Raw genomic sequence first — 71,002 nt, 5'->3', positions numbered from 1 at the left:
GAATACCCGCTGGGCCACATCTACATGTCGGTCACCTTCGGAACTCCGGAGAACTACAGAACCGAGTTCCTAAGGTTCGAAGTGGCAAACTTCGACTGCGGATACAACACCATCATTGGGAGGCCTGGATTAGCGAAGTTCATGGCCATTCCACATTATACATATATGATATTGAAGATGCCAGGACCACGAGGGATCATAACTGTGCGCGCTGACTTCCAACGCGCCGCAGAATGTTTCCGAGTGGCCATTCAGGCGGCCCTCACCACCAAACCCTTGGTGACTTCTTCTGCGCAGGCGAACTCAAAGCCTGAGGAAGATCTCACAATACCCGCGAATGAAGCTGAAGCCATGACCTCTATGCGGTCGACTGAAGAAACCAAGAGAATCAATATCGGGTTCGCCGACGAGCGCAAAACTGCTATCATCAGTTCCAGTCTGGATGACAAATAGAAGGCGCGCTCGTCCAGTTTCTGCAAGATAACCGAGATGTATTTGCATGGCAACCTGCGGATATGCCGGGAGTCCCGAGAGAACTAGCCGAGCACAAATTAAAGGTCTACCCCCAGGCGAGGCCGATCCGACAGAAGTTACGTCGCTTCACGCCCGACAAGAGAGAAGCCATCCATGCTGAGTTGGCTCGCTTGGTCGCGACAGGATTCATTAGAGAAGTATTACATCCTGAGTGGCTAGCTAATCTTGTTCTTGTACTCAAAAAGAATAAAGTGGATTGGCGCATGTGCGTCGACTATACGGATCTCAACAAACACTGTCCCAAGGGTCCCTTCAGGCTTCCTAGGATAAATCAGGTGGTAGATTCCACCGCCGGATGCTCTGTGTTGTCTTTCTTGGATTGCTACTCTGGGTATCATCAGATTAATCTGGCAAAAGAAGACGAGGAAAAAACATCATTCATCACTCCATTCGGAGCTTTCTGCTATACCTCCATGTCGTTCGGCCTCAAAAACACTGGAGCGACTTATCAGAGAGCTATTCAAACATGCTTAGCCGATCACTGGGGCAAGCGTGTGGAAGCTTATGTGGATGATGTGGTGATCAAAACAGAGAATTCAGAAAATTTCATTGAAGATTTACAGCTGGTCTTCAACAGTCTACAGCGATATCGATGGAAGCTTAATCCCGAAAAATGTGTTTTCGGAGTACCAGCAGGAAAGTTGCTCGGGTTTATTGTCAGCCACAAAGGAATTGAAGCCAATCCAAAAAAGATCGAGGCTATCATGAGGATGGAAGCACCATGGTCACAAAAGAAAGTTCACAGACTTACCGGATGTATGGCAGCTCTGAGCAGATTCATATCAAGGCTGGGAGAGAAAGGCTTACCATTCTATAAGTTGCTCAAGAAGGTAGACAAATTCCAGTGGACTTCAGAAGCACAAGAAGCTCTAGATGCACTGAAAAAATTCTTAACAACACCACCAGTGCTGAAACCGCCGCGCCGAGCCACGCCGACTCAACCGGCTGAAGATCTGCTATTATACATCTCTTGCACGACTCACGTGGTAAGCACCATGTTGGTAGTCGAGCGAGCAGAAGAAGGACATGCATACCCAGTACAGCACCCTGTCTATTTCATCAGTGAAGTCCTAGGTCCCTCGAAGAAAAAATACCCTCAAGTCCAAAAGCTATTATATGCAGTACTTCTAACTGCACGCAAACTCCGTCACTACTTCGACGACCACAAAGTCATAGTAGTCACTGGATTTCTGATAGGAGATATTCTTCACAACAAAGAAGCCATCAGGAGAATAGCCAAGTGGGCCTGTGAGCTAGGATCTCATGACATTGAATTTCGACCTCGCACTGATATCAAAACTCAAGCACTGGTTGACTCCGTATCAGAATGGACTGAGCAGCAGGTGCCGGATAACCCGGAAACCGCAGAAGTGTGGCGAATGTATTTTGATGGCTCGTTGAAGCTGCAGGGAGCAGGCGCAGGGATCCTCTTTATTGCACCTGGAGGTGAACAACTCAAGTATGCTCTTCAATTGTTATTCCCGGCATCTAACAATGCAGCCGAATATGAAGCTCTAATTCATGGACTGAACATTGCCATATCACTGGGCATCAAGAGATTGATGGTATATGGAGATTCTCTGGTGGTCATAAGTCAGATAAACAAAGAGTGGGACTGCTCGAATGACGCCATGGGAAAATATTGCACTGCTGTCCGGAAACTAGAAGACAAATTTGAAGGTTTGGAATTTCATCATGTGGAGAGAGACCACAACGCGGCAGCTGATGCATTGTCTAAACTAGGATCCAGTCGGACTCAGGTCCCGCCTGGAGTTTTCATCCAAGAAATACCGCGCCCGAGCATTTCAATGGATCGGGTAGAAGAATGTAACACTCTGAGCCAACCAGAGTCATTTTCTGATGACTGGAGGGAGCCGATCATCAGATATATAAAGAATGAAGAGGAACCAGATGACAAAAATACAGCTGAGCGCATTGCAAGGCAGTCAGCTCACTATACACTCATTGGGGAAACGCTATACAGAAGGGGCGCATCAGGAGTCCTCATGAAATGTATTCTCTTAGCTACTGGAAAACAACTTCTGGATGAGGTCCATGCTGGGCAATGTGGAGTACACGTAGCATCCAAGACCCAGGATGGGAAGGTCTTCAGGTCGGGTTTCTACTGGCCAACAGCAAAGAGTGATGCAGTCGAGTTAGTCCAGAGGTGCGAAGCCTGCCAGTACTTATCAAAACAGCAGCATCTACCAGCACAGCAACTGCAAACTATACCTGTAACTTGGTCGTTCGCATGCTGGGGATTGGATATGATTGGACCTTTCAAGAAAGCTCAAGGGGGATACACTCACGTACTGGTTGCTATCGACAAATTCACTAAATGGATAGAGTTCAAACCCATTGCTTCTCTAACTTCAGCTAAGGCGGTGGAATTCATACAAGACATAATATTCAGGTTTGGAATACCGAATAGCATCATAACCGACCTGGGATCCAACTTCACAAGTTCAGAGTTCTTCGATTTCTGCGAGCAAAAGACCATTCAGATCAAATATGCCTCAGTGGCGCACCCAAGAGCCAACGGGCAGGTCAAAAGAGCTAACGGGATGATATTGGAGGCGCTCAGAAAGAAAGTCTTCGACAAGAATGAAAAGTTCGCAGGAAAGTGGATCAGAGAGCTATCGTATGTTGTTTGGAGCCTGAGAACTCAACCTAGTCGAGCTCTGCATGGAAACACACCTTTCTTCATGGTCTATGGTTCGGAAGCAGTGCTACCTGCTGATCTCAGGTTTGGGGCACCAAGATTAATCTTTGAAAACATAGCAAAAGCTGAAGCTACTAGGCTGGAGGATGTTGATGTACTCGAAGAAGAGCGACTGAACACAGTGATTCAATCAGCGCGGTATCAGCAAACTCTGAGGCGCTATAATGATAAGGCCATACGACATCGATCCTTCGCAGTAGGAGATCTCGTCCTCCGCCGAATTCTAACGGGGGAGGGACGGCACAAATTGTCACCTCTATGGGAAGGACCATTCATAGTAGCTAAAGTCACTCGACCGGGATCATATCGTCTCACTCAGATGGACGGCACGGAAATTGGGAACTCATGGAACATAGAACATCTCAGGAAGTTTTACCCCTAGCTAGATCTCAAAAGCTATTGGGACGACAATGTACTCTGTAAACTGGGAAATATACCATCAATAAAAAGACTTCAAAAGTACTCGAATTGTTCACTGTCAACCGGCACGCTTACTAAACTCGGGGTGACCACTATACCCTACTAACGGAGCAATTGGCTTAAGTCGGCAATGATTTAAGACGGTGCGACATGCTCATGCTTACTAAACTCGGGGTGACCACTATGCCCTACTAACGGAGCAATCGGCTTAAGTCGGCAATGACTTAAGGCGGTGCGACATGCTCACGCTTACTAAACTCGGGGTGACCACTATACCCTACTAACGGAGCAATCGACTTAAGTCGGCAATGACTTAAGGCGGTGCGGCATGCTCACGCTTACTAAACTCGGGGTGACCACTATACCCTACTAACGGAGCAATCGGCTTAAGTCAGCAATGACTTAAGGCGGTGTGACATGCTTGCGCTTACTTAAATCAGGGTGGCCACTATGCCCTACTAACAGAGCGATCGATTTAAGTTAGTAATGACTTAAATCGGCGCAGCGCGTTCGCGGTTACTCACCTTAGGGCGACCTCTATGCCCCGCGAGGAAATTTCATACTGCATTTACTTCTGCGATTGTAAATACTGTTGTATTCTAACAACAGGAAAACAATAGCAGCATTCAGTACTAAAAAGTGTTTTCTAACAAAATATCCGAGCACACTAGCCACATACTCAAAGCATTCAGTGTTTCTATTTGGTAATGTTCTTCTCAGGAGCAACCGACGAAGAGGGACGACTCGAGGAATCAGGAGCGGCATTCACATCTGCCACTATGTCATCAGGAACAACCACGTCGGGTCTCCTCATCAGGATCCACCCCACGCGAATAGCTTTGTCCATGGCTTTGTCGCGCTGGGCCCTCATAGTAGCAGAAGTCTCTTCAGCAGCTGTCGGGGACCATAATTAGGGGTACCCTCAAGACTCCTAATTCTCAGCTGGTAACCCCCATCAGCACAAAGCTGCAAAGGCCTGATGGGTGCGACTAAGTCAGGGACTCGATCACGCCTCGCCCGAGCCCAGCCTCGGGCAAGGGCAGCCGACCCCGGAGGATCTACGTCTCGCCCGAGGCCCCCCCCCCCTCCGGCGACGAACATACTTCCGGCTCGCCCGAGGCCCAGTCTTCGCCAAGAAGCAACCCTGGCCAAATCGCCACGCCAACCGACCAAATCGCAGGGGCATTTAATGCAAAGGTGGTCTGACACCTTTATCCTGACGCACGTCCTCCAGTCGACAGAGCCGAAGTGACCGTAGTCACTTCGCCGCTCCACTGACTGGCCTGATAGAAGGACAGCGCCGCCTGCGCCGCTCCGACTGCTGTGCCACTCGACAGAGTGAGGCTGACAGGCAGCCAGGCCTGGCCTCGGGCACCATAGGAAACTCCGCTCCGCCCGACCCAGGGCTCGGACTCGGGCTCAGCCCCGGAAGACGGCGAACTCCGCTCCGCCCGACCCAGGACTCGGACTCGGGCTTAGCCCCGGAAGACGGCGAACTCCGCTCCGCCCGACCCAGGGCTCAGACTCGGGCTCAGCCCCGGAAGACGACGAACTCCGCTCCGCCCGACCCCAGGGCTCGGACTCGAGCTCAGCCCCAGAAGACGACGAACTCCGCTTCGCCCGGCCCCAGGGCTCGGACTCGGGCTTAGCCCCTGAAGACGACGAACTCCGCTTTGCCTGACCCCAGGGCTCGGACTCAGCCCTGGCCTCCGCCGACGGTCTCCGCCTCGCCCGACCCAGGGGCTCGGACTCGACCTCGGCCTCGGAAGACAGACTCGACCTCGACCTCGGAGGAGCCTCCACATCGCCCAACCTAGGGCACGGACCGACCACATCAACAGGAGGCGCCATCATTATCCTACCCCAAGCTGACTCAGGCTACGGGGAACAAGACCGGCGTCCCATCTGGCTCGCTCCGCCAGACAAGTAATGATGGCGCCTCGCATGCTCTATGACGACGGAGGCTCTTAGCCCCCTTACAGAAGCAAGAGGACGTCAGCAAGGACTCGACAGCCCCGACAGTTGTCCTTCCGCCAGGCTCCAGCGCTCCTCCGACGGCCACGACACCACACGAACCGGGTGCCAAAACCTCTCCGGCTGCCACGATGGCATGTACTTAGGGCGCTAGCTCTCCTCTGCTAGACACGTTAGCACTCTGCTACACCCCCCATTGTACACCTGGATCTTCTCCTTACGCCTATAAAAGGAAGGACCAGGGCCCTCTTATAGAGGGTTGGCCGCGCGGGGAAGAGGACGGGACAGGCGCTCGCGTGAGGCCGCTCGCTCCCCTCCCGCGTGGACGCTTGTAACCCCCTACTGCAAGCGCACCCGACCTGGGTGCGGGACAAACACGAAGGCCGCGGGATTTCCACCTCTCTCTCGCTCCGGCCGCCTTTTTCCCCCCTTCGCGCTCCGTCTCGCGCCGACCCATCTGGGCTGGGGCACGCAGTGACATTTCACTCGTCGACCAAGGGACCCCCCGGTCTTGAAACGCCGACAGTTGGCGCGCCGGGTAGGGGCCTGCTGCGTGTTGACGAACAGCTTCCCGTCAAGCTCCAGATGGGCAGTCTCTAGCAACCTTTCCAGCCCAGAACGATGCTCCGTTTCGGGAGTCTTGAGTTCATGTCCCTCGACCGTAGCTACGACATGATACTCCTTCCCCCGCCGTGCGACAGCGACAATGGCGGCCGACAGCCCGCCCGCCGGCGGCAGAATCGACGACGTCCTCCCCGCGTGGTGGAAGAACAACATTCGAGCTCGCCCCGCCCTCTCCCCCGCCGACGGAGGAGGAGGCGGGGCAACCAAGGCCAAGCAGGAGGCGGCACCTCGTTGGCTGTCGAGCGAGTCGACGGCGCCGGCGCCCCAATGGGGGGCACGTCGGGCATCGACCTCGCGTTTGAGACGAAGACGAGCACCGTCTCCCCGCAACGCGTCAATTCCAAGCAAACGGATGACGCCAGCACGCTCGCGAAAGGCTTGCTGGGCGTCACCTTCGTACCTGAGACGACGGTGCAGTCAGTCCCTGACGTGACTTCATCACCGCCCGTCGACCAAGAGGTATCCACCGATTCCCATCTCACGCCCTTTGGATTCAGCCTCGACCCGCCAAGCGACTTCGCTTTGGCAGACGCTCTCGTAGAGGCGAGTCCAAACCCTCTGGGGTTTCGTATGCGGTCACCCTGGGACCGGCTGACAGACGTCTCGACCTACGGGCCCTCGGGGTCCAAGGAAGATGACGTGTCCGACTTCTGTTGGGATTTCTCCGGACTTGGTAACCCCAGTGCCATGCGAGACTTCATGACCGCATGCGACTACTGCCTTTCCGACTGTTCCGACGGTAGCCGCAGCCTCGGCGACGAGGACTACGACCCAAGTCATGAATGTTTCCACGACGATCTAGGGGGTCCCTCCGAAGGCAACCATCTTGGTATGTCGGAGAACGGTGATCTCCCTGGGCCTATGCCTCGCGTTGACATCCTACGGGAGCTAGCTGTGGTCCCCGTTCAGGCGGGGTGTCATGACCCACAGCTCGAGCAAATCCGCGGGGTGCAGGCCAGGCTCGACGAGGGAGCAGGAACACTTGAGCCGATCCGCCGGGACATCGGGCAGGAATGGGCGGGCCAACCTCCGGGCGGAGAAGTGCGCCATCTACCCTAGGGTATCCAGCACCGCATCGCCGACGATGTCAAGGTGAGGCCGCCACCCGCTTCCAATGGAGTCGGCCAAAACCTGGCTGCAGCGGCAATGCTTCTTCGCGCGATGCCGGAGCCATCAACCACCGAGGGACGGCGAATCCAGGGAGAGCTCAAGAATCTTCTGGAGGGCGCCACGGTTCGACGGGCCGAGAGCTCTGCCTCCCGAAGGCAGGGGTACCCCTCGGAACATCGCGCCACGACTTCCCGATTCATGTGGAAAGCCTCGGTCCACACCGGGCGCACGCGCGACACAGCGCCTGCGGCCCCGGGTCGCCTCGGCAACGAGCACCATCACCGCAACCGTCGGGCCCACCTCGATGAAAGGGTGCACCGAGGATACCACCCCAGGCATGGGGGACGCTACGACAGCGGGGAGGATCAGAGTCCCTCGCCCGAACCACCCGGTCCGCAGGCTTTCAGCCGCGCCATACGACGGGCGCCGTTCCCGACCCGGTTCCGAACCCCGACTACTATCACAAAGTACTCGGGGGAGACGAGACCGGAATTGTGGCTCGCAGACTACCGGCTGGCCTGCCAACTGGGTGGAACGGACGATGACAACCTCATCATCCGCAACCTCCCCCTGTTCCTCTCCGACACCGCTCGCGCCTGGTTAGAGCACCTGCCTCCGGGGCAGATCTCCAACTGGGACGACCTGGTCCAAGCCTTCGCCGGCAATTTCCAGGGCACGTACGTGCGCCCTGGGAACTCCTGGGACCTCCGAAGCTGCCGACAGCAGCCGGGAGAGTCTCTCCGGGACTACATCCGGCGATTCTCGAAGCAGCGCACCGAGCTGCCCAACATCACCGATTCAGATGTCATCGGTGCGTTCCTCGCCGGCACCACTTGTCGCGACCTGGTTAGCAAGTTGGGTCGAAAGACCCCCACCAGGGCGAGCGAGCTGATGGACATCGCCACCAAGTTCGCCTCTGGCCAGGAGGCGGTTGAGGCTATCTTCCGGAAGGACAAGCAGCCCCAGGGCCGCCCACCGGAAGATGCCCCCGAGGCGTCAACTCAGCGCGGTGCCAAGAAGAAAGGCAAGAAGAAGTCGCAAGCGAAACGCGACGCCGCCGACGTGGACCTTGTCGCCGCCGCCGAGTACAAGAACCCTCGAAAACCCCCCGGAGGTGCCAACCTCTTCGACAAGATGCTCAAGGAGTCGTGCCCCTATCATCAGGGGCCCGTCAAGCACACCCTTGAGGAGTGCACTATGCTTCGGCGCCACTTCCATAGGGCCGGGCCACCCGCGGAGGGTGGCAGGGCTCGCGACGACAACAAGAAGGAAGATCACCAGGCAGGAGAGTTCCTCGAGGTCCGCGACTGCTTCATGATCTACGGTGGGCAAGCGGCGAACGCCTCGGCTCGGCACCACAAGCAAGAGCGTCGGGAGGTCTGTTCGGTAAAGGTGGTGGCGCCAGTCTACCTAGACTGGTCCGACAAGCCCATCACCTTCGACCAAGCCGACCACCCCGACCACGTGCCGAGCCCGGGGAAATACCCGCTCGTTGTCGACCCCATCATTGGCGATGTCAGGCTCACCAAGGTCCTCATGCTACGCGAAGTTCATGGCCGTCCCCAACTACACCTACCTCAAGCTCAAGATGTCGGGCCCCAACGGGGTCATCACCGTCGGCCCCACATACCGGCACGCGTTCGAATGCGACGTCGAGTGCGTGGAGTATGCCGAGGCCCTCGCCGAGTCCGAGGCCCTCATCGCCAACCTGGAGAGCCTCTCTAAGGAGGTGCCAGACGTGAAGCGCCACGCCGGCAACTTCGAGCCAGTTGAGACGGTTAAGTCCGTCCCCCTCGACCCCAGCAGCGATGCTTCCAAGCAGATCCGGATCGGCTCCGAGCTCGATCCCAAATAGGAAGCAGTGCTCGTCGACTTTCTCCGCGCAAACGCCGACGTTTTCGCGTGGAGTCCCTCGGACATGCCTGGCATACCGAGGGATGTCGCCGAGCACTCGCTGGATATCCGAGCTGGAGCCCGACCTGTCAAGCAGCCTCTGCGCCGATTCGACGAAGAAAAGTGCAGAGCCATAGGCGACGAGATCCACAAGCTAATGGCGGCAGGGTTCATCAAAGAGGTATTCCATCCCGAATGGCTTGCCAACCCTGTGCTTGTGAGAAAGAAAGGAGGGAAATGGCGGATGTGTGTAGACTACACTGGTCTAAACAAAGCATGTCCGAAGGTTCCCTACCCTTTGCCTCGCATCGATCAAATCGTGGATTCCACTGCTGGGTGCGAAACCCTGTCTTTCCTCGATGCCTACTCAGGGTATCACCAAATCAGGATGAAAGAGTCCGACCAGCTCGCGACTTCTTTCATCACACCCTTCGGCATGTACTGCTATGTCACCATGCCGTTCGGCTTGAGGAATGCGGGTGCGACGTACCAGCGGTGCATGAACCATGTGTTCGGCGAACACATTGGCCGGATGGTCGAAGCCTACGTCGATGACATCGTAGTCAAGACGAGGAAAGCCTCCGACCTCCTTTCCGACCTTGAAGTGACATTCCGATGTCTCAAGGCGAAAGGCGTGAAGCTTAATCCCGAGAAGTGTGTCTTTGGGGTTCCTCGAGGCATGCTCTTGGGGTTCATTGTCTCCGAGCGGGGCATCGAGGCCAACCCGGAGAAGATCGCGGCCATCACCAGCATGGGGCCCATCAAGGACTTGAAAGGCGTACAGAGAGTCATGGGATGTCTTGCGGCTCTAAGCCGCTTCATCTCACGCCTCGGCGAAAGAGGCCTGCCTCTGTACCGCTCCTTAAAGAAAGCCGAGTGCTTCACTTGGACCCCTGAGGCCGAGGAAGCCCTCGGGAACCTGAAGGCGCTCCTCACCAACGCGCCCATCTTGGTGCCTCCCGCTGCCGGAGAAGCCCTCTTGATCTACGTCGCCGCGACCACTCAGGTGGTTAGCGTCGCGATTGTGGTCGAGAGACGAGAAGAGGGGCATGCATTGCCCGTCCAGAGGCCAGTCTACTTCATCAGCGAGGTACTGTCCGAGACCAAGATCCGCTACCCACAAATTCAGAAGCTGCTGTACGTGGTGATCCTGATGCGGCGGAAGTTGCGACACTACTTCGAGTCTCATCCGGTAACTGTGGTATCATCCTTCCCCCTGGGGGAGATCATCCAGTGCCGAGAGGCCTCGGGTAGAATCGCAAAGTGGGCGGTGGAAATTATGGGCGAAGCGATCTCATTCGCCCCTCGGAAGGCCATCAAGTCCCAGGTCTTGGCGGATTTCGTGGCTGAATGGGTCGACACCCAGCTCCCAACAGTTCCGATCCAACCGGAACTCTGGACCATGTTCTTCGACGGGTCGCTGATGAAGATAGGAGCAGGCACAGGCCTGCTCTTCATCTCGCCCCTCGGAAAGCATCTACGCTACGTGCTACGCCTCCACTTCCCGGCGTCCAACAATGTGGCTGAGTACGAGGCTCTGGTCAACGGGTTGCGCATCGCCATCGAGCTAGGGGTCCGACGCCTCGACGCTCGCGGTGACTCGCAACTAGTCATCGACCAAGTCATGAAGAACTCCCACTGCCGCGACCCGAAGATGGAGGCCTACTGCGATGAGGTTCGGCGCCTGGAAGACAAGTTCTACGGGCTCGAGATCAACCACATCGACCGACGCTACAACGAGACTGCGGACGAGCTGGCTAAAATAGCCTCGGGGCGAACGACGGTTCCCCCGGACGTCTTCTCCCGAGACCTGCATCAACCCTCCGTCAAGATCGACGACACGCCCGAGCCCGAGGCACCCTCGGCCCGGCCCGAGGTACCCTCGGCTCAGTCCGAGGCACCCTCGGCTCGGCCCGAGGCACCCTCGGCTCGGCCCGAGGCACCCTCAGCTCGGCCTGAGGCACCCTCGGTTCAGCCCGAGGTGCCCTCGACCCCCGAGGGTGAGGCACTGCACGTCGAGGAGGAGTGAAGCGGGGTCACGCCTAATCGAAACTGGCAGACCCCGTACCTGTGATATCTCCACCGGGGAGAGCTACCCCTCGACCGAGCCGAAGCTCGGCGGTTGGCGCGACGCGCCAAGTCGTTCGTCTTGCTGGGGGATGGGAAGGAGCTCTACCACCGCAGCCCCTCAAGCATCCTCCAGCGATGCATCCCCATCGCCGAAGGTCAGGAGCTCCTACGAGAGATACAATCGGGGGCTTACGGCCATCACGCAGCACCTCGAGCCCTTGTTGGAAACGCCTTCCGACAAGGTTTCTACTGGCCGACGGCGATGGTCGACGCCACTAGAATTGTCCGCACCTGCGAAGGGTGTCAGTTCTACGCGAGGCAGACCCACCTGCCCGCTCAGGCTCTGCAGACGATACCCATCACCTGGACTTTTGCTGTGTGGGGTCTGGACCTCGTCGGCCCCTTGCAGAAGGCACCCGGGGGCTACACGCACCTGTTGGTCGCCATCGACAAATTCTCCAAGTGGATCGAGGTCCGACCCCTAAACAGCATCAGGTCCGAACAGGCGGTGGCGTTCTTCACCAACATCATCCATCATTTTGGGGTCCCGAACTCCATCATCACCGACAACGGCACCCAGTTCACCGGCAGAAAGTTCCTGGACTTCTGCGAGGATCACCACATCCGGGTGGACTGGGCCGCCGTGGCTCACCCCATGACGAATGGGCAAGTAGAGCATGCCAACGGCGTGATTCTACAAGGACTCAAGCCTCGTATCTACAACGACCTCAACAAGTTCGGCAAGCGATGGATGAAGGAACTCCCCTCGGTGGTCTGGAGCCTGAGGACAACGCCGAGCCGAGCCACGGGCTTCACGCCGTTCTTTCTAGTCTATGGGGCCGAGGCCATCTTGCCCACAGACTTAGAATACGGCTCCCCGAGGGCGAGGGCCTACGCCGACCAAAGCAACCAAGCTAGTCGAGAAGACTCGCTGGACCAGCTGGAAGAGGCTCGGGACATGGCCTTACTACACTCGGCGCGGTACCAGCAGTCCCTACGACGCTACCACGCCCGAGGGGTCCGGTCCCGAGACCTCCAGGTGGGCGACCTGGTGCTTCGGCTGCGACAGGACGCCCGAGGGCGGCACAAGCTCACGCCTCCCTGGGAAGGGTCGTTCGTCATCGCCAAAGTTCTGAAGCCCGGAACGTACAAGCTGGCCAACAGTCAAGGCGAGGTCTACAGCAACGCTTGGAACATCCAACAGCTACGTCACTTCTACCTTTAAGATGCTTTCAAGTTGTTCATATACCTCGCTCCCACGCAAAGTTTAGTCATCAAGGAAGGGTCAGCCTTGCCTCGGCAAAGCTCGACCCTCTCTCGGGGGCTAAAAGGGGGGAACCCCCTCTGCGTCGAAATTTTCCTCGAAAAAAAAGATCCTTTCTGCCAGAATGTCTTTCGTGCTTTTCGACTACTTCGAAAGTGGATCCTGAAAACGACGGAGTACACGTAAGCAGCCAAGGCTGACCGAGCCGAGGGACTCCTACACCTCCGGGATACGGATACCTCACTCATCACCTTCTGCGATAAGTAACTCGCGTTCGGATAAGTGATTCCGCGGACCGAACAAGTCTTCACGCTCAAAAGCTCCTCTGCCGAAGCGATTCTTCGGGCCTTCTCGACTGCGTCGGTGACAGAACCCTATGGACGGGCAAGAGTGCGCGTAAGAGGCAAGGCCGACCGAGCCGAGGGATTCCTACGCCTCCGGGATACGGATACCTCACTCATCACCTTCCATGAAAAGCAACTCTCGCTCGCACAGACAAATCTGTTACCGACGAAAAAGTCCAGATACTCGAAACAAGAGGAAAATAAACGCAGCTTTACAACACGGCGATGGCGTGTTTGGGCCTCGACGGCCGCAGAAAACACACGCTACAAGATAATCCGATCCTGCAGGCTCGGATCTCGATAGTTGAAGGGAGCAGTAGCACCCTCGGCGTCGACTACACCTTCGGCGAGGTCCGACCTAGCCTCGGACGGCGACGCGGTCCGAGGATCTCCACTCTGAAGGACGACGTCATCATCACGCCCGGGCCATTGCTGCCAGGGTCTCCTCCAATAATCTGGCTCGAGCAGGCGGCTCGGCTGGTTACCCCGAGGCCTCAGCCAGCTGTCCCCCGAAGACATCAGCCCGGCCCGAGGCCTCGACAGATCAACTCCGGCGTCGGTCCCGCTAACGGACGACCCAGCCAGGCTCCGGCCGACCAAGTCTCCTTTTCGAGCCAACTCTGCCTCTGTCCGTGCTGACACCGCTACCCCTGGCTTCGGCTCATCGAAGAGCGGCCGAGGGGTTCCTTTAACTAAGCAAGAGAAGCCTCGGACAGCAAGGTCGATCGAGCCGAGGGACTCCTACGCCTCCGGGATACGGATACCTCACTCGTCACCTTTGCACGGGGCGACTCACGCTTGGTGAAGCGGTTCAGACAACCAACAGGCGAGTCTTAGTGCTCGAAAATGAGGAAAAAACACGGCTCCGCGCCAAAAATACATACACGTTCAGGCCCCGACAGCCACAATGAACAAAAGACCGGCATTCAAGGTGCCATTACAAACGGAACTCCGGTTCCACCTCCGCAGGTACGAACAACCCCACACGATTGGGGGGCCTGCGGAGCAACAGAAGACCGACGAACAGCTCGTCGTCGCCCGCTCTAGCAGCGGCGACGACGACGACTTCTGCTCCGGGGGGCCGAACAGCAGCAGCGATGACCTCAGGGCGGATGCTGTTGCCATGAGGCCCTCGTCCGTGCCCTTACTCGTGAGGCAAGGACGGGCAGAAGGCCGTAGAGTTGGAGGTCAGTCCGTGGGCGGCCCCGGCTATCTCGTCGGCGGAAGAACCTCTTCCAGCTGCCGTGGCGGAAGGCGGCGCCGGGAGCGGCTTCGAAGCCACTCGGGTCAGAGAGCCAGGCACGCGGCAGCTGCCAGCGCCACGAACGGCGAACGCCCTTCCCCCCGATCACTGAGGGAAGGAGCGGGCCGCCGCCCGCGCAGGGGCCGACCCCAACTCGGCACACTCCCCTCCCCAGCACTGATGATGAAAATCCTTGAGGCTGAGGGAGGGGCAGAGGCCGCAGCCTGGCTTGCTTTCCCCCGCCATCGAACTGGAGGTCACCGTCTTGGGTGACCGCCGGCGGAGGGGTGCAGCCGGGCTGCATGATGAAAATCCTTGAAGCCGAACGGTGGCTGAAAGGTACCAACTCCCACAGAGTTGCGTTCCTCCAACGACAAGGCGGAAGGATTGCGGGTGTCCCCCATCCGGGGGCTCGGAAGGTGGAAAGACACGATGCATAAGGGAGCGCGAAGACATGGTCGCCTTTCAAGGGGGTCACCCTCCTTTTAAAGGCGACTATCCCTACTTGCGTCCCCAGCCGTCGTGGGCTGAGTCTTCTCCAACACGCTCCAAGGTCCTCCCCCTACGGCGCGGGGGCTGGGTCCCACGCGTCATGCAAGCTGGCCCAAAGCAGAAGAAGCCAAACCGCCGCGCGCGGTGCATGCAACCGCCCAGCGGTTACGAGCATTCCTCCACTTTCGCCCAGACCAGCGGGCGAAAGGGCGGGCAGCCATGCAGGCGGCATGCAACCGCACCAACTGGGCGCGCCCCTCCGACTTCCAACGCACCCAGCATGGGGGCCCACGCCCACGCGTCATGCAACCGGCGCGCCGGTAGCTACGTGCAAGCAACTGCACCGCCACTCGCACCACTTCCACGCCTCCTCGACTGCGGAACCAGTACCACGACTCGAGGCAACCCTGCGTACGACCTAGCAGTGCCAGCCAGGCGCGACGGTCAATACGGCCAAAAATGGGCCGGCAGTAATGGAGGTGGCAGGCGGGCGGGAGCAGCGGTCACGTCGTCAGCCAAGCCTACGTCCCATCCTGGGGCAATGAGAGAACCCTCTCTCACGGCGTGAAGACGGCGCGCCCGTGTTCCGTTCCTCGAACGGCTCGCGCACGCGCAACGGTCGCCCCGCGAACCACTCGCCCCGTCGCATTAACAACGCGGCGGGACAGGCGGCGCCTCTGGCAGGGGAAGCGAGCGACGCTTCGCCTTCGCCATAATGACCGCGTCAAAAAAGGTACGCCACGTCATTCGATTTCGTATCCTTTTCCTTTTTCCTCTTTCTCTCTCTTACAACAGGGGCCGAGAAAAGGGGATACCCCAAAAAGGATCCTTCTCCGTGAAGGAAACAGGCTCCGAGCCTCCCTACTGATCAGAGGTTCGAAGGCTGGCCCCTCGGGGGGGGGGGGGGGGGGGGGGTCAACAGCCGCCTCAGAGCGCGTGGGTTCTGCACCCACTACTGGTCAGAGGTTCGAAGGCTGGCCCCTCGAAAGGGTTCAACGGCCGCCTCAGGCCACTCGGGCTCCGCGCCCACTACTGATCAGGGGTTCGTAGGCTGGCCCTCGAAGGGTTCACAGCCGCCTCAGACATAGAGCGAGGGATGACCCTGGGTACGTTCGATACATAACCGAGGCTCGGGCTACGCTCCCGAGGTACCCTAGGACATTTCCGAGACCAGCGGGAACAATCTTGTAACGGAATCCCATCAGAGGGAGGCATCGAGCCCTCGGACCCCGTCGACAGGGGACCGGGTCCGGCAGATCACCCGCAGGTACTTTTGAGCGCGCCTCCGGGCCTCTAGCCGACCCCTAACAAATGGGGCACGAGCGTCCACTCGGATTACCCGCCAGCAGCTCACTGGAGACACCATGTTCGGCGCCCTCCGAGGGCAACATGGCGCTTTCCCCCTCCTCCTTGCGGAAAGGCGACGCAGGGGCGTATGTAAAAAAGTCGAGTCTGCCCTTGACCGTCCTCTCGCCCTGTGCAGAGGCTCGGGGGCTGCTCTCGCAAACCCGGCTCCGGCCAAACCGTTGACAGCGTCAACATACCAGCCCGAGGACTTGGGACTCGACCGTGCACCCGGGCTACGGCAAGCTCGCATGATGGAACAACCAGACCAGCCGAAGCATTGCGCGAGGCATTAAGACCTCGGAGGAGTCAAACCACTCCTTTGAGGCCTCTGGGGCTACACCCGGCGGGTGCGCTCGCGCGCACCCACCGGAACAAAACGCAACCGAGAAAGGCTGGTCCCCTTGCAAAAAAGTGCGACAAAAGCCTCCAAGCGAGTGTTAACACTCTCTTCGAGGCTCGGGGGCTACTATCGGGGACCATAATTAGGGGTACCCTCAAGACTCCTAATTCTCAGCTGGTAACCCCCATCAGCACAAAGCTGCAAAGGCCTGATGGGTGCGACTAAGTCAGGGACTCGATCACGCCTCGCCCGAGCCCAGCCTCGGGCAAGGGCAGCCAACCCCGGAGGATCTACGTCTCGCCCGAGGCCCCCCCTCCGGCGACGAACATACTTCCGGCTCGCCCGAGGCCCAGTCTTCGCCAAGAAGCAACCCTGGCCAAATCGCCACGCCAACCGACCAAATCGCAGGGGCATTTAATGCAAAGGTGGCCTGACACCTTTATCCTGACGCACGTCCTCCAGTCGACAGAGCCGAAGTGACTGCAGTCACTTCATCGCTCCACTGACCGGCCTGACAGAAGGACAACGCCGCCTGCGTCGCTCCGACTGCTGTGCCACTCGATAGAGTGAGGCTGACAGGCAGCCAGGCTCGGCCTCGGGCACCATAGGAAACTCCGCTCCGCCCGACCCAGGGCTCGGACTCGGTCTCAGCCCCGGAAGACAGTGAACTCCGCTCCACCCGACCCAGGGCTCGGACTCGGGCTCAGCCCCGGAAGACGGCGAACTCCGCTCCGCCCGACCCAGGGCTCGGACTCGGGCTCAGCCCTGGAAGACGACGAACTCCACTCCACCCGACCCCAGGGCTCGGACTCGGGCTCAGCCCCTGAAGACGACGAACTCTGCTTCGCCCGACCCCAGGGCTCGGACTCAGCCCTGGCCTCCGCCGACGGTCTCCGCCTCGCCCGACCCAGGGACTCGACCTCGGCCTCGGAAGACAGACTCGACCTCGACCCCGGAGGAGCCTCCACATCGCCCAACCTAGGGCACGGGCCGACCACGTCAACAGGAGGCGCCATCATTACCCTACCCCAAGCTGACTCAGGCTACGGGGAACAAGACCGGCGTCCCATCTGGCTCGCTCCGCCAGACAAGTAATGATAGCGCCCCGCATGCTCTATGACAACGGCGGCTCTCAGCCCCCTTACGGAAGCAAGAGGACGTCAGCAAGGACTCGACAGCCCCGACAGCTGTCCTTCCGCCAGGCTCCAGCGCTCCTCCGACGGCCACGACACCACACGAACCGGGTGCCAAAACCTCTCCGGCTGCCACGATGGCATGTACTTAGGACGCTAGCTCTCCTCTGCTAGACACGTTAGCACTCTGCTACACCCCCTATTGTACACCTGGATCTTCTCCTTACGCCTATAAAAGGAATGACCAGGGCCCTCTTACAGAGGGTTGGCCGCGCGGGGAAGAGGACGGGACAGGCGCTCGCGTGAGGCCGCTCGCTCCCCTCTCGCGTGGACGCTTGTAACCCCCTACTGCAAGCGCACCCGACCTGGGCGCGGGACAAACACGAAGGCCGCGGGATTTCCACCTCTCTCTCGCTCCGGCCGCCTTTTCCCCCCTTCGCGCTCCGTCTCGCGCCGACCCATCTGGGCTGGGGCACGCGACGACATTTCACTCGTCGGCCCAGGGACCCCCCGGTCTCGAAACGCCGACAGCAGCTTTGATAGCCAACAGAGCAGTTTCTAGCTCCTGGGCGACTGATTTCTTGGAAGCACGCAGATCCTTGATAACAGTATCTTTGGTCGACACCAACTGCCTAAGGCGAATCACATCATCCAAGGACTCTTGCAGCTTATAACGATGATTATCCAACTCTTCCCTGGTGAAGCAATGACTCCTCTCCAAGATGGTCAACGAGTTGCTGGCATCGCAGTAAAGCTTGTCAAGGTTGTCGCGAGAAGTGGCAAGGGCACGCCTTTCCTCCTGTAGACAAGAATTAGTTTCTCCAAACATCAAGCAAGCAGTAAGAACACAGCAGACAAAGCCAAGTAAAACTTAATTCACTGGTCACCTTTTCAGAGTCGAGCTGAGCATGGAGAGTGGAGTTTAGCGTGTTAGCATCATTCAGAGAAGCAGAAACCCGGGCCAGTTCAGTCTGACCTTGAGAATATTTTTCTTCAAGATCAGAGTACCGTCGGGCCATATCTGTCAAGAAATAGTCAAGCAAAGGTGTTCAGTTAAAAAGCAGAATTAATCAAGTAGTAAAAAAAGAAACAAAGGGTACTAACCAGCATTTGCCATCTCCAAATCAGACACCCGCTGCTGAAGCAGCACTGGATTCCAATGTGCTAGAGACAGAGCCTTTTCCAGGATAGAAGCACCCTGCGACCTCAGCTGACCAACCATTTCATCAACCAATGCCTAGCATTAAAAGCAAATGAGTACCAGAACAATATCACACCTGGGGTACAGCCAGATCAGTAAAAACCAAGTTACCTGGAGATTGGAAAAGAACGAAGGAACTCCCAAGTCATGGGAAGTTAATGGATGGCTCGATGAAGGATCACCAACCGGAACAACCCGCAATGCATCAGTAGGGACCAGGTCAGTATCATCAGCAGAAGGCAAAACTCTGTCATCAGGAGCGCTGGCCTCTAAGGCGACTTCCTGACCTGAAGCGTGAGCTGCTGCCATGCAACCAGAATGCAGAGGAGAAGACCCTACGTGAACGTCCATGGAAGTGTGAGAGGGAGAACCGACTCGGACACCCTCGGGGGCTGGGTCATAGCTCGTGCTACCCATCCGAGCCGGGTCATCCCCGGCAACACCCTCGGGGGCTGGGTAAACGCTAGTGCCATCCTTGAGGGTCGAGCTCTCCGTAACAGCCACCTCTAAGGCTGAAGGACCTTCACCCACTTCCATGGGAGAAGAACAATCCAGGTCAGCCTCTTGACCCTTAAGACCGCGCTCTAAGGTTGATGAGGCACGGGACGCTGCTCGAGATAGCTCCAGCCCGACATCAGGCACATCAGCACAAATATCCATCATTTCACCATCTGCCGGCTCCGACAACAGATCTTCTGGGACCATATCTTCAAGAGTCTGATCAAAGTTGGCCAGAGACAATTCTTGTAGACCAATGAGGGCAGATAAAGCTGGAGAAGGAACACCACTGCTTTCCCCACTGGTTATGTAGCGTCGGCTATTCTTCCGAACTAGAGGGATTTCATCCTCCTCTTCCTCATCTTCATCAACAACGCGAACAGTACACCCATTGGGGTCAGCTTTAGCCAGATCACACCCATTGGGTTCAATATCATCTAGGTCACACCCATTGGGTTCCACAGCAGTCGGGTCACACCCATTGGGGTTAGCTTCAGCAAATGCAGGCACTAGCACTTCCTCAGCAGCAGGAACAGAAGGACCGGCATCCTGATCCAAGCTAGACACTCGATGAAGACGTCTCTTTTTCTTTTTCTTCCCCTCAGCAGAAGTGGGCTGATTGGCTCGGCGAGAACGCTTCAGGCGAACACTGTCGGGCCTCTGAATATCCAAAGCTTTGCTGGCTTCAGAGATAGGCGCCACCACCAGTGTTTCAGCAGGAGCGGCATCAGAAGAATCTTCAGCTAACATATCCAGCATGGCACTTATCTCTGCATCACTTGGATTCAAAGGCACCTCAAAATGAACCTGCCTCTCGTCGTCAGGAATCTCTTCAAGTGAGGCAACCAAAGCACTAACTTCTTCGGGAGAGGGTCGCACTCTAAGGCCCAAACCACTATCACCAGCAGGAGGATTTGACACAAAACTGGTAAAGGCCTTGGAAGGAGGCAGATTCCAGGCCAAGTATGCAACAGGAGCGCCGATGTTCGACACCTTGCCTCTGAGTATCATCTCGAGCCGGCTCACCAAGTCCACAGCAGGAATTCTTCTGTTGGTTACCCGGGTTGAATCAGCCAGGCCTCGATACGGATATGCGGGTATGCTCTGTCTTTCAATGGCTGAATGTTCTTGAAAATGAAGTCGGCAACCACAGCCTCTGCAGTCAAATCCCTCTCTTTCAGTAGCCCAACCTCAGCAAGCAGAGCCCCTGCCTCAGCCACCTCCTGGTCCGTGGGGGATTCGGTCCAGCTCGAAGTGCGAACATCTGGCTGTCTCCCTGATCGTGGGGGGAGAGAATTCCCATGATTCTCCACGATGAACCATTCCAAGCGCCATCCCTTGATGTTGTCCTTGAGTGGGACGTCGAGATAGTCAGTCTTCCTCCCACGGCACATCTCCAAACTCGCACCCCCACAAGTTGGTGCTGCCCTCCGGCCATCCCAGGCCGACAGTGGTACAAATGCTTCCAAAGGCCAAAGTGAGGCAAAACACCAAGGAAGGCTTCGCATAAATGGACAAAAAATAGAAACTTGCAGGATGGAACTGGGATTCAGGTGGGTCAGATTCAAGCGATAGAAATCAAGGAGACCGCGGAAGAAAGGAGAAATGGGAAGAGCAAGGCCGCGGATGAGAAAAGGAACATAAATGACGGATTCGTGGGTGTCTTCTGTCAGAACAGTGACCCCACGACAGATCCGCCAGGAACAGAGCTCCTTCGGAGGAAGAACTCCGATGGATACGAGATGAAGAAGGTCGGATTCAGAGACAATAGACATATGGTTACCTGCGAAGGGCAACTGACTGTTGGGATCGATGGGGGGGATGATTGCGACGGACGAACTCGAAGCTTTCCGCTTGGGCGCCATCTCAACCTTGCTAGCGAGCGGAGCGGAAGCAGTATTGCGGGAGAGCAGAGAAGGCCTGGATGCAGAAAAGCAAAAACTAGAGCACGGAACGCGGAGGCGTGCGACAGTGCAGTACATATGGGGTTTTCCCGGGCCAGGCGCCACTTCCAAAATGTTGGCATGCTATGTCATCACCCGGCCGTTATTTCTAAAACGCAGGCATGCCATGTCATCACCCGGCCATTATTTCTAAAACGCGGGCGTGCTACATCATCACTCGGCCGTTATTTCCAAAACGGCCGACGCGGCCCATTTTAACTCAACGGTTATTTCTAAAAACGCTGACGTTACCAGACTTCACCCGGCCATTGTTTCCAAAGCGGTCGGCGTGGCTCGTTATCACTCGACTGTTACCTCTAAAACGCCGACGTCGCCATCGATCACTCGGCTGTTACCTCTAAAACGCCGATGTCGCCATCAGTCACTCGGTTGTTATTCCTAAAGCGGTGACGTGGCTCCAAAGGATTCGGCTGTTACCTCTAAAACACCGACATCACCAGTAACCGCTCGGTCATTACTTCTAAAACACCAATGTGGCCCGCTATCACTCAGCCATTACTTCAAAAAGCGCCAACATCGCCAATAATAACTCGGCCGCTACCACCAAAGCACTGACGTCGCAAATAAAGCAGTCTGAAGCGTGACCCGATGATTCCAAGTTGCTACTCAAGCGTTGCAGACAGAAAACATCATTGGCGGTAAATATTAAAATGATCGACGACTGACCAAAAGGCAAAGACACAGAAGTGGGGCGAAATCATTCTTCAAAAGGGAAGCAGTACTAAGCTTACAAATCAACTCATTATGAGCTGATGCCTTCCCTACTACTACATTACATTTCACTAACTATACTACTAGCTACTACTACATTATTTCGCTAATACTATTTCTACTACTAATCTACACTAACATCTAAAACCAGTGGCGTCTAGCCACTGGCCTTGTTGCTGCCCTTGTTGCTGCCCTTGCTGCTGTCACCGCCGTCGCCGCTGCCACCCTTGCCGCTGCCGTCACCACCCTTGCCGCTATCGCCGCCGTCGTCACCGTCGCCTCTGTCGTCGTCGCCGTCACCGCCGCTGCCCTCCTCGGACGAGTCGGAGGAGTTCTCCTCGTCCGAGGAGTACTCCGACTCATCCGAGCCCTCGAGCCCGGTGCGCTCGACGGCTCGGATGTAAGTCCATACCTCCGCGGCGATCCCCTGGGAGTCGTCTGAATCATCAGACGACGCCGGGGGAGAGGCAGGAGCCAGAGAGCCCTCGGACTCGGAGGAGAACTCCTCCTCCGAGTACTCCGAGTCGCCGAAGTCCTCCGAGGGAGGAGTCGGCTCGCGCTTGCGCTTGTCGCTGGAGTGATGCGAAGAACCACCACCTTTCTTGCTCTTGCCCATGGTGGAGTGGAAGGAAGAAGAGGAGAGTAAACAGCAAGCAGCAGCAAGAAATGTGAAAATGCCAGAGAAGCAAGAACACTATTTATAGAAGAAGAAGGCAACTGTTCACCTCCTACCACGGCCACCGAACAGTCGCAAAAAATCAATATGCAATTCAAACCGTCTGAAGACACGCCAAGCGGCTGACGTCGTTTCACGTAACACAACACCCATTGGGACTCCAGTCAACTGCGTGGGCGATATGATTACACCCGCGGTCACATCAATTACTACTCAGAAGCAGTTTGCTAAACGCTCAGCGTACCAAGCCGTCCCTTGCCTACACCCATTGGGGGGGACGTCCAGGAATTATCAATATATTTTCCAAAACTGTCACATCCGTATAGTATATGCAATGAATACTCCAAGACAGAAGAGATATATCAGCAAGGATCAAAGGAAAGCCAAATATAGTCGATAAGGTACAAGTCTAATCGACAGAAGCATCAAAGCACGAAGTGACATGAAGACTAGTCAAGGGCCATCTATCGAACGTCCAATCAGTCGCAGATCAAATAAATTGTAGAACCTAGCAAGATATGGGCAGATCGCGTACTCAGTCTCAAAGACAAAAATGTGTGCTGACCTCTAAAGCATAGTGTTAATAATATAATGCTGATCTTTAAAGCATTTGACAAAAGGAAAGGATGATTCCTAGAAAAAGGCATGAAATGAAGACCTTCGAGTGGATCATTTTCAAAAATCCACTCGAAGCTCGGGGGCTACACCCATTGGGTGCACCCGGTGCACCCAATGAATCATCATCCCCGAAGAAGCAAAATGCTGACCTCTAAAGCATAAGGCAAAATTAAGACAAGGGTGACCTCTGAAAAAGCACAAGTGGAAGATAAAAGTGATTTCTGATAATACTCGAAGTGAAGACCATCGAGTGGATTGTTTGCAAAAATCCACTCGAAGCTCGGGGGCTACACCCATTGGGTGCACCCAATGAAGTTCGAAGTCCTACAGTACAAAATGCTGACTTCTGAAGCATGAACCTGAGACAGAACACCAAATTTCGAGGAATAATAGCAGAAGAAGACAGTAAAAAAATCGTTTTAACCGGATCACTCAGAATTCAGAAGCAGTGGCCCGGAAGGCTTATTTCCAAAGCATTCCCTGTTAAAATCAAAGACTGCAAGCTGGACCTAGAATCTTTGGGCCATTTATTTCAAAATCAACCCAAAGATCGGGGGCTTGTGGGGGACAGATATCCCCCGGGTCCACTAGAAGGATAGAAGACCTCACGAAAGGCCCAAGGGCCCCATAATTCGTAAGGTCATCCCCTCGTGGGCCTGGGAGGAACGACCAGTGGAGCAGATTAACAAAAGGCTGGGTCGGCGCAAGCCCAGACGGCCCAACAAATTCAAGCAGTAATCACAACAGTGATCCGACCTTCCCGCGCAGCAGCCCGTACGACGGAACCAAGCGAGGATGAGTCGGCTGAATTATAGGAGGATAGACTCAGATGGTTCACTATTTCTTAGGCACACGTTGTTGTCGTATCTGCATGTAATGCCCCACGGTCGAGTATATAAGGCCTAGGGGGCACCCCTTCAGAACAATCACTCATCACTTAGCCATCCACCCTGCTCTCTACGTTTTCCAGCACTAGAGAATTCCCTTGTAACCCATCACAAAAAGCGCTCTCGCCAGGACGTAGGGTGTTACGCACCTCAAAGTGGCCCGAACCTGTACATCATTGTCCACTATTTCTCGTGCGCCCAGCACGAACCATCGAGCTACAGTCGGTAACACCGTCCTACTCCTAAAAGCACCTTGAGGGGTAACCCCGGGTGCGCGGTCGGACCCAAAACACCGACACCCTCGACTCTTGCGCGAGCAGTTGTATTTATACTGAGTGGGGCGAGAGCCTTGCAAGACTGTGACAACCGAATTTGTGTCACAGCCGCCACCGTGTACCGAAGGGAATGAGGCCCGTGATGTTTCGACTGGAAGCTCGATAGTGGAGACGGTGGGAAGCGTCCGAGAGGAGCCAGAAGTGGAGCACCACTTACGCGTGGAGAAGGCCTGCGACTCTCTACGAAGTTACTCAACCGAGGTGATTGACCCTCACGTGGGCTACCCTTTGCGTAGGGGCACAACGAGGATTATTCGGAACCTTGTGTGGTTCAACGAGGATTAGTCGGAACCTTACATGGTTCCGGATACATCGGTAAAAATACTAGTGTCATCCACGAGAGTTTGCATCTCTACCTTTCTCCTTACCTTCCCATTTATATTGAGTAATTAAGTTTCAATCTCCTTTTTCTAGTTAGAATATTTAGGATTGAAACCTAGGCTTTGCTGTAGAGATAGCAACACTTAGTCAAAACCTAGTTTGCACATTCTAGATTATTTATTTGTATAGGTTTTGCTCTAGGTATTTAATTGTGGCCTTGTTTAGAGAATAGTTTTTAGAAGTCATAATTCACCCCCTCCCTCTTAGGTGTCACCATTTCATTCAAGGACTACGGACGGTCCGACACCAAGGCCCAGATAGTCCGCAGTACAATAACTTCAGACCACACCGAAGACTTCACATTTCGGACCTCTCTGAGTGGGTCGCGAACGGTCCGACAAACAGGCCTGAACAGTCCGCTGATCCCACAACATAGCCACTTTCCAAACATGCTTTTTGAAAAGATTTTATCGCTCTAATTCGAAAGCGTTGTTAATCCTTATGCAAATGCAACCACTAGATGCTCTATGAGGCACTAAGTTTCAGAGTGAGAATTGTCATTGACCCTCTTAATAGCACGGCTATCTATCCTATAGATTTGATCAATTTCTTCTCTAAACACCTAGTGACCAACAGAAACAAAACCTATGTTATACATTTGCCTTCATTGGATCCACAACCAATGTTTTAAGTCTCTAAGACTTTCGATAGAGATCTTTTCCATGTGGTCCAACCTGCATTCTTATTTATCCAAGAATTGTTAGTCCACATATGGTTGTCATTAATTACCAAAACATCGATTAGGGACCTAGATGATTCACAGGCATACCAGGGCCAGCGGCGAGCAACAATCTTGACACGAGCCAGAGCGGTGCTCAACTCCAGTCTCATCGGCAGTGGTGTAGTAACCTAACGACGACGAGCGAGTGGTGGTGTCACAGTTTCAACGGCTATACCACACGCGGGTGCAGTAAAAAGAACAATGCCGTCGTCACTCGCCAACTTATACGCTCCACCACGCAACCATTGTAGCCTTGATTTCCCAATGGTCATATCCAGCAGCCCCCTCGAGGCGGTCCACCAGATGACCAAGGGTAGTGTTCGTCCTCCCTGTAAGGAAAATGGACCTCGGGCTATTTAGCTCAATAGGTTTTGGTGTTTGATGATCAACATAACCTGTGGACTAATGTATTTCCCAAGTGTTTGTGTGTTGTAGTTCACAGGATGCGAAGTGGATTGGACTGAGGCTCTGAGGATGCAACACCTAAAAGAAGACATTATAAGACCCATAGAATACATTAAAAAGTCATATTGAAGACACTTTATACATGCTAAGAGTCCAACACATCAAGAAGTAGAAGTGAGATACAAAGCTACAAAACAAAAGTGAAGTTGACAAAGTTGAGAGGAAGGGCCGACTGAATTGGAAGTGTTTCACAACATCAAATCTACTCAAACTGACATGGCTTCAGCTCTGAGATGTAGATAATTTTATAAGCTTTCCAAAAAGTCCAAGATCATCAAAATCGTAGTTTGGAGCTAAAAGTTATGCCCACAATACGAAGACGGAATTGCTGAAAAAACTGCATCAGCATATGAGATGTCCTGTGCACATTGGGCTGTCCGGTGTGCCAAATTTGCTCAAACTGATATGTATTCAACTCTGGGATGTAGAGAATTTCATAAGCTTTCCAAAAAGTAAAAGATCATCGAAATCGGAGCTCGGAGCTAAAAGTTATGGCCAAAATACGACGAGCGAGCATGGGCTGTCCGGTGCACACCGGACCGTCTCATGCGCCATGTCCGGTGCGCCATCTTCGAAAGCTCCAACGGCTATCTTCAACGGCTAGTACACGTGGCATGTCTGGTGCACCACTGGACAGTCTGGTGCACCTGTCCGGTGTGCCGCAGAAAGCTGCAGAACTGCTTTCCAACGGCTATATTTGAGTTGGAGCCTATATATACTTCACCCAACCGGCCATTTGGAGGTGTGGGAGCCCAAGAGACATACCAAGGCACATAGTTCACATTTCCAAGAGCTCATACACCCAAGTGCTTAATAGAATCACTCGGTGATTAGCGTAGGTGCTTTGCGAAGTGCTTAGGTTAGTTAGACCATCTAGCGCTTGCTCTAGGTGAATCCTAGTTAGTTGAGTGAGTTTAGATAAACCACACAACCCCTCGGCTCTTGCGCGAGCCGTTGTAATTGTACCGAGTGGGGCAAGAGTCTTGCAAGACCGTGACAACCGCGTTTGTTTCACGGCCGCCACCGTGTACCGGAGGGAACGAGGCCCACGACTTTTTCGGCCGGAAGCTCGATAGTGGAGACGGCGGGGAGCGTCCGAGAGGAGCCGGAAGCGGAGCACCACTTGCGCGTGGAGAAGGCCCGTGGCTCTCTACGGAGTTACTCGACCGAGGTGCTTGGCCCTCGCGTCGGCTTCCCTTTGCGTAGGGGCACCAACGAGGATTAGTCGGGACCTTGCGTGGTTCCGGATACCTCGGTAAAAATACCGGATTCATCCACGAGAGTTTGCATCTCTACCTTGCTATTTAAGCTTCTGCATTTATATTAAGCATTTAAGTTTCAATCTTGTATTTATACTTATATAGTGTAGATTGAAACTTAGCCATTGCGGTAGAGATAGCAACACTTAGACAAAACCTAGTTTGCACATTCTAGTTTGATTATTTGCATAGGTTTTGTTCTAGGGATTTATTTGTGGCCTAGTTTAGTGAAAGTTTTAAAAGTCCTAATTCACCCCCTCTTAGGCGTCACCTGTTTCCTTCACTCCCCTTCGAACGAAATACTTCGGAATTGGCCCATTAGGATGATGTAATACTCAAAATTGTATAAAAGGATTATATAGTGAATTCCTTATCTTATGTGCCATATTTGCATCATAAAAAGAGCATACATAAAAGTTGGAGATGAATTAAAACAAATGATAAAAAGAATATGCATCATGTTGGAGTTTTATATGTTTGCACATTAAATAAAATAATAAGGATAATAACAATGAGATAATAATTCTAAAGGTTGGATCAAACCCTAAATGGAAATTAGAGTTTGGAAATAAGAAAAGGAGAAGGGATATAAAAAATATAAATAATATATATATAAATAAATATATTCAGAATTAATATCCCTAATTTCACAAACATAAGTTGAAGTGATGAGCCATAGAAGTTTGAATTTAAGTTTGAATTCAAATTTAACTTGGAAATGGAGAAAAGAAATTAGAGCAAAAATGGAAAAGAATAAAAGGGCTTCATGGGCCGTTTCTGCCTGATTTCGGCCCAGTTACCTAACACCATCGCGCCCGGGCTCACTGGTGCGTGGGGCCCACTGCCCAGTCTTCAACGCACGCACGTGGCCGACTTCGTGCATGCGCGGGTGAAGCACTGGCGATTGGGCCCTACCTGTCAGTCTCTTTCATGCGCTCCGATTTCCCTCTCGCTTACGGGTGGGGCCCTCGCGTCATCCCTAACAGACCGCCGCTCCGGCCGGGATCGTTGCTCGGGGCAGCTCATGCGGACCTGCTCGATCGCCCCCGCGAATCGCGCCGCTGACCAACCCTGCGCATAAAAAAAGGAGTCGGGCCGCCTCCTCCTCTCCGCCCGTTGATTCTTTTGTGTCATAGCCGTAAGCCCTAGCCTCCGTCGCCGCCCAGAAAAGAGATAGAGTGAGCCGCGTCCGAGGAGTCTTCTCGTCCGTCTCCGTTGAACCTCGGTGTGCAGATTTGGTGACGAAGTGCTGTGCGCTGAACGTATTTGGCTGCTCAATTTCGTCCGTGGGCGGTCGGTGGTGCGAGAATTCGTCGCCGGACTCTGCCACCTCCGCTGTGTTGCCCGCTCTCGCGGTTAGGGCTCGCTCCCGATCGATTCACAGGTAAACCGCCACCGTATCCCTTGCCTTAGTACCCTCAACGCGCTGCACCGGTGGATTAAAAGGGTAGGGTCGCCGGCGGGGTGGAATCTCTCATCGGACTTCACAACGCCGCCGTGGGAGGCACGGCGCGGCCACGCCTGTGTGCGGATTTGGGGATTATGTGATCCGACCGTTGAGTCACATGGGGACGGTCCGGATTTATCCCACGTATTGATAGGCGTAGCTTTGATCTGCATCGTTGGATCTCGGGCGTACGAATCGGATTTAGTGATGGCGTGGTGCTCCATGGGTCGTTGGATCATGATCCAACTGTGGGCAAAGCGTACCGGTTCGCAAGTGTGGTGATCTAATCTGGACCCTAGATTGTAGATCGGGCGGTCAGAAACGCTTGGTACCCCTTCGGCCTGCACCTTTTGCTAAAGAAACCCTAGGGACTTAATGAATTAACCCGCCGTCCAGCTCGGGGTGCCCTCTGAGTCTGAGGAGTTTTCTTAGATAAGCCCCTGCGCTTTCTAGAATTTGAGGCCCAATCCAGAGAGCATTGAAAATCAGAAATTAATATCAGAAATCAATTTTTAGTGCACAAATAAATCTAGAAACTTGTTTAATTTGTAGAAAATTCAGGTGAAGTCCAAATTAATCCATTCCAATTCCTATAATTTTGTAATATTATTGATTATCATTTAGTACCACTGTTTTGACATGAAAGCCACATTAAAATTTATATCCTAATTAATCTTGTACAAAACACATAGAATCTTTGGAAATCCATAACTTAAAATCTATAACTCCGAAATTAATAATTCTTGTTCCTGTGATCTTATTTTAATATGTAGATTATTAATATATATTTGTACTTATGTTTGGTGTAATGTTAATTTTGCCTATACAATGTTTGTTTGTATTGCTATGACTAGAGCGAGGTCACGTGTCATCTGAAGAGCAAGTTGGTACCTGGAATCTCAAGTCCCATGCAAGTTGTGCCCTTGATCACTTCTTTTACCCAGTCATGTTCTAATTAATCATAATGATCTGCATAGGTTAATTTTGATGGGACCCAATAGGTTACCCTAGTTTGACTATCTTTATACCTTGTTCACCACTGGATTTTTGGGTAGTACCTGCTATTGCTTTATGTGGTTTTGGGTATATAGATACATTTTATTCATGATTATCTTTTATTATCAGTTGTTATTTACTGTTCATGATAAGATCATTATGTTAATTGGAACATGGAGAACCACCCGGGAAAACAGTGCTACCACAAGGGTTTATGGACGCCCTTGGCTAACTAATTAGGAAAGCTAGTGGAAGACTACCTTACCCGAAAGGGGCAAGGGCAGTAGGGGAGTGGTCAGTGTAGGGAGGTCCTTGGTTGATTTTGCTGCGATGGCGGTCAGGCAAGAACCCTGCATTGGAGCTTCCTATAAACTGTAGCGGGTTTTCTGAAGCTAGTGGAACTTTGTAAAGGCCTCATAGTGTTACCCTGCCTCGCCTCCTCGGTAGAGGTGTATGGGAAGTCGTGATCCCTTGGCAGATGGGTAACATGACTTGTGGGTAAAGATGCGCAACCTCTGCAGAGTGTAAAACTGGTATACTAGCCGTGCTCACGGTCATGAGCAGCTCGATTAAAGATGTGCAACCTCTGCAGAGTGTAAAACTGGTATACTAGCCGTGCTCACGGTCATGAGCAGCTCGGACACTCACATGATTAAATTATGGAACTTAAACTCAATTTGTCATATGCATTGCATCGCAGGTGAGATTGTTACTTTTGTTCTACTACTTAATTGGGTTGGTATTTACTTATACTTAGTAATTGCTAATAAAATTTTGACCAACTTTAAAAGCAATGCTCAGCTCTAACCATTCTCTTTGGTAAGCCTTACACTTCACGTGAGCTCCCACCTTTGGCGAGTTCATGCACATTATTCCCCACAACTTGTTGAGCGATGAACGTATGTGAGCTCACTCTTGCTGTCTCACCCCCCCCCCACAGGTCAAGAACAGGTACCACAGGATGAGGCGCATGAAGGATGCTGTGACGAGTTCGTGAGAGGTCTAGGTCGTCGTCTCCCAGTCAACTTTGGGTTGCTGGACCGTTGTCTCCTTATAATGTAATTATTTATTTATTTTGTACAGAACTCCTGTTATATAGTAAAGATGTGACATTCGATCCTGTGCCATGATTCATCATATGTGTGAGACTTGGTCCCAGCACACCTGGTGATTATGTTCGCGTCCGGGTCTTGGTGCCCCGAAACCCGGGTGTGACAGAAGTGGTATCAGAGGAATGTTGACTGTAGGACGAAACCTAGATAGAACTGGACAACCATTCTTTACTTACCCTTGCTACTCTGATTCTTTTCTAAACTTTTCTTAATCTTTTCTCATCTATTTCCGCTTTACTCTGATTATTCTTACCTTTTCATTCTAAAGACAAATGTGGATTTCACACTTTGAAATCTTGTGCCTAAAGTGACTTTAGGAATAGGAGACCTACTCTTAGGAACAAAAATAAAACTATTTTTATAGGTATTTGTATGCTTGAATGTTTGTTCTTATGATACTTGTTTGATTTGGATCTTGGATTGAGTGTGATTAGTTGTGGAGTAATGTCCACAATCACATCTGCATATACATATAGAAAAAAAAGGTTATAAAAATATCTAAATGAACTAGGTTATCCCTCATCAAAGAATCTAGCCTAGCAAAATCCATTTTATCTTGAAAAAGTCTATCCTACACTCATAGATCCATCTTATCCTAAAAAAATAGATTCTCATCTTATCTTGAAAAGATTTATCTTATCCTAATAGATCTATCTGACCTCAAAAGATTCTACCTTATCCTTATGGATTCATCTTACCCCAATAAGCATATTTATCCCACGCTAGTGTAACAACCATGATCTAGCCTAAAATAAATAAGATCTTATCTAGTCAAACTAGTCACACCAATCTAACCTAGATCTGATCTAATCTAAAGTGACTTATCAAACATGTTAGATAATACTGATGAAATAGATTAGACTCTACTCCTATAGAACGGGTCTTAACTTAGTTCACCCTGCACTAAATTAAGAATGACAGATCGACTTGGCCATATGCAACTACCTTAACCATCCAATAGTTGCATAACCCCACAATTTTAACCTAGCAAGAGATTCTAACCTACCTACACCATACAATCCATCCTACTCACATATGTCCTAGCCATATGTCCTTAACTCGGATGACAACTCCAAGAAATAAAGGCCAAAGAAGACCAACCATGTCAAAGAAGGATAAGCATCAACTCAACTCTTCAAAGATCAAGTTGAATCGCAAGAAGAATCAAGATCCAGAGTTTAGGATGAAGTCTTTCCTTATTATACCCTTGCCACAACCTCTACTTGCCATAACCGTACCTGACCTAATGAATATCTAGACATACAATATTCATATCATCTACTAACTGTTAAAAAAAACTTGAACAAAACTTTGATTCCCAAAACCAAATGAGAAACTAAAATTCTAGACCAAACCTATTATATCCCTTTTCTTACAAATCTCGAGGACGAGATTCTTTTTAAGGGGGGTAGGATTTGTAATACTCAAAATTGTATAAAAGGATTATATAGTGAATTCCTTATCTTATGTGCCATATTTGCATCATAAAAAGAGCATACATAAAAGTTGGAGATGAATTAAAACAAATGATAAAAAGAATATGCATCATGTTGGAGTTTTATATGTTTGCACATTAAATAAAATAATAAGGATAATAACAATGAGATAATAATTCTAAAGGTTGGATCAAACCCTAAATGGAAATTAGAGTTTGGAAATAAGAAAAAGAGAAGGGATATAAAAAATATAAATAATATATATATAAATAAATATATTCAGAATTAATATCCCTAATTTCACAAATATAAGTTGAAGTGATGAGCCATAGAAGTTTGAATTTAAGTTTGAATTCAAATTTAACTTGGAAATGGAGAAAAGAAATTAGAGCAAAAATGGAAAAGAATAAAAGGGCTTCATGGGCCGTTTCTGCCTGATTTCGGCCCAGTTACCTAACACCATCGCGCCCGGGCTCACTAGTGCGTGGGGCCCACTGCCCAGTCTTCAGCGCACGCGCGTGGCCGACTTCGTGCCTGCGCGGGTGAAGCACTGGCGATTGGGCCCTACCTGTCAGTCTCTTTCACGCGCTCCCGATTTCCCTCTCGCTTACGGGTGGGGCCCTCGCGTCATCCCTAACAGACCGCCGCTCCGGCCGGGATCATTGCTCGGGGCAGCTCATGCGGACCTGCTCGATCGCCCCCGCGAATCGCGCCGCTGACCAACCCTGCGCATAAAAAAAGGAGTCGGGCCGCCTCCTCCTCTCCGCCCGTTGATTCTTTTGTGGCATAGCCGTAAGCCCTAGCCTCCGTCGCCGCCCAGAAAAGAGATAGAGTGAGCCGCGTCCGAGGAGTCTTCTCGTCCGTCTCCGTTGAACCTCGGTGTGCGGATTTGGTGACGAAGTGATGTGCGCTGAACGTATTTGGCTGCTCAATTTCGTCCGTGGGCGGTCGGTGGTGCGAGAATTCGTCGCCGGACTCTGCCACCGCCGCTGTGTCGCCCGCTCTCGCGGTCAGGGCTCGCTCCCGATCGATTCACAGGTAAACCGCCACCGTATCCCTTGCCTTAGTACCCTCAACGCGCTGCACCGGTGGATTAAAAGGGTAGGGTCGCCGGCAGGGTGGAATCTCTCATCGGACTTCACAACGCCGCCGTGGGAGGCACGGCGCGGCCGCGCCTGTGTGCGGATTTGGGGATTATGTGATCCGACCGTTGAGTCACATGGGGACGGTCCGGATTTATCCCACATATTGATAGGCGTAGCTTTGATCTGCATCGTTGGATCTCGGGCGTACGAATCGGATTTAGTGATGGCGTGGTGCTCCGTGGGCCGTTGGATCATGATCCAACCGTGGGCAAAGCGTACCGGTTCGCAAGTGTGGTGATCTAATCTGGACCCTAGATTGTAGATCGGGCGGTCAGAAACGCTTGGTACCCCTTCGGCCTGCACCTTTTGCTAAAGAAACCCTAGGGACTTAATGAATTAACCCACCGTCCAGCTCGGGGTGCCCTCTGAGTCTGAGGAGTTTTCTTAGATAAGCCCCTGCGCTTTCTGGAATTTGAGGCCCAATCCAGAGAGCATTGAAAATCAGAAATTAATATCAGAAATCAATTTTTAGTGCACAAATAAATCTAGAAACTTGTTTAATTTGTAGAAAATTCAGGTGAAGTCCAAATTAATCCATTCCAATTCCTATAATTTTGTAATATTATTGATTATCATTTAGTACCACTGTTTTGACATGAAAGCCACATTAAAATTTATATCCTAATTAATCTTGTACAAAACACATAGAATCTTTGGAAATCCATAACTTCAAATCTATAACTCCGAAATTAATAATTCTTGTTCCTGTGATCTTATTTTAATATGTAGATTATTAATATATATTTGTACTTATGTTTGGTGTAATGTTAATTTTGCCTATACAATGTCTGTTTGTATTGCTACGACTAGAGCGAGGTCACGTGTCATCTGAAGAGCAAGTTGGTACCTGGAATATCAAGTCCCAGGCAAGTTGTGCCCTTGATCACTTATTTTACCCAGTCATATTCTAATTAATCATAATGATCTGCATAGGTTAATTTTGATGGGACCCAATAGGTTACCCTAGTTTGACTATCTTTATACCTTGTTCACCACTGGATTTTTGGGTAGTACCTGCTATTGCTTTATGTGGTTTTGGGTATAGAGATACATTTTATTCATGATTATCTTTTATTATCAGTTGTTATTTACTGTTCATGATAAGATCATTATGTTAATTGGAACATGGAGAACCACCCGGGAAAACAGTGCTACCACAAGGGTTTATGGACGCCCTTGGCTAACTAATTAGGAAAGCTAGTGGAAGACTACCTTACCCGAAAGGGGCAAGGGCAGTAGGGGAGTGGTCAGTGTAGGGAGGTCCTTGGTTGATTTTGTTGCGATGGCGGTCAGGCAAGAACCCTGCATTGGAGCTTCCTATAAACTGTAGCGGGTTTTCTGAAGCTAGTGGAACTTTGTAAAGGCCTCGTAGTGTTACCCTACCTCGCCTCCTCGGTAGAGGTGTATGGGAAGTCGTGATCCCTTGGCAGATGGGTAACATGACTTGTGGGTAAAGATGCGCAACCTCTGCAGAGTGTAAAACTGGTATACTAGCCGTGCTCACGGTCATGAGCAGCTCGATTAAAGATGCGCAACCTCTGCAGAGTGTAAAACTGGTATACTAGCCGTGCTCACGGTCATGAGCAGCTCGGACACTCACATGATTAAATTATGGAACTTAAACTCAATTTGTCATATGCATTGCATCGCAGGTGAGATTGTTACTTTTGTTCTACTACTTAATTGGGTTGGTATTTACTTATACTTAGTAATTGCTAATAAAATTTTGACCAACTTTAAAAGCAATGCTCAGCTCTAACCATTCTCTTTGGTAAGCCTTACACTTCACGTGAGCTCCCACCTTTGGCGAGTTCATGCACATTATTCCCCACAACTTGTTGAGCGATGAACGTATGTGAGCTCACTCTTGCTGTCTCACACCCCCCCCCACAGGTCAAGAACAGGTACCACAGGATGAGGCGCATGAAGGATGCTGTGACGAGTTCGTGAGAGGTCTAGGTCGTCGTCTCCCAGTCAACTTTGGGTTGCTGGACCGTTGTCTCCTTATAATGTAATTATTTATTTATTTTGTACAGAACTCCTGTTATATAGTAAAGATGTGACATTCGATCCTGTGCCATGATTCATCATATGTGTGAGACTTGGTCCCAGCACACCTGGTGATTATGTTCGCGCCCGGATCTTGGTGCCCCGAAACCCGGGTGTGACAGATGAACCAGTTCCTCAGGGGGGTAGTGTTGGGACGAAGGCTGATCTGACCCTAAGTCAACAAAGTGAAGCCATCACCAGCCCTCTACTAATAGTAGCGTTGTAGGTAACTAGAGACTTCGTGTGGTAACGACTTCGACGACATCAGCCATCGGTTGATGGAGACGAAGGCGTGGGATTCCTCGTCCCACCTTGAGGAGCGGGACGTCCGTAAAAAAGAAGCCTTCGCTAGGGCGCTGACATAACAAAAACTGGAGGAAGACGTGAAGGCTCCTCCGGGCGATGGCTACGAGTGCGGCAGAATTGCTCGTCCAGGTTGTGCGCCCGCAGTGACAACGATTGGGGCGCACCTGTCAGTGTAATTAGCGGGTATAGTTGTGCGTGCACATAACCAGAGGGGTTGCGGGACTGTAATTACCCTATTGTACAGTCAGTGTTGTAAGAATGTGACGTTGACTGGGGGCAGTGGCGTACTTTGGACGACCTACCCACGGACGACCCTATAAATACCCCTGTTCTGTGGCGGGACAGACACACATAACGAGAAGCTACAGGTCCCTACCATTTGTCTTGTCGTGCACCTAAGCTCTCTCCCACTGACTCTGAGTGTTTCGGTCCACTTGACAGTGCGCCAGCGCGTGTGAGTGCCCAAGAGTGCCCTTTTATTTGTTTTTTTTCATCTTCCCAATTTAACAAAAATGTATGTAATGCTATTATTCACTTTTGATTTATCCGGTCTCCGAGACAAACGTAGTGCGTGTTTTAAGGCATCTTCCTTGTCAACAAACTTTAGCTTTAGATATCTTTTCGATTTTGATCGTGAATCTAGTAAGTTGGCCTCCTCGCATAGGTAGCCAGATCTTGTAACATCGTCAATGGCGAGGTAGATGGCGACACACCTGTCACGTTCTCGCTGGAGAAAGATGGCTCTGGTTATCATGAAAGCAATAATAGAAGTAATGCATCTTCTACAGTGAATTACGTGTTAATATATAGTCGCCAAATACGGCTTGGAGATGAAGTACAAGATAAAGACATTTTCGGCGCTTCCTTTAGAGAGAGTCTCAAAATATACCAAGATTAATTTGTAACCAACTAGGTTACTCCTTCTAACAATCTCTCTTCCTCGATTCGATATAAGCTATATACTTATATTTATGTTCATATTCTAGTGCTTGTTGTTTATGCGGTTAGGAGTGGTGGGCTGGTGGCACTAGCGTTGGTCTTGTTACTTGTACCTCTAGGTGTTAGTTGCTCTCTAGTTAACTTATCTGGTGTAATTGTGTAGCTAGAAGCTTTCTGTGGTGAAGCCATTAGAATAGAATCAATTTTGCTAGTGATTGTAGTTGCTATTAGGTCAACTATTAGACTAACCACTTTGCTTGCTCTAGTAAAATTGTATTTCCTCTGGCTGGCGAGCGGAGGACGACGGAGCAGAAGCAGCTGGCCTCAGCCGCTGGACAGTGGGCCTCGACTAGCAGCAGATAGGAAACCGGGATAGAGCTGCCTTCCCCTTCCGGCTCCGCTCAGTCAGGCCTCAGATCGGTCGAATCCAGCACCCCCTCCAGATTTGCGTCACCAATCTTCTTCTTCTTCCGCCGCCGCCGCCGCTCCCCCACAAGGAGGTTAGCTGCTATCCCCAAATCGATTCATCAATCATCCGTGTCCTTCCATTTCATTCCAGTCGGTCGCCGCAGCACGGACCGAGAACAGAGCATCACGTCACATCAAACTAACCTAACCAGCCTCGTCCCTCGCTGCGTATCTGCTGCACTTTCATCAACACCAGTCTTTCTCCTCCTGGATTGCATTGCCCAGGCAAGAGAACGCACGCACACCGACCGGAATAGCCATGATCTTCTGATCCAATCCAAGATGGGCCTCAAGGAGCAGCAGCTAGACGCCACTGACCAAACTCGTGATGCCGCCAACTCCCTCGCTTCTGTTTCTGACGAGCACCACGAGGGACCCCGTGTCTCAAGCTGCAGCACCGACAAGGATTCTGGCCTTCCAAGTTGCCGAGTCTGCCATTGCGTGGAACCCGATCTAAGAGGCGAGTCCGCCCTCGGATTCTTGGGCATCGTGCCCCCTTCCCCTCCCAGGACTGACACTGGGGGGCCAAAGGATGATGCTGCCACCAGCCCCAAGGGGGAGATATTCGTGTGCGCTACTGACGTCGAATTGCAGCAGCAGCAGGACCATCTTGTGGATCTAGGGTGTTGTTGCAAGAACGAGCTTGCCCTTGCGCACTATGCCTGTGCGTTGAAGTGGTTCATCAGCCATGGATCCACCGCCTGCGAGATCTGTGGAACTGTTGCTGCAAATGTAAGGCCTGACGATTTCAACAAGGTTCTCGCGTCCCTCAAGGATTACCAAGCTCTCAGGGAAAGTACATCCACATACTGGTGGTTGCAGCAGCATAGTGGTGTTGATCCAGACGCTGTTGCAGCAATACGAAGGCACGAGATCTCATCCTGGTTCAATCCTCACGTGCCTATCTCCCAAGGCCACATTGATCAACCGCATCCCTCAACCAATAATTCTTCTGTTCTTGAGCAGCATACTAGTGTTGTGGCAAACACAAGATGGAGTTTGGAGAGTACTGGAGTTTTTATTGCTATCTGCCTGGTTGTCATTATTCTTGCATGGTTGGTCGCTCCACATGTTGGCAAGGTATGCTGCAACTTCTGCTAAAGAGTAGTTAGTACTACGTACTTGTCCTTTACAAATCATAAAGCGGAGAAGCATTTTCTGTGCAGAAAGCTGCTGTAATCTGTCTTCATATGCTTCTTGGAGGTCTATGCATATTGACTGTAGTAATATCCCTGAGATTTGTAAGTAGGCGGTGACATATTTCATTTTTCCTTTTAGCCAGATTTTTCACCTCTGACTGAGTTTAAATGTCAAAAAAATAAATAAATATGCAGGTTTTCCCGAGAATCCAGTATGGGTCTATGCAATATTGGGCAATCTTGTTTGTGTCCTGGTTCCTTGTGTTTGGTGTTTGGGCTTCACGAACACGCGGCGCGCGTTCCTCATGAGTATATTCTTGTGTACTTGCTATGTAAAATAATGCTTGTCTTTTCTCCGACTTGTTATATATATATATATATATATATATATATATATATATATATATATATATATATATATATATATATATATATATATATATATATATATAAACTGCCTGTATATGCTTGATTTTGGAAGATCATGTCCATGCTACAAGAGAAGAAGTTGGTCAGTAGTCTGTATTGGGTTGGTTGCTTCTTATTTATCCATAGATCGTGACTGTTTTACACTACTGCATTGCTTGCTTGTATAGTGAGATGACCTCCATCCTTGGGCAGATCCACACGAATTTGAGATGGATGTATATGTATGTGCCTGCGCCCTGCCTGAGAAACTAATATGCAGTTTTCGTCAATACCATCAGGCAAGCCGATGTAATATGGTTTAAAATTTTAATAAAATCTTTCTTTATTATTAGTAAAAAAGGACTCAATACGCTTGAAAATTCAAAAGAAAAAACGGTTGCAGTGGGGGTATTTTGCTTCATTTCTTCCATCCACCAGGTATTCTATTCAGATTGGGGTAATTTTATTAATTAATTCAAACACATGAGCACATCATAAATAGCTTTGATCGTCCCATTGAGCTATCTATCCTACACTAGACAAAGATTAGCAGCAGCAGTTGCTTATCAACTGCGTTGTCCATCACTCCACTCCAAGTATTGCAGGTTGCAGCTGCTTACAGTTGCAAATGCACTCCATTCCATTCCATTCCATTCTATTCTACTACAATCAGACGAGTCTCTCTTCCTCTTCCTGTACAAGTACTCCCTGGCATCCATCACCTTTCACCAAGTACCGTTTCAAGAAGGGCCTCCTCCTCCTCCTGCACGCCACACACAAGTTCAAGAGATCTTATCCATAACCAGAACAGTATTATGAACTCTACATACACATGCGGCATATACCACTAGAGCTGTAAATTCTGTCTCTTCATCTACCGCATCCAGAACTGCAGGGTCTTCCATCAGATCCTGAGAAGAAAGAAAAGTTCGTAAATACAAACTGGGTTGATAAAGGAAAATGCTAATCAACAACACTGCTTACATCCTCAGCGATGCGTAGCACACCATCCTTATCCTGCACAAACATCCTCGATCAGACATCATGTACAAACTAAGTCATAGTGTATAAATCAACAACCTACTAACCTTGATTGCGACAAAAAGAAGAGGATCAACTGGTGTATAAATCATATAGTGTGCACCATCCTGCAGATACCAAGTGTCACAAGCATGCCAATGAAGACCCAATATTGACTATTATTATTTGTCACTGTACGCTCAATTACCCCTACGACGAAGTATGAATGAAGCTAACTAAATCACATCAACACAATTTCATATTTTAATATTGCATCCAGGCAGTCTGCTCACCAAATTGAAGCAGCAAATCTCTACACCTTCAAAAGGCACACCTTCACCGGAATCTGCAATCTTTTACATATGAGATATATATTGTACTACTAGCAACCAAACAGTTGCTGAAAACGTTTCGGGTTGACAAGGTAGGTTGCCCAAAAAAAAAAATTCATTTCCTTAGTCATTTTGGTTACCATGAAACTCTTGAATGGCCTCTTCAGGAAAGCAGAAGCCACCCCTTGCTGTATAACAGAATCTGAAACGGAGAGGAAAGAGGACACATTGCGACAGAAGCAAAGGGATGGACACAGATATCCTGACAAGTGTGCGCGATCCTTACCCGCTTTCTACAAAGTGCATATGTACTCTGGCAAGGGCATAGGCAACAGATGGAATGATTTGCTTGAGTTGGTCGTCATCGACCTAAATAAATAAACAGGTATTAGGAACCATGGGAAAATAAATGAAATAATCAGTTGAAGGAATGTATATGAGGGCCAAGTCATACAGCTACCCAGCCACTGAAATTTGTGCTCTTGAGGACCTGCACAGGCCTGTAAGAGAGAGAGAGTGTGACTTGGGTGTCTGCGATGAGTATGAGTACAAAAAAGAGAGTGTGTCACTTACATGTCAACTGGGCAGAGAAGCATGCAGTCGTGGTCCTGCGAGCTCCGGAATACTCTCCTGATTATGCACTCCAAGGGGCGGTTGTTGGTGTCGTCGATCTGCATATCACAATGTTGGTTTGGCTTGATTTCATTTGTGACGACAGAAAGAAAGAAAATATTAAGCTGCCCAACCATACCAGATAACCAAGGTGCAGAACGAGAGAAAAGAAAGAAGTGGAGGAGGAATGGGATCGGCAGGCGTACGTACGATGGTGACGATGCGCTTGGATGCTGCGGCGATGCACCTGCCCTGGTCATCCAGCACGAAGCCGGCCGGTGGCTTGGGCATGGCGGCGGCCCGGGTGCCCCCAGCGAACCTCCCCTCCTCCCGGTCATCATAGCCGCCGTCGTATTCATCTTGGTCCAGAGGGACCCTGGGCGGACGGCGCGCGGGTCCGGGGGGCTTGTTCCTGCGAGGGGGCCGTGGGCGGGCGCGGTGCTGCTGCTGCTGCTGCTGCTGAGCGGCGCGGACGGAGAAAGCGCGGCTGCGCAGGGGCAGAGGGGGCTTGGTGGCGTCGACAAGTACCAGCTGCTGCTGCCCACGCGTGCACAAGAAGACCAGGGACACGGGTGCGGCCGCCGCCGCCATTTCGTGTTGGCTGGGAGTCGGAAAGCTTGGCAGAGAATGGATGGTGGGATGGATAGCGCAGCGCGCTCGCCCCTTCTATCTCGACTTAGCAATCTTCTATCTCGACTTAGCAACTTAGCCAGTTTAGGTAGAGGGACTAAACGTGTATTTAGTTTGAGAGTCAACTAGAATAAAACAATTTCATTCTATTTTTTAAGAATAGAGCTATTTTATTCTGTGTTTGTCATGCCGTTCTATTTTTTTGTTTGGTTAAAGACTAGAATAAAGCGGAGTCGTTTCGTTCTTTGTTTGGCTAAAGAGTTATATGAGTCTATAGGAGAGGAAGGAGAGTGCTCGTGTCCGATTGTTTTGGTGGAGCGTGAGCATTCCAGCTATTTATGATAATTTTCATATGAAGAACACAAGAGTCGCTCCACTCATCTTTTACTGAAATCAAATATACACAAATTAGGAATAGAGCCGCTCCATTCTCCTTCACTGCTCAACCAAACACATCCTAATTTTTAGTCCCTGTTTTTTAGTCTCGTTTCATCTCTACTTTATCAAATGGAAAGACTAAAATATAGACTAATTAACTTTAGTCTCTAGTCTCTCATATAAGTATTAAAAAGGACTAAAAGACAATATTTACTCTTATTGTCATTGCCTAAAAACCAGTGTCATACAACATAAATAAGAAAAGGGGTATTTCGTCTTTATGTATTATACTAGGTATATGCCTGTGCGTTGCTACGAAATCAATATGATAAAATCCATATATATGTAAAAACACTAATTGTTATTCTATATTCTTGCTAGCATCACTCATATTGGATGTTTACATACTTAAAAGATATAACAAAGTGTCCGTTCATTGCTATAGAGATGAGTGTGAATGTGGTTTCAAGGAAACAACCATACAATGCAATACTAAAATAGAAAATAATAATTAAAAATCTACAACAAAACATAATGTAAAGATAAATAATGTATGAAACATGCCATCGTGGAATAACATCTTTACTCTTTGACTCTTTGTTGATGGTTCCAAGTGCAGGAGTACTTGGAGAACTGATCCTGAGTCTCTGACCATCAGAAAGACGCACTACCGTCGATCAGTTTCAACGATGCAGAAAAAGAAATGACGAAAGAAACATAGACTGCATGAAACTTCAGTAGAGCAAATGATGTTAGAAACATAGCATAAAAAGTGAATAACCTTGTCAGCAGCTGCTTGTAGCGTGACATGGTCACCCCATTCACCATACCTGGAAAAGATTATTTTTAATAATACAACAGTCAGAAAAATCACAAATTCAGGTACTTCTATTATTGAAGCAGCAAAGTTAATATAGTAATATCCATACTTCTTCATTTTCTTGCAATAATGTTTATATTTCATTGGAACGTAACCTTCATATAAGAAGTTACATTCCTTGAGCTGCAAAAAAGAAAAACAGCACATATAAGCATGCAGGCCTCTCAGGAATGAAAAAAAAATATTAGACCAATGGTTAGAAAGTTATGTTTCTGAATACTTCATCTGCTCTAACGTTACTCACTGTTTCGGGTAGTTTGATACTACCCGAACCCGTACCCGAAATTACGGGTACGGGTTCGGGTATAGATGTTAGATACCCAAAATATAAAAAACCCAAAAAGCCTGACCCGAAATATTGGGTAAACCCGAACGCCCAGCTCTAGTTGTATCAAAGAAATACTGAAATAGAATGGGCATGAGTTGGTGTACCTGACAATTTCCATCACCAGATACTCTCACCTCAAACAAGTTGTATGCATTTAGCCTACAAAGAACACTTAATCGTGAACACATGTTGATGTTTTATCTATAACCGAAACATGCACAAGTTACAAGAGACTGGAGTTCCATATCCCCAAAAGAGTTGAAAGAAATTTAATATCTAAAAGGGAAAAAAATTGGAAATGCAGTTTATGTGTTGTACAATTATCGATATCAAGGAAGAAAACAGAACCACAAAGTGTAGGCTGAAAATTATATAACTTTAGTGGACACACACACAAGGGAAAAGAAAAAGAAAAGTGTATGCAGGGAAAAAGAGAGAGGCCTAGCTGAACAAAGTTAACTGTAAAAGAGAGGAACGATGATTTGCATAACTTGTTTATATCCACATTTATCTACAATACTCTCATGATGTCTGTGATGGCATTTCAAATATCTTTCTCCACAAACACAACTTGCATCCATTCCCAAGTATTTCAGCATGCATTTAACATATGACATGATAAAATATCCACATGGACTTAAAGTGATGTTCCATGTATGTAATACTCAATTCTGCATGTATGGGATGACAATGGCCTCTCAAATGTACAAATATATATGTACAGTAGAGGCACTGATATTGCGCTTGAAGCACAGGGACCTATGATGATACAATAGAAAACTTGATGGCTTACCTCAGGCGTCAATGGGCAAAGGCCATCTTTTCTTTTCAAGTATGAGTCAATCACTTTTTCTTTCCACCATGGATAAGCATACCTGAAGCCAAGAGCAGTTCAGAGCATGTCACTTCAACAGAAGAAATAAGTAGAGGAAATTTCACTCTAGTTTAAAGGCACAATTCCAAATATATTGAAGCAAACAATTGAGTTTTAACAGACTTACAGTAGGAAACAACCTGTACACACACTCACCACATGCTGTCGCGGTACTTGAGGGTGTATGGGCCGCTCTCGAGAGACCTCCCAAAGTGGGTATGCACCTTGAAAGAGAATTAGGCTTACACCTAGTTCCTATATAATTTTGGTGGTTGAATTACCCAACACAAATCTTTGGACTAACTAGTTTGCCCAAGTGTATAGATTATACAGGTATAAACGGTTCACACTCAGCCAATAAAATGACCAAGTTTTGGATTCAACAAAGGAGCAATGTGGGAACCGAAGGCCCTCTGGTCTGGGAGCACCGGACTGTCCGGTGTACACCGGACAGTGTCCGGTGCACCACCGGACAGTGTCCGGTGCACCAGAGGACTCCAACTTGAACTCGACACCTTCGGGAATTTCCAGAGGCGACTCCGCTATAATTCACCGGACTGTCCGGTGTACACCGGACAGTGTCCGGTGCGCCAAGGGTGGTCGGCCTCAGGAACTCGCCAGCTTCGGGAAACTCCAACGGCTAGTCCGCTATAATTCACCGGACTGTCCGGTGTGCACCGGACTGTCCGGTGCGACTCCGGAGCAACGGCTACCTCCGCGCCAACGGCTCTCTGCCACGCATTTAATGCGCGCTCTGCGCGCGCAGATGTCAGGCGCGCCCATTCCGGCACACCGGACAAGGAACAGTAGATGTCCGGTGTGCACCGGACACCCAGGCGGGCCCACAAGTCAGAAGCTTCAACGGCTAGAATCCAACGGCAGTGATGACGTGGCAGGGGCACCGGACTGTCCAGTGTGCACCGGACTGTCCGGTGCGCCATCGAGCAGACAGCCTCCCAACGGCCACTTTTGGTGGTTGGAGCTATAAATACCCCAACCACCCCACCATTCATTGCATCCAAGTTTTCCACTTCCCAACTACTACAAGAGCTCTAGCATTCAATTCTAGACACACCAAAGAGATCAAATCCTCTCCAAACTCCACACAACGCCATAGTGATTAGAGAGAGTGATTTGCTTGTGTTCTTTCGAGCTCTTGCGCTTGGATTGCTTTCTTCTCTCTTGATCCATTCTTTGCAATCAAACTCACTTGTAATTTGAAGCAAGAGACACCAAACTTGTGGTGGTCCTTGTGGGAACTTTGTGTTCCAAGTGATTGAGAAGAGAAAGCTCACTCGATCCGTGGATCGTTTGAGAGAGGGAAGGGTTGAAAGAGACCCGGCCTTTGTGGCCTCCTCAACGGGGAGTAGGTTTGCAAGAACCGAACCTCGGTAAAACAAATCTCCGTGTCTCACTTGCTTATTCGCTTGGGATTTGTTTTGCGCCCTCTCTCGCGGACTCGTTTCTTTATTACTAACGCTAACCCCGGCTTGTAGTTGTGTTTATAATTATAAATTTCAGTTTCGCCCTATTCACCCCCCCTCTAGGCGACTTTCAATTGGTATCAGAGCCCGGTGCTTCATTAGAGCCTAACCGCTCGAAGTGATGTCGGGAGATCACGCCAAGAAAGAGATGGAGACCGGCGAAAAGCCCACTACAAGCCAAGGGAGCACTTCATCGGAAGAGTCCCGCACCAAGAGGAAGGAGAAGAAGAAGATCTCCTCCAACAAAGGGAAGGAGAAGAAATCTTCTTCTCACCACAAAGAGAAGAAGGAAAAATCTTCTTCCCACAAGCCGCGTCGGAGTGGGGACAAGCAAAAGAGGATGAGGAAAGTGGTCTACTACGAGACCGACACTTCATCAACATCGACCTCCGGCTCCGACGCACCCTCCGTAACTTCTAAACGCCAAGAGCGTAAGAAGTTTAGTAAGATCCCCCTACACTATCCTCGCATTTCTAAACATGCACCTCTACTTTCCGTCCCATTAGGCAAACCACCAACTTTTGATGGTGAAGATTATGCTAGGTGGAGTGATTTAATGCGATTTCATCTAACCTCACTCCACAAAAGTATATGGGATGTTGTTGAGTTTGGTGCACAGGTACCGTCGGTAGGGGATAAGGACTATGATGAGGATGAGGTGGCCCAAATCGAGCACTTCAACTCTCAAGCGACAACGATACTCCTCGCCTCTTTAAGTAGAGAGGAGTATAACAAAGTGCAAGGGTTGAAGAGCGCCAAGGAGGTTTGGGATGTGCTCAAAACCGCGCACGAAGGAGATGAGCTCACCAAGATCACCAAGCGGGAAACGATCGAGGGGGAGCTCGGTCGGTTCCGGCTTCGCAAAGGGGAGGAGCCACAACACATGTACAACCGGCTCAAGACCTTGGTGAACCAAGTGCGCAACCTCGGGAGCATAAAATGGGATGACCATGAAATGGTTAAGGTTATTCTAAGATCTCTTATTTTCCTTAACCCTACTCAAGTTCAATTAATTCGTGGTAATCCTAGATATACTAAAATGACCCCCGAGGAAGTAATCGGGCATTTTGTAAGCTTTGAGTGCATGATCGAAGGCTCGAGGAAGATCAACGAGCTTGATGATCCATCTACATCCGAGGCTCAACCCGTCGCATTCAAGGCGACGGAGGACAAGAAGGAGGAGGCTACACCAAGTCGACAACCAATAGACGCCTCCAAGCTCGACAATGAGGAAATGGCGCTCGTCATCAAAAGCTTCCGCCAAATCCTCAAGCAAAGGAGGGGGAAAGACTACAAGTCCCGCTCCAAAAAGGTTTGCTACAAGTGTGGTAAGCCCGGTCATTTTATTGCTAAATGTCCTATATCTAGTGACAGTGACCGAGGTGACGACAAGAAGGGGAGAAGAAAGGAAAAGAAGAGGTACTACAAGAAGAAGGGCGGCGATGCCCATGTTTGTCGGGAGTGGGATTCCGATGAAAGCTCAAGCGACTCCTCCAACGACGAGGACGCCGCCAACATCGCCGTCACCAAGGGACTTCTCTTCCCCAACGTCGGCCACAAGTGCCTCATGGCAAAGGACGGCAAGCGGAAGAAGGTTAAATCTAACTCCTCCACTAAATATGAGTCTTCTAGTGATGATAATGCTAGTGATGAGGAGGATAATTTGCGCTCCCTTTTTGCCAACCTTAACATAGCTCAAAAGGAAAAACTAAATGAATTAATTAGTGCCATTCATGAGAAGAATGACCTTTTGGATTCCCAAGAGGATTGTCTAATTAAAGAAAACAAGAAACATGTTAAGGTTAAAAAGGCTTATGCTCTTGAAATTGAGAAATGTGAAAAGTTATCTAGTGAGCTAAGCACTTGCCGTGAGATGATTGACAACCTTAGACATGAAAATGCTAGTTTAAATGCTAGGGTTGATTCACATGTTTGTAATGTTTCAATTCCCAATCCTAGAGATAATAATGATGATTTGCTTGCTAGGATTGAAGAATTAAACATTTCTCTTGCTAGTCTTAGAATAGAAAATGAAAAATTAATTGCTAAGGCTAAAGAACTAGATGTTTGCAATGCTACCATTTCCAATCTTAGAGATAAAAATGACATTCTTCATGCTAAGATTGTTGAACTTAATTCTTGCAAACCCTCTACATCTATCGTTGAGCATGTATCTATTTGCACTAGATGTAGAGATATTGATGTTAATGCTATTCATGATCATATGGCTTTAATTAAACAACAAAATGATCATATAGCAAAACTAGATGCTAAAATTGCCGAGCACAACTTAGAAAATGAAAAATTTAAATTTGCTCGTAGCATGCTTTATAATGGGAGACGCCCAGGCATCAAGGATGGCATTGGCTTCCAAAGAGGAGACAATGTCAAAATTAGTGCCCCTCCTAAAAGATTATCTAATTTTGTTAAGGGCAAGACTCCCATGCCTCAGGATAACGAGGGTTACATTTTATACCCTGCCGGTTATCCTGAGAGCAAAATTAGGAGAATTCATTCTAGGAAGTCTCACTCTGGTCCTAATCATGCATTTATGTATAAGGGTGAGACATCTAGCTCTAAGCAACCAACCCGTGCCAAGTTGCCTAAAAAAACTCCTAAAGCATCAAATGATCATAACATTTCATTTAAAACTTTTGATGCATCTTATGTTTTGACTAACAAATCCGGCAAAGTAGTTGCCAAGTATGTTGGGGGCAAGCACAAGGGCTCCAAGACTTGTGTTTGGGTACCCAAAGTTCTTGTGTCTAATGCCAAAGGACCCAAAACCATTTGGGTACCTAAAGTCAAGAACTAAACTTGTTTTGTAGGTTTATGCATCCGGGGGCTCAAGTTGGATACTCGACAGCGGGTGCACAAACCACATGACAGGGGAGAAAGGGATGTTCTCCTCCTACGAGAAAAACCAAGATCCCCAACGAGCTATCACATTCGGGGATGGAAATCAAGGTTTGGTCAAAGGGCTTGGTAAAATAGCTATATCTCCTGACCATTCTATTTCCAATGTTTTTCTTGTAGATTCTTTAGATTACAATTTGCTTTCCGTATCTCAATTATGTCAAATGGGCTACAACTGTCTATTTACTGATATTGGTGTCACTGTCTTTAGAAGAAGTGATGATTCAATAGCATTTAAGGGAGTGTTAGAGGGTCAGCTATACTTGGTAGATTTTGATAGAGCTGAACTCGACACTTGCTTAATTGCTAAGACTAACATGGGTTGGCTCTGGCACCGCCGACTAGCCCATGTTGGGATGAAGAATCTTCACAAGCTTCTAAAGGGAGAACACGTTTTAGGACTAACCAATGTTCATTTTGAGAAAGACAGGATTTGTAGCGCATGCCAAGCAGGAAAGCAAGTTGGCACTCATCATCCACATAAGAACATAATGACGACAGACAGGCCACTGGAGCTACTACACATGGATCTATTCGGCCCGATTGCTTACATAAGCATCGGCGGGAGTAAGTACTGTCTAGTTATTGTGGATGATTATTCTCGCTTCACTTGGGTATTCTTTTTACAGGAAAAATCTCAAACCCAAGAAACCTTAAAGGGATTCTTGAGACGGGCTCAAAATGAGTTCGGCTTAAGGGTCAAGAAAATAAGAAGCGACAACGGGACGGAGTTCAAGAATTCTCAAATTGAAGGCTTCCTTGAGGAGGAGGGCATCAAGCATGAGTTCTCTTCTCCCTACACGCCACAACAAAATGGTGTAGTGGAGAGGAAGAATAGAACTCTATTGGACATGGCAAGGACCATGCTTGATGAGTACAAGACTTCGGATCGGTTTTGGGCCGAGGCGGTCAACACCGCTTGCTACGCCATCAACCGGTTATATCTACACCGAATCCTCAAGAAGACATCATATGAACTCCTAACCGGTAAAAAGCCCAACATTTCATATTTTAGAGTCTTTGGTAGCAAATGCTTTATTCTTGTTAAAAGAGGTAGAAAATCTAAATTTGCTCCTAAGACTGTAGAAGGCTTTTTACTTGGATATGATTCAAACACAAGGGCATATAGAGTCTTTAACAAGTCCTCGGGACTAGTTGAAGTTTCTTGTGACGTTGTGTTTGATGATACTAACGGCTCTCAAGCAGAGCAAGTTGATCTTGATGAGATAGGTGAAGAAGAGGCTCCATGCATCGCACTAAGGAACATGTCCATTGGGGATGTGTGTCCTAAGGAATCCGAAGAGCCTCCAAATGCACAAGATCAACCATCCTCCTCCACGCAAGCATCTCCACCAACCCATGATGAGGAAGAAGCTCAGGTTGATGAAGTAGAAGATCAAGAAAATGAGCTACCTCAAGATAATGGCAATGATCAAGGGGGAGATGCAAATGAGGAAGACAAGGAGGATGAGGAACAAAGACCGCCACACCCAAGAGTCCACCAAGCAATCCAAAGAGATCACCCCGTCGACACCATCCTCGGCGACATTCATAAGGGGGTAACTACTCGATCCCGTGTTGCTCATTTTTGTGAACATTACTCGTTTGTTTCCTCTATTGAGCCACACAAGGTAGAGGAAGCACTTCAAGATTCGGATTGGGTGGTGGCGATGCAAGAGGAACTCAACAACTTCACGAGGAATGAGGTATGACATTTAGTTCCACGTCCTAATCAAAATGTTGTAGGGACCAAATGGGTCTTCCGCAACAAGCAAGATGAGCATGGTGTGGTGACAAGGAACAAAGCTCGACTTGTGGCCAAAGGATACTCTCAAGTCGAAGGTTTGGATTTCGGTGAAACCTATGCACCCGTAGCTAGGCTTGAGTCAATTCGCATATTATTAGCCTATGCTACTTACCATGGCTTTAAGCTTTATCAAATGGACGTGAAAAGTGCCTTCCTCAATGGACCAATCAAGGAGGAGGTCTATGTTGAGCAACCTCCCGGCTTTGAAGACAGTGAGTATCCTAACCATGTCTATAAGCTCTCTAAGGCGCTTTATGGGCTCAAGCAAGCCCCAAGAGCATGGTATGAATGCCTTAGAGATTTCCTTATTGCTAATGGCTTCAAAGTCGGTAAAGCCGATCCTACACTCTTTACTAAAACTCTTGAAAATGACTTGTTTGTATGCCAAATTTATGTTGATGATATTATATTTGGGTCTACTAACGAGTCTACATGTGAAGAGTTTAGTAGGATCATGACACAGAAATTCGAGATGTCTATGATGGGGGAGTTGAAGTATTTCCTAGGATTCCAAGTCAAGCAACTCCAAGAGGGCACCTTCATTAGCCAAACGAAGTACACTCAAGATATTCTAAGCAAGTTTGGGATGAAGGATGCCAAACCCATCAAGACACCCATGGGAACTAATGGGCATCTCGACCTCGACACGGGAGGTAAGTCCGTGGATCAAAAGGTATACCGGTCGATGATAGGTTCATTACTTTATCTTTGTGCATCTCGACCGGATATTATGCTTTCCGTATGCATGTGTGCAAGATTCCAAGCCGACCCTAAGGAAGCTCACCTTACGGCCGTGAAACGAATCTTGAGATATTTGGCTTATACTCCTAAGTTTGGGCTTTGGTATCCTAGGGGATCCACATTTGATTTAATTGGTTATTCGGATGCCGATTGGGCGGGGTGCAAAATCAATAGGAAGAGCACATCGGGGACTTGCCAGTTCTTGGGAAGATCCTTGGTGTCTTGGGCTTCAAAGAAGCAAAATTCGGTCGCTCTTTCCACCGCCGAAGCCGAGTATATTGCCGCAGGCCATTGTTGCGCGCAATTACTTTGGATGAGGCAAACCCTGCGGGACTACGGTTACAAACTGACCAAAGTCCCCTTGCTATGTGATAATGAGAGTGCAATCAAAATGGCCGACAATCCCGTCGAGCATAGCCGCACTAAGCACATAGCCATTCGGTATCACTTTTTGAGGGATCACCAACAAAAGGGAGATATCGAGATTTCTTACATTAATACTAAAGATCAATTAGCCGATATCTTTACCAAGCCCCTTGATGAACAATCTTTTAACAAACTTAGGCATGAGCTCAATATTCTTGATTCTAGGAATTTCTTTTGTTAAATTGCACACATTGCTCATCTATATACCTTTGATCATATCTCTTTTATATGCTATGACTAATGTGCTTTCAAGTCTATTTCAAACCAAGTCATAGGTATATTGAAAGGGAATTGGAGTTTTCGGCAAAGACAAAGGCTTCCACTACGTAACTCACACCTCGCCGACGCTCCAAGCAACTCTCTATTCGTTGGGGAGAAATGAGCATCAAACAAAAGGACCGCACTTCATCCTTGAGGGAGAAATGAGTCCAAGGAAAAAGGACCGGACTTCATCTTTGGTATAATCTTAACTCATTTATTTATGACCAAAGGGGAAGGTCACACTTCGAGGGCTCTAATGGTTCCGTTTTTGGCGATTCATGCCAAAAAGGGGGAGAAATGAGCCCAAAGCAAAAGGACCGCACCACCACCAAATTCAAAAACTTAAGTGTTGAATATTTTTCAATTGATATTCTATTGTGATCAGAAGGGGGAGAAAGTAGTATTTCAAAATGATACATCAAAACCCTCTTGAACACTAAGAGGAGGATCCCATTTAGGGGGAGTTTTGTTTAGTCAAAGGAAACGCATTTGAAACAGGGGGAGAAAATTTCAAATCTTGAAAATGCTTTGCAAAATCTTATTCATTTACCTTTGACTATTTGCAAAAGAACTTTGAAATGGATTTACAAAAGAACTTGCAAAAACAAAACATGTGGTGCAAGCGTGGTCCAAAATGTTATAAGTAAGAAACAATCCATGCATATCTTATAAATATTTATATTGGCTCAATTCCAGGCAACCTTTACACTTACATTATGCAAACTAGTTCAATTATGCACTTCTACATTTGCTTTGGTTTGTGTTGGCATCAATCACCAAAAATGGGGAGATTGAAAGGGAATTAGGCTTACACCTAGTTCCTATATAATTTTGGTGGTTGAATTACCCAACACAAATCTTTGGACTAACTAGTTTGCCCAAGTGTATAGATTATACAGGTATAAACGGTTCACACTCAGCCAATAAAATGACCAAGTTTTGGATTCAACAAAGGAGCAATGTGGGAACCGAAGGCCCTCTGGTCTGGGAGCACCGGACAGTGTCCGGTGCACCAGAGGACTCCAACTTGAACTCGACACCTTCGGGAATTTCCAGAGGCGACTCCGCTATAATTCACCGGACTGTCCGATGTACACCGGACAGTGTCCGGTGCGCCAAGGGTGGTCGGCCTCAGGAACTCGCCAGCTTCGGAAAACTCCAACGGCTAGTCCGCTATAATTCACCGGACTGTCCGGTGTGCACCGGACTGTCCGGTGCGACTCCGGAGCAACGGCTACCTCCGCGCCAACGGCTCTCTGCCACGCATTTAATGCGCGCTCTGCGCGCGCAGATGTCAGGCGCGCCCATTCCGGCACACCAGACAAGGAACAGTAGATGTCCGGTGTGCACCGGACACCCAGGCGGGCCCACAAGTCAGAAGCTTCAACGGCTAGAATCCAACGGCAGTGATGACGTGGCAGGGGCACCGGACTGTCCGGTGTGCACCGGACTGTCCGGTGCGCCATCGAGCAGACAGCCTCCCAACGGCCACTTTTGGTGGTTGGAGCTATAAATACCCCAACCACCCCACCATTCATTGCATCCAAGTTTTCCACTTCCCAACTACTACAAGAGCTCTAGCATTCAATTCTAGACACACCAAAGAGATCAAATCCTCTCCAAACTCCACACAACGCCATAGTGATTAGAGAGAGTGATTTGCTTGTGTTCTTTCGAGCTCTTGCGCTTGGATTGCTTTCTTCTCTCTTGATCCATTCTTTGCAATCAAACTCACTTGTAATTTGAAGCAAGAGACACCAAACTTGTGGTGGTCCTTGTGGGAACTTTGTGTTCCAAGTGATTGAGAAGAGAAAGCTCACTCGATCCGTGGATCGTTTGAGAGAGGGAAGGGTTGAAAGAGACCCGGCCTTTGTGGCCTCCTCAACGGGGAGTAGGTTTGCAAGAACCGAACCTCGGTAAAACAAATCTCCGTGTCTCACTTGCTTATTCGCTTGGGATTTGTTTTGCGCCCTCTCTCGCAGACTCGTTTCTTTATTACTAACGCTAACCCCGGCTTGTAGTTGTGTTTATAATTATAAATTTCAGTTTCGCCCTATTCACCCCCCCTCTAGGCGACTTTCACACCTTGTCTTGCCCCTTGCCGCTCTGGTCGATGAGCGTGACCTCGAACAGCGCGCGCACATCGGTGCCTTCGCTGGCCAGGGCTATGAAGAGCGAGACGTAGACAGCGCCATCCTCGCCGCTCAGCGCCATCCTCGCCACTCTTCCCATCGGGGTAGAAGTAGATCGCCCAATCGAATCCCCCCACGTTGAAGGGCTCGGAGGCGATGAACTTCCCCAGCTAGGGAGCGGTGTGCGAGACCGACGCCGAGGCGGACGCCGCCGCAGACGCATACGGTGTGGCGGTGCTATGGGAGGACAGTCGAAGCCTAAGCTCCTCATCATTGCTTGGGATCCACTTTAGTAGTGTGTCTATCAAGTCTGATGGAAGTTCATTTCCTACAAATTAGCAAGGGCGGTGGATGAAATAAAATACAGAGATGGGGAACAGTATACCTCTGAGAAACTAAAATGCTTGCATACTAAAAGATAGATGTTCGATATTTGGAAATGTCTTAACACCTTAGCTCAGAAAAAAAACAGATTAGTCTCTAATATTTATATGTAGGTTATGATGTCAAATTAATAGTCATGTAGCAGCGTCATTATATCCAATGTTACAAGAGAAGCTGTAAACCAGAAGATGGAGAAGTTAACATCATTGCATCATAAATGAGTACTACTACTTTAAAAAAATGTAGAATAAATATGCAGTTACAAGACTATGCATTAAGAATTTTAAGATTACACAGAAGAAGCATTGTAGAAAGGAAGACCTATCCATGTAAATGATTAGAATGGCAGAAAATTGATTTTACCTTCCTTAACTGCACTACATACTTCCTCTGGTGAAACACTCAAAGCCTACCAATCTGGCGACTTCATTTCTTCGAAGGTGTCAATTCGGCGAGGTCTGAAGCTAGTACAATATCTAGGATATCAAGCACCCCATCGCTAAGTATGTGGCATCACTCTTAATCTGTTGGAAATTTAAAAGAAACAAGCAGTTTTCTTGAAATACCCAGAATCAATTCAATTACAGCCTATAGAAATGAACAATACTTAATTAAATCAGCTCAGTTTTCTTTATATGATGTTTCATGTAGTTGATTTATAAAGAGTTATTCTCAACAAAAACACAATATATAAGTTTGGCAAAGTTGGTCTGGGCATAGGAGCACCGAACCGAGTGCATAGAGGGGTCTTGGACTGGCCTCGGACAGCTGACGCACGTGACCGGTTCGATGGGTCAACAAACTGGTTTACTAGAGAGGTTGTTTTTCGGTCGAAGAGGAGATGGCGCACCAGTACGGTCCGGTGGCGCACCAGATCGTTTGACAAAGCAACAATCATCTCTAACTCCAACAACTAGGCTGGCGTGGCAGAGGTCCGATGGCATGTCGGACCAGTCCAGTGCCCCTGACAAGACTACTCCCGTCAGAACGGCTCTCTGTCAAAACAATCTGACAGCGGTCTGGTGGGTCACCGAACCGTCACTGTGCAAGGTCCGATGCCATGTAGAAAGCTACATATTTTCCCACTTCATGCTAATGACTATGTGGGGGTGGTTGGTTATAAATACACCCGAAGCAGCACATTGAAGATACAAGAGCTACACTAAACATCTCTAAAATCAATGCAACTGCTCCCAAACATTCAATAGTCTCCAAGCGCCATATTCGAGTGAATTGAACCAGAAAAGAGTTAGCGTGTTGTGAGAGTGTTTCATTTTAGTTGTTGCCAAGTTCTTGTGCTCTTGATTTTGTTTCATTCTCATTCCCATCCCCATTCTCACACTTTATAAAGCTAACAAGAGACGTCAAATCGTGTGGTGATCCTTGCGAGGACTTATTGTCCTTTGAAATTGAGAAGAAGAACTCAATTGGTCTACGTGACCGATTGGGAGAGGGAAATGGTTGAAAGAGACATGTCCTTAGTGGAATCCTCAACGGGGAGTATGTTCTTTGAAACTGAACCTCAAGAAACAAATCGCATGTGTTCTATGTGTTAATTCTTATTTGTGATTTGTTTATTCCTCCCTCTCTCTAGTTCTCTTGCTTGCACTTGATCTTATATCCTTTGAGTTGCTCTTAAAGTAATTTCACAATCATTTGAGTACATCTTGCAAGAAGAACATCTCTCCCTCACTTCGATTGTTCTTATTCTCGTTCTAACTCCTAACCGGGGTTGAAGTTTGCGTTTTAAGTGTTAAATTTTAGTTTCGCCTATTCACCCCCTCTAGGTGACTTTCAATTGGTATGAGAGCCCAACACTTTATTAGAGTCTAATAACTTTAAGTGATGTCGGGAGAAGTCTCCAACAAGAACGAGAAGATGCCTTCAAGAGAGAAGTACAAAGAAAATGTGTTGTCAGGAGAAAGGGTGCCCTCGGGGGAAAAGCACATGGAAAAGAAGGAAGAATCCCAAAGCTCCTCAAAATCGCACAAGAAGGAAACCAAGAAGAAGAAGAGGATGTGAAAGGTTGTCTACTACGAGACCGACACATCATGACCTTCCACATTCGACGCCAAGTTGACAAAATGCCCAAAGAACAAATATAATGCTCATTAATCTTGGTAACAATGATGACCTCTGACCACTTGGTGAACTTATTAATGGGTATGTATAAGTACTAACAACCCTTAAGCGCTCTAGGAAACCTAAAGTGTCCATACCCCAGACCATGAAGGGCCATGATAGTGGGACAAATTGCTATGCTTGGGCTAGTGTGTGGATCTCAAACCACAAACGACCATGATATAGGAATAAACTACAATGTTTAGACCAATGTGTGGATCTGCTTTGCATGGAACTCACTTGTGAGACTTTTCCTTACCAAGTCAACCACGTCCTTGAGGTCTACTGGTTAGTAAAATCATTACCAAAAGGCTTTATTAACCATCATGCTGGGCGGTGGATGACTATCACACTCACCCTTGTAAACACAAATGAATATATTGTTGTCTTTCCCCTAGAAAACACACTTTAGGGGGGACGTTGTTGGCGTCGCACCGATAATGTTCCCCGTTCTACCATCGCATATCTTTTAGCGAAGTGATTGATACATTTTATAATGACATCATTGTCAAGAGGATGTTCTCCTTCAAGTAACCACAAATTACTAAGATTTATCAATCAGGGCCCACCTAGACGTCCCTGCCACCCTAGCTAGAACCGGGCCTTGGGGGACTATAGGCTATTGTCATCACGGGGTCTTAAAACATTGTAACCTAGGCATGGGATGTTTGAATGTATCATAGCTTGGGTCGCTTGTGCGTTTGCGTCAGTCGTTGTCTCTTCCCTTAGTCCGAAGAGTTTTCTCAATCGTCTTAGGCCTATGACTATTTGACCATGGTAGTATATTTGAGCGATAATATTGTAGATGACAGTATTATAAGCCTCCACTATCTTAAAGTTGATGAAGTGGAGAGCGGTCCATTTTTGTTGTGCCCGACGAAGAATCACACGCTTCTATACACTAAAGCACTCACATAGCTTTATCCATAGTACGAGAAGGTCTTTTACCTCGAAATACTATATCTTTAGGTTTTGGTACGTGTGGCTTGGGTATGTGTGACGTCTGATGAAGATAGCAACTTTTGTCTTTTATAAAGCTACAACTAGTGACATTCGATACTGAAGGACCGTTGAGGCGACTAGAGGGGGTGAATGGGTGAAAGTGCATCCATCCCTTTTGTGGCTTTTGGTGATTTGGATAACAACACACTTAAAGGACTAATCAGTTTTCTAAGTGTTGAACATGAAAGTTGAAAAACAATCATGATTGAAAATAGTCAAGGGACATGGTTTGATATGAAAATGTATATATACATGGATTGCTCATAATAGAAAAGTATAAAGGATCAATATTAAGCAATGATGTGGATATCCCATATATAAGATCATTTGGATATATGGAGATAAGATATTCCATGAAGATCAAAAGACAAAAGGTCATCTATCAGATAACCAGACATCAAAGGAGATAATACAAATAGATATACTATGGTCTATATATTGGTTTGAATATATGGACAAGACCCGAGAAATCACTATGCATAAATATGATTAGAATATAGATTGTAGTGATTAAGATGATTGGCCAAGCCAAAAATAAGGAACCGTGAATTGGCTTGACCATATTACTATTTGTCCATATATGCTTCCATGAGAATCAAACTAAAGCTTGATTGATCTTAGCATTTATATCTAGATGACATTCAAGCAAGGTTCACAATTGTCGGAGAGGAAATCTCCGGCCGAGTGGCGGAGTGCACCCGCCCTAAATCCTAAGATGAGGAGGGGCCTAAGTGTTTTGCTCGTTAGTTGGAAAATGGGAAGAACACAAGAACACACAAGGATTTAAAGTGGTTCGGGTTGCCAGAGCGTAATACCCTACTCCACTGTGTGATGTATTGCTTGAGAGTTTGAGTTGTCTAGAATCACTTGGGTCTAAGTGAGCCCCCTTGTAACGTCGCATGCCTCCCCTTTTATAGCTAAAGGGGGGCATGTACAAGAGTGCTGAGCCCCGACATGTGGGCCCAGGAACTTAGCGGATGTAGCCATTGATATCTCCTGCTGGAGCAATCTTCTAACGCCTTGACACCTGAGATCTTGTATAGTCTCGGCGTGCAGGGGAAGCTTCTCGCACAAGGGATGAGTACAGTGCACCGCGCAGCACGGGCGTACTGTTTCGACAACGGATTGGACAGGTGCACTGTCTGCAGGTGGCCCTGGCGCCGTCTGCCAGTGGAATGGACAGGACACAATAAATGTTGTGGGGGCACATCGCCCGTTAGAAGGGCGGATAGGCGGCGCGTCCTCTCCGCAATAAATGCGGAGATCGCGCGGCCCAGAGCCCTCACATCATGCACCACCCGCCGGCCTACGTCACGGACAATAAGCCATGTGGCAGTATTAGACCCTTGGCCGAGTGGGGAGTGGAGGTGCTCTGGATAGAGCCTAGACACGCGTCAATACCGAACCCATGCCTAGGTCACGACACTTCCCCTCCCGGGTCCTTGTTACGGGTGGTCCGGAGCTTACTTGGTGGGGTTCGAACCCTATCCAATGGCTCCGGGCTGCTTTACTTCGGGGGTCCGGGTTGTGCGTACAGGGGTCCCGTGCCTTCTGGGTCCGACGACGTTGCCTCCGGGAACGCCACCTTAACTGCTCACGAGATACCCCTGGGGTTGTTCTCTGCGCGGTTAAGGGTAGCTGCGCAGGCATCATGCCTTTATACCGTGGTAAGGGGTACCCCTAATCCAGGGTACCGACAACAATATTGAAGAAATGATTCTCTCAATGGATGCTCAATATGATGTGACTCAAGAACAACTTGATAGGGTGAAGATAGCAACAAAAGGGCTTCAAGGGACTAAGCGAAGGTGAAGGCCGAGCGACGACTTGTGGACCGAGGTACCATGTCTAAGATGAAGAAGAGAGTACTTGCACTAAGTCGGTGAACTAATCAACTATGAAGAGTTATATTGTGTTGATGCATTAGTAAAGTGACTTGAAGCCATGAGTTGAACTCATATATGGAGAAATGGTTCAAGTCACAGGCTCGATCTGTGTTTGCTTCAAAAGGTGATACAAAGATGTTTGTGATCCTTATGGAGCAACACCATGGAGAAATCACACATGAGACACCAATTACTCAAGGAGTTTACTTAATTATATTTTATTTAAATTGAGTATAGGAATCGTCATACTATCAAAGGGGATCTAAAAAGAAGGTTGGTGTTGGTACTAAAGCTCAAATCCTTGATTCAAACTTCTATTTTGCCCTTGTTAATCCTTAGTGGAAGTATGTAGTACAACCTTTTTAACTTTATCTTGACTTATATTGCTCTCTGGAAAATCCTTGTTCAGCCGGGATTCTGGCTTGTTCAACTGGGATTCAAATCTTGGTTCAACCGAGATTTTCCTAGTCCATCTGGCTACTCAGTAGAGAGATTGACCGAGAAACTCTCTGGTCGATCATGTTTGAATCGGGATTTTTCTAGGTTCAACCGGGTTTGTCCCTGTTGACTCGGGTACTCAGCAAGGCAATTGACTAGGTTCCTCTCTGGTAGAAGCCGGTTCAACCGAGATTTGCGCGGACTTCACCCAAACAGCTAGATTTGGAGCCTCGCCTATATATACTCATTCGTACCTCTCTCCTCCACACAAGGGCATGCATTAAACTCCATTTCTAACATGAGAAATACTTCCCACACATCTCGTCTCTCTTATTTCAAATCTTTGAAGAGAAATCTTTGAGTAAGACTGAGAGTTCCATTTTTTGTGCTTCATCTCCAAATCCTTCTTGCTCTTCTTGATTCAAGCTTTGGTACTACATAGATTTCTTTGTGGATTCATTACTCTTGGAGCTTCTAGCTCCTAGACGACTAGGTGTCGCTTGTGAGTCTCCATATCTTGTAGAAGACCACAAGAAAGTTTGTATTACCGCTCGTTTGAGGAAAGATTAGTGTTTGGGCTTGAACTTTGTGGTCGGTGAAGGGAGGATTAGAGTTGAAGAGACCCAACTCTTTGTGGGCGCCTCAACGAGGAAGTAGGGCACCTTTGTGGTGTGACCGAACCTCAGGATAAATCTTGTGTCTCTCGTGTTCTTACTCATTGTGTTTGTTTGTGTTCTTCATTCTCTCGTCATTCTGTGGAAGAATCGATTATATCTTTTTTGGTGTGTGGATTTTGAGAAGTTCCCTTCTCAGATCTGCTGCTTTGAACCTATGGGTTATCTAGAACATTCCATTTCCAAAGTTAATTAGGTGAATTTCAAGATCAATTCAGTTTTATATCTCATTCTTTAGTTAGACTCGTGTAGATCGGTTGAACTGGTTTTAATATCGGTTGAACTGGTTTTACCCAGTTCGTTTCTATTTTTTGTTGAATTTTTTTCCACTTTCCTATTCACCCCCTTTAGGCAACTTTCAATGGGAGACACTAAAAATTCTCGACCTGCGAGAACAACACCGTGACTTTGATCCAGATCTCTACCCAAAACCTCAAGGGACTCACAGATCACTAGATCACTGTGCAATCCAAACCAGTGTCATTTGAATACACCAAAAACGGGAAATGAAACAACTCAACTGTTTGCCAAAAATTAGAGTCAGAAATGCAGAATAGAGGGCGCGACAGTGCCGCCCTCAAGTTTGGCAGTGTCGAATGCAGAAGTGTCGTGCATAGGGACGTCAGTGCCGAGCACCAAAATCAAGGCAGAATCGTCGCCTCAAACTTCGGAAAAAATTTATGTGGGGATAAAGATATCTACTTGTGAAGCATCAACTCGAGCAACACAGAAATAAAAGTGTAGACAAGAATTCCCATTTTGGTTGGGGTTTTGATAGGGTTTTCTAGAACGAGTAAGATCTGCAATAACTGGGTGTATGCAGTGATCCGAGAAGTGCAACTCACCACCAATCAATGCCCAAACCAAATCCTCACATAAGAACTCGATGTTTTTTTATGAGATCACAAAAGTGACAAGAGGGAATAACACAAGAACAAAGTGACTCAAAATTTCAGCAAGAATGCAAACTGAGATTAAGAGCCAACTAAAGCCATGGGTGGTACTGGCCACTCCTCCTTAGATTAATCACTACATATTACAAAACATAGTCGCAAAGGTTCAAAGCGATGTAGCTCTCCTAGCTAAATTGGTGACCCTAGAGAGGAAAACTAGAAGTTCTAAACAAGTGCTCTAAACAAATGGCTGCCAAGAGATAGCTGAACCAAGCCTTAACACTCTATTTATAGAGGGTTATTCATATTTCCTAAACTACCCCTATTTACATAGAGTTTATCCACTCCACCGAAGGCAAAATATACCAACTCCTAGGTTTTTGATCCGACGACCACGCGCTCCACACGAAGTTGCTTCACCTAGACACGCCCTTCACTGTGATGCTATGTGTTGCCCCCATGTCCCACCAGAGCTGCTACCGCCGAGTTTTGAGGCCAAAACTCAGCAAAAATCACCATATGTAGCACTAGGTGGTTTTTCGAGGATCAACCACTAAACCATCGTGGGTATCGCACCGCGTGCGCGTCCCCCATGTCCTAGTCACGCGTCCCGCCAGTCTTCGATCGCGTCAGCAACATGGCCCACTCCACCACGTCCTCGGGTGAGTGCGTGTTCTAGGTGCCAGCCACCATGGCTAGTCACCCGGTAGTCCCTCAATCAAGTCCCAGCGCCCATCCTTCATCGCTCCCAGTCCATCACATGAACCCGCATGACCTTTACCTTCGTCGTTAACACCGTACCTTTGCTCCACACCATAAGCCGTCCGACATGGTTGCACAATGAGAGCACCTAGAGGGGGGTGAATAGGTGATCCCGTAAAAATTAACTCAACAAAACAAACTTGGACTAATATTGGATTAGTGAAAGCGAAAGCCAAGTTCAAATGAAGAGAATGAAAGGAGAGAATTTCTTCACTTAATTGCTCTCACAAAGTGAGTGTTAAACTTGGAGCAATTATGATGTGATGTGAACTACTAGAAAGAGTCAAATCGCTATAAAGTAAAGAGACAGTTAACACGACGATTTTATCCCGTGGTTCGGTCAAGTGTAAAATGCTTGCCTAATCCACGTTGTGGTGCCCCAATGAACTAGGGTTGCACTCAACCCCTCTCAAGCTAGTCGTGGCCCAACAATTTGGTATGGTTGTTTCGTGTGTGATAGGACAATGCTCGCACGACTTTAGGATGATGCAGTGTGGTCTGTCAACACATCGCACATGGGAGGATGGGCACATGGTGTCCTAGGCGAACAATAGAGCAACCATCACACTCTTTTTTATACTAGCATATAGCATGTGTTAATGCTGAGCCTAGAGAGACCAATGGTCGACGGTGGCGACAACGACGTGATGGAAGTGGTTGATGGTGGCTGTGACGACACGAGTGAGAGGGAGGGGGAGCTGGGGGCATCGAGGTTACGAGTGAGGGAGATAGTGAGGGATGATGGATGATTGAAATAATATTGTTTTATACCTTTTCATAGTAGCCAGTCCAAATGTTACAATTTTACATATAAAATATACTGTATACCCTATTTAATAATAACAAATAGATTATAGGCCGGGGCTCGGGCGAGGCGGAGACCGTCGTCCGAGGTCGAGGTTGAGTCCGAGCCCTGGGGTCGGGCGAGGCGGAGACCGCCTTCCGGAGTCGAGGTTGAGTCCGAGCCCTGAGGTCGGGCAAGGCGGAGTCCTTCTTCCGAGGTCGAGGTGGAGTCCGAGCCCTGGGGTCGAGGGAGGCGGAGACCACCTTCCGGAGTCGAGGCTGAGTCCGAGCTCAGGGGTCGGGCGAGGCGGAGCTTCCTATGGCGCCTGAGGCCGGTCTTGGCGGCTGTCAGCCTCACCCTGACGGGTGGCACAGCAGTCGGAGCAGCGCAGGCGGCGCTGTTTTCCTGTCAGGTCAGCCAGTGGAGGGGCGAAGTGACTGCGGTCACTTCGGCCTTGTCGTCTGAGGAGCACGCGTCAGGATAAGGTGTCAGGCGATCCTCGCATTGAATGCTCCTGCGATACGGTTGGTTGGTGTGGCGATCTGGCCAAGGTTGCTTCTCCGCGAAGCCTGCCCGAGCTGGGCCTCGGGCGAATCGAAGGTGCGTCCGTTGCTTGAGGGGACCCTCGGGCGAGACGTGAATCCTCCTAGGTCGGCTGCCTTTGCCCGAGGCTGGGCTCGGGTGAGGCGAGATCGTGTCCCTTGAGTGGACAGAGCCTTGACCTGAATCGCGCCCATCAGGCCTTTGCAGCTTTGTGCTGATGGGGTTTACCAGCTGAGATTAGGAGTCTTGGGGGTACCCCTAATTATGGTCCCTGATAGTAGCCCCCAAGCCTCGAAGGGAGTGTTGGTACTCGCTTGGAGGCTTGTGTCGCACTTTTTTGCAAGGGGACCGACCTTTCTCGGTTGCGTTTCGTTCCGGTGGGTGCGCGCGAGCGCACCCGCCGGGTGTAGCCCCCGAGGCCTCGGAGGAGTGGTTTGACTCCTCCGAGGTCTTAGCGTATTTCGTGATGCCTCGGCCGGTCTGGCTGTTCTCTCATGCGAATTGGCTGTCGCCCGGGTGCATAGTCAGGTTCCAAGTTCTCGGGCTGGTATGTTGACGCTGTCAACGGTTTGGCCGGAGCCGGGTTTGCGAGAGCAGCCCCCGAGCCTCCGCGCAGAGCGAGAGGACGGTCAAGGACTGACAGGGCTTTTTTCATACGCCCTTGCGTCGCCTTTCCGCAAGGAGGGGGGAAAGCGCCATGTTGCCCTCGGAGGGCGCCGAACATGGTGTCTCCAGTGAGTTGCTAACGGGTGATCCGAGTGGACGCCCGTGCCCCGTTCGATAAGGGTCGGCTAGTGGCCCAGAGGCGCACTCCAAAAGTACCTGCAGGTGATTTGCCGGACCCGGTCCCATTTGATAGGGTCCGAGGGCTCGATGCCTCCCTCTGATGGGATTCCGTTACAGAATCGCTCCTGCTGGTCTCGGAAATGTCCTAGGGTACCTCGGGAGCGTAGCCCGAGCCTCGGCCATGTATCGGACGTACCCAGAGTCATCCCTCGCTCTGCGTGCTCTGAGGCGGCTGTTGAACCCTTCGGGGGCCAGCCTACGAACCTCTGATCAGTAGTGGGCGCGGAGCCCGAGTGGCCTGAGGCGGCTGTCGAACCCTTCCGAGGGGCCAACCTTCGAACCTCTGACCAGTAGTGGGCGCGGAGCCCGAGTGCTCTGAGGCGGCTGTCAAACCCTTCCGAGGGGCCAGCCTTCGAACCTCTGATCTGTAGGAGGGCTCGGGGCCCGCTTCCTTCGTGGAGAAGGATCCTTTTCAGAGTATCCCCTTTCTCGGTCCCTGTAGCAAGAGAGAGAAATAGGAAGAGGAAAAGGATACGAAATCGAACGACACGGCACACCTTTTTTGACGCGGTCATTATGGCAGAGGTGAAGCGTCGCCTGCTTCGCCTGCCAAAGGTGCCGCCTGTCCTGCCGAAGAGTTAATGCGACGGGACGAGTGGTTCGCGGGGCAACCGTTGTGCGTGCGCGAGCCGTTCGAGGAACGGAACACGGGTGCGTCGTCTTCACGCCGTGGGAGAGAGCTCTCTCGTTGTCCCGGGAGGGGACGTGAGCCTGCAGACGACTTGACCGCTGCTTCCGCCCGCCTGCCGCCGCCATTACTGCCGGCCCACTTTTGGCCATATCGACTGTCGCGCCTTCTCCCGCGGCTGACTGACCCGTGATCGATGTGCTCGGTTGGCACTGTTGGGCCATGCGCAGGGTTGCCTCGAGTCGCGGCACCGGTTCCGCAGTCGAGAAGGCGCGGTACTGGCGCAAGTGGCGGTGCAGTTTCCTGCACGTAGTAACCGGCGCGCCGGTTACATGACGTGTGGGCCTGGGCCCCCATGCTGGACGCGTCGGAGTCGAAAGGGTGCACCCCCTTGGTGCTGTTGCATGCCGCCTGCATGGCGGTCCGCCCTTTCACCCGCCGGCCTGGGCCAAAGTGGAGGAGTGCTTGTAACCGCTGGGCAGTTACGCGCTCTGCGCGTGGCGGTTTGGCTTCTTCTGCCCTGGGCTAGCTTGCATGACGTGTGGGCCCCAGCCCCCGTGTCGTAGGGGGAAGACCTTGGAGCGTGTTGGTGAAGACTCAGTCCGCGACGGCTGAGGACGCCAGTGGGGAGAGTCGCCTTTAAAAGGAGGGCGACCCCCTTGGATGGCAACCATGTCTTCGCACTCTCCTCATGCATCGCGTCCTTCCACCTCCCGAGCCCCCGGATGGGGAGCGCCCGTGTTGCTTTCGTCTTGTCGTCGTTGGAGGAACGCAACTTCGCGGAAGTTGGTACCTTTCAGCCGTCGCTTGGCTTTAAGGATTTTCATCAGGCAGCCCGGCTGCATCCCCTCGCCGGTGGTCACCCAAGACGGTGACCACCAGTTCGATGGTGGGGAGAAGCAAGCCGGGCTGCGGCCTCTGCCCCGCCCTCAGCTTCAAGGATCTTCATCATCCTTGCTGGGGCGGAGGGCGAGCTGAGCCGGAGCTCCACCTCCCGCACGGGCCGACGTCCCGCTTCTTCCTCCAGCTTCTAGGGGTGGAAACCATCCTCCAGCTCTGCGGAGGAGGCGCCCTCCAGCCATGCCGGGGAAGGCGAACTGTTGCTGCCCAGCCAGGGTGCAACATTCCGTCCTCTATCCTCGTTTTCTTGGCGAGGACGGGAGTGAGGACCTGCCGGTGCGCTTCGGGGTGGCCGGCGCTTGCTGGTGCGGTGTTGGTGAACAGGTGGACGCCGCCGTCGGTGCTGAGGTGGTGGCAGCTGGAGAAAGCTTCTCCATCGTCGAGACCGTCAGCGCCACCTGTGGACCGACCTCCGGCTCTTTGGCTTTAATATCTGGTTCTCGTCCCTTGAGTGGGGACGCGAACGAGAGCCTTCCGGCGGCAGCGTCCGTCCTGGGACCATCGCTGCTGCTGCAGAGGTCGCTGGCGAGTCACCAGGAGTTTGTCGTCCCGCAGGCTCTACGATGTGGAGGTTGTTCATACCCGCGGTAGTGGAACCGAAGTTCCGTCTGTAATGGCACCTTGAGTGTCGGTGTCTGTTCATTGTGGCTGTCGGGGCCTAAACATGTATGTATTTTGGCGTGAAGCCGTGTTTCTTCCTCATTTTGAGCACTATGACTTGTCTGTCGGCTAGCCGAACCGCTTAACCAAGTGTGAGTTGCCTTTTGCGGAAGGTGACGAGTGAGGTATCCATATCCCGGAGGCGTAGGAGTCCCTCGGCTCGGTCGACCTTGCCGCCCGAGGCTTCTCTTGCTTAGTTAAAGAAACCCTCGGCCGCTCTGCGATGAGCCGGAGCCGGAGGCAGCAGTGTCAGCATGGATAGAGGCAGAGTTGGCTCGAAAAGGAGCTTCGTCGATCGGAGCCTGGCTGGGCCGTCCACTGGCGAGACCAACGCCAGAGTCGGGTTGCCGAGGCCATGAGCCGAGCCGATGTCCTCGGCGGACAGCTGGCTGAGGCTACAGAGCGGCCGGTCGAGCCGTCTGCTCGGGCCGGGTTCCTGGAGGAGACCCCGACGATGATGGCCCAGGCGCGGTGTTGACATCTTTCTTCAGGGTGGAGATCCTTCGACCGTGTCGCCGTCCGAGGCCGGGTCGGATTCCGCCGAAGGTGGAGTCGATGCCGAGGGTGCTGCTGCTCCCCCTATTGATGTTTGAACCTGCAGGAACCGTTTATCTGTAGTGTGCGTATGTTTTTTGGTGGTCGCCGAGACCCAAACATACCTTCGTCGTGTTGTAAAGCTGCGTTTTATTTTCCTCTTGTTTCGACTATCAGGACTTGTTTGTCGGTAACTAAATTGCTTATCCGAGCAAGAGTTACTTTTCACGGAAGGTGATGAGTGAGGTATCCGTATCCCGGAGGCGTAGGAGTCCCTCGGCTCGGTCGGCCTTGCCACTTACGTGTACTCTTACTCGTCCGTTGGATTCTGTTATCGATATAGTCGAGAAGGCACGAAAAATCGTTTCGGCAGAACAACTTTTGAACGTTAAGACTTGTTCGGCCAGCAGAATCGCTTATCTGAGCGTGAGTTACTTATAGCAGAAGGTGATGAGTGAGGTATCCGTATCCCGGAGGCGTAGGAGTCCCTCGGCTCGGTCGGCCTTGCCTGCTTATGTGTACTCTGTCGTTTTCAGGATCCCACTTTCGAAGTAGTCGAAAAGCACGAAAGATACTCTGGCAGAAAGACTTTTTCCGAGGAAAATTTTGACGCAGAGGGGCTGCTCCCCTTCTAGCCCCCGAGGGAGGGTCGGGCTTTGCCGAGGCAAGGCTGACCCTTCCTTGATGGTTAGACTTTGTTGGCGTATGTAAATGAGGTGTATGAACGACTTGAAAACATCTTAAGGTAGAAGCGACGTAGCTGTCGGATGTTCCAAGCGTTACTGTAGACCTTGCCTTGACTGTTGGCCAGCTTGTATGTTCTGAGCTTCAAAATCTTGGCGATGATGAATGGCCCTTCCCAAGGAGGCGTGAGCTTGTGGCGCCCTCGGGCGTCTTGTCGTAGCCGAAGCACCAAGTCGCCCACCTGAAGGTCTCGGGACCGAACCCCTCGGGCGTGGTAGCGTCGCAGGGACTGCTGATACCGCGCCGAGTGTAGTAAGGCCATGTCCTGAGCCTCTTCCAGCTGGTCCATTGAGTCTTTTCGGTTGGACTGGTTGCTTCGGTCATCGTACGCCCTCGTCCTCGGGGATCCGTATTCCAAGTCCGTGGGCAAGATTGCTTCGGCCCCATAGACTAGAAAAAACAGCGTGAAGCCCGTGGCTCGGCTTGGCGTCGTTCTCAGACTCCAGACCACCGAGGGGAGTTCCTTCATCCATCGCCTGTCGAATTTGTTGAGGTCGTTGTAGATCCGTGGCTTGAGTCCTTGCAGAATCATGTCGTTGGCACGCTCTACTTGCCCATTCGTCATGGGGTGAGCTACGGCGGCCCAGTCCACCCGGATGTGGTGATCCTCGCAGAAGTCCAGGAACTTTCTGCCGGTGAACTGGGTGTCGTTGTCGGTGATGATGGAGTTCGAGACCCCAAAGCGATGGATGATGTTGGTGAAGAACGCCACCGCCTGTTCGGACCTGATGTTGTTTAGGGGTCTGACCTCGATCCACTTGGAGAATTTATCGACGGCGACCAGCAGGTGCGTGTAGCCCCCGGGTGCCTTCTGCAAGGGACCGACGAGGTCCAGACCCCACACAGCGAACGACCAGGTGAAGGGTATTGTCTGCAGAGCCTGAGCGGGCAGGTGGGTCTGCCTTGCGTAGAATTGACACCCTTGGCAGGTGCGTACAATCCTAGTGGCGTCGGCCACCACGGTTGGCCAGTAGAAACCTTGTCGGAAGGCGTTTCCAACAAGGGCTCGAGGCGCTGCGTGATGACCGCAAGCCCCCGAGTGTATTTCTTGTAATAGTTCCTGACCTTCGGCGATGGATATGCATCGCTGGAGGATGCCTGTGGGGCTACGGTGGTAGAGCTCCTTCCCGTCACCCAGCAAGACGAACGACTTGGCGCGCCGCGCTAGTCGCCGAGCTTCGGCTCTGTCGAGGGGTAGCTCTCCTCGGTGGAGATATTGTAGGTACGGGGTCTGCCAGTTTCGATTAGGTGGGACCCCATTCCGCTCTTCCTCGACGCGCAGTGCCTCACCCTCGGGCAAGGCCGAGACCTTCTCGGGCTTGGGCGTGTCGTCGGTCTTGATTGAGGGTTGATGTAGGTCTCGGGAGAAGACGTCCGGGGGAACCGTTGTCCGCCCCGAGGCTATCTTAGCCAGCTCGTCCGCAGTCTCGTTATATCGTCGGGCGATGTGGTTGAGTTTGAGCCTGAAGAACTTGTCCTCCAGGCGCCGAACCTCATCGCAGTAGGCTTCCATCTTCAGGTCGCGACAATGGGAGTTCTTCATGACTTGGTCGATGACAAGCTGCGAGTCGCCACGAGCGTCGAGGCGTCGGACCCCTAGCTCGATGGCGATACGCAACCCGTTAACCAGAGCCTCGTACTCGGCCACGTTGTTGGACGCCGGGAAATGGAGGCGCAACACGTATCGGAGGTGCTTCCCGAGGGGTGAGATGAAGAGCAGGCCCGCGCCCGCTCCTGTTTTCATCAACGACCCATCGAAAAACATGGTCCAGAGTTCCGGTTGGATCAGAGCTGCTGGAAGCTGGGTGTCGACTCATTCAGCCACAAAGTCTGCCAAGACTTGAGACTTGATGGCCTTCCGAGGGGCGAACGAGATTGTCTCGCCCATGATTTCCACCGCCCACTTTGCAATCCTACCCGAGGCCTCTCGGCACTGGATGATCTCTCCCAGGGGGAAGGATGACACCACAGTCACCGGGTGAGACTCGAAGTAGTGTCGCAACTTACGCCGCGTCAGAATTACCGCGTACAGTAGCTTCTGGATTTGCGGGTAGCGGGTTTTGGTCTCGGACAGTACTTCACTGATGAAGTAGACCGGCCTTTGGACGGGCAATGCATGCCCCTCTTCTCGTCTCTCGACCACGATCGCGGCGCTGACCACCTGAGTGGTAGCGGCGACGTAGATCAAGAGGGCTTCTCCGGCAGCGGGGGACACCAAGATGGGCGCGCTTGTAAGGAGCGCCTTTAGGTTCCCGAGGGCTTCCTTGGCCTCGGGGGTCCAAGTGAAGCGCTCGATCTTCCTTAAGAGGCGGTACAGAGGTAGGCCTCTTTCGCCGAGGCGCGAGATGAAACGGCTCAGGGCCGCAAGGCATCCCATGACCCTCTGTACTCTTTTCAAGTCCTTGATGGGCCCCATGTTGGTGATGCCGCGATTTTCTCCAGGTTGGCCTCGATGCCCCGCTCGGAGACGATGAACCCCAAGAGCATGCCTCGGAGGACTCCAAAGACACACTTCTCGGGATTGAGTTTTACGTCTTTCGCCTTGAGACACTTGAATGTCGTTTCAAGGTCGGAGAGGAGGTCGGAGGCTTTCCTCGTCTTGACTACGATGTCATCAACGTAAGCCTCGACCGTTCGGCCAATGTGTTCTTCGAACACGTAGTTCATGCACCTTTGGTATGTCGCACCCGCATTCCTCAAACCAAATGGCATAGTAATGTAGCAGTACATGCCAAAGGGTGTGATGAAAGAAGTCGCGAGCTGGTCGGACTCTTTCATCCTGATTTGGTGATACCCTGAGTAGGCATCGAGGAAAGATAGGGTTTCACACCCAGCAGTGGAATCCACGATTTGATCGATGCGAGGCAGAGGGTAGGGAACCTTCAGACATGCTTTGTTTAGACCAGTGTAGTCTACACACATCCGCCATTTCCCTCCTTTCTTTCTCACAAGAACAGGGTTGGCAAGCCATTCGGGATGGAATACCTCTTTGATGAACCCTGCAGCCATCAGCTTGTGGATCTCCTCGCCTATGGCTCTGCGCTTTTCTTCGTCGAATCGGCGCAGAGGCTGCTTCATGGGTCGGGCTCCAGCTCGGATGTCCAGTGAGTGCTCGTCGACATCCCTCGGTATGCTAGGCATGTCCGAGGGACTCCACGCAAAAACTTCGGCGTTCGCGCGGAGAAAGTCGACGAGCACTGCTTCCTATTTGGGGTCGAGCTCGGAGCCGATCCGGACGTGCTTGGAGGCGTCGTTGCTGGGGTCGAGTGGGACGGACTTAACCGTCTCAGCTGGCTCGAAGTTGTCGGCGTGGCGCTTCGCATCTGGCACCTCCTTGGAGAGGTTCTCCAGGTCGATGATGAGGGCCTCGGATTCAGCGAGGGCCTCGGCGTACTTCACGCACTCCACGTCGCATTCGTACGCGTGTCGGTACGTGGAGCCGACGGTGATGACCCCGTTGGGGCCCGGCATCTTGAGCTTGAGGTAGGTGTAGTTGGGGACGACCATGAACTTGGCGTGGCATGGCCTACCCAGCACTGCGTGGTAGGTTCCTCGGAACCCGACCACCTCGAACGTGAGGGTTTCCTTTCGGAAGTTGGAGGGAGTCCCGAAGCAGACGGGCAGATCGAGTTGTTCGAGGGGTTGGACGCATTTCCCGGGGATGATCCCGTGAAAAGGCGCCGCGCCGGCCCAGATTGAGGACAAATCGAT

The 71,002-nt window shown here is 50.2% G+C and overlaps 2 protein-coding genes and 1 long non-coding RNA gene across 6 annotated transcripts; 1 reads left to right on the top strand and 2 right to left on the bottom strand.

Annotated features, from left to right (window-relative positions):
* Positions 1–36,926: 36,926 nt before the first annotated feature.
* Positions 36,927–38,961, top strand: LOC100382547 (uncharacterized). Of its 3 annotated transcripts, XM_008663928.4 has the most exons (4): positions 36,928–37,156; positions 37,350–38,204; positions 38,291–38,365; positions 38,459–38,961. In XM_008663928.4, exons 2-4 carry the CDS (start codon positions 37,407–37,409, stop codon positions 38,570–38,572), a joined length of 987 nt encoding a protein of 328 aa, XP_008662150.1. In that variant the 5' UTR covers positions 36,928–37,156; positions 37,350–37,406; the 3' UTR covers positions 38,573–38,961. The 3 variants fall into 3 exon arrangements, with proteins under 3 accessions (XP_008662149.1, XP_008662150.1, NP_001168752.1); XM_008663927.3 differs by having other exon boundaries at positions 36,927–38,204; NM_001175281.1 differs by having other exon boundaries at positions 36,990–38,469.
* A 131-nt stretch (positions 38,962–39,092) lies between these two features.
* On the bottom strand, positions 39,093–41,414 carry LOC100277249 (uncharacterized). 2 transcript variants are annotated; one of them, NM_001373994.1, is made up of 10 exons: positions 40,846–41,268; positions 40,597–40,694; positions 40,478–40,523; positions 40,310–40,392; positions 40,164–40,225; positions 39,985–40,037; positions 39,760–39,819; positions 39,656–39,688; positions 39,517–39,582; positions 39,093–39,434 (listed from the first exon to the last, which is right to left on the bottom strand). In NM_001373994.1, the coding sequence occupies exons 1-10, from the start codon at positions 41,224–41,226 to the stop codon at positions 39,390–39,392; spliced, it is 927 nt and encodes a 308-aa protein (NP_001360923.1). In that variant the 5' UTR covers positions 41,227–41,268; the 3' UTR covers positions 39,093–39,389. The 2 variants fall into 2 exon arrangements, with proteins under 2 accessions (NP_001360923.1, XP_008661758.1); XM_008663536.4 differs by having other exon boundaries at positions 39,111–39,434; positions 40,484–40,523; positions 40,846–41,414.
* A 2,454-nt stretch (positions 41,415–43,868) lies between these two features.
* On the bottom strand, positions 43,869–54,508 carry LOC118473619 (uncharacterized). Its single transcript, XR_004853453.1, has 3 exons — positions 54,240–54,508; positions 53,446–53,820; positions 43,869–43,949 (listed from the first exon to the last, which is right to left on the bottom strand). It is a non-coding gene; the product is annotated as an uncharacterized lncRNA (long non-coding RNA).
* Between the last annotated feature and the right edge of the window lie 16,494 nt (positions 54,509–71,002).

Source organism: Zea mays, chromosome 10 (assembly GCF_902167145.1).
Source record: "Zea mays cultivar B73 chromosome 10, Zm-B73-REFERENCE-NAM-5.0, whole genome shotgun sequence".
Taxonomy (NCBI): Eukaryota; Viridiplantae; Streptophyta; class Magnoliopsida; order Poales; family Poaceae; genus Zea; species Zea mays.
This window is presented reverse-complemented; position numbering and strand designations above follow the sequence as displayed.

What these genes read in the sequence shown, in the direction of transcription:
- LOC100277249 (NM_001373994.1), bottom strand. Translation starts at nt 41,226, where the DNA reads ATGGCGGCGGCGGCCGCACCCGTGTCCCTGGTCTTCTTGTGCACGCGT. An exon ending in GGCCATTCAAGAGTTTCATG is followed by an intron (nt 40,038 to 40,163) that starts GTAACCAAAATG and finishes AAAAGATTGCAG; the next exon opens with ATTCCGGTGAAGGTGTGCCT. An exon ending in TGCTACGCATCGCTGAGGAT is followed by an intron (nt 39,583 to 39,655) that starts GTAAGCAGTGTT and finishes CTTTCTTCTCAG; the next exon opens with GATCTGATGGAAGACCCTGC.
- LOC100382547 (XM_008663927.3), top strand. Translation starts at nt 37,407, where the DNA reads ATGGGCCTCAAGGAGCAGCAGCTAGACGCCACTGACCAAACTCGTGAT. An exon ending in TCGCTCCACATGTTGGCAAG is followed by an intron (nt 38,205 to 38,290) that starts GTATGCTGCAAC and finishes TTTTCTGTGCAG; the next exon opens with AAAGCTGCTGTAATCTGTCT. An exon ending in TAGTAATATCCCTGAGATTT is followed by an intron (nt 38,366 to 38,458) that starts GTAAGTAGGCGG and finishes ATAAATATGCAG; the next exon opens with GTTTTCCCGAGAATCCAGTA.